Here is a 72089-nt window from a genome sequence, read left to right on the forward strand (position 1 = left end):
TTATAATTAAGATGAAACATTTGAACCATAGTATTGCTAACAATTATTTGATTTATGAACATCATGATTAACGTCCTTTGAACTCCCACAATACTTTTGAACTTCAGAACTAATTTACCTCAAAAATACTTTTATCAGAACTTAACTCTCAAATGTTTTTTCTATTTTTTATTTTAATTTACAAAATGCATACTTCTGTAAATCAATATAAATGTTTGGCATCATTGTTGTACATTGTGTTAGTACTTCATTATATGTCCCTTGCATAAACGACAAATTTGGACCAGATCTTAAAGGAGTTTCCTCAGCACCTTATCCTCGGGTAGGAAATTAAGCCGAGATGCGAATGAAACAACAGTACAGTTTTGATTTCATCAAACAAAACAAAGAACGAAAGAAATAGGTGCAGACGTTAAGGTATCAACCTTTAAAAATAATCAATAAAAAGAAATATAGCAAAATCAAAAATCAAGAAACTGCCGGCATCCAAATTTATGAACTTTCTTGTTTATATGCGGAAAGGATATCTGAAAGAGAGATCAAAGAGAGAGAAGAATTAAACTAACCTGCATGTTATTGTACCTATTAAAGGTTTTACTGCATATGGAGCAAGAAAATTGCATCGGCCCAACAAGGATTTGTGCAGGAGTTGGGATCCAAAACCTATTATCTTTGTTGATAGAACATCCATTAAAGGCGCTTTTCTTGTTGCCTACTACTTCTTCCTTAATGTCTAAACACTTGTTTTCAACATCAGAAATATCTCCGGCGTTCGGTAATCCAATGTGTAAGGCCACTGTAACTTTCTCTATCTTCTCTTCTTTAACACCGAGACTAATCTCCTGCACTCTTGTTGAATCTTCCTCCTCTTTCAATGGTTTTTTCTCCGTAAAACCACTTAGAAGAGGCAGGCATTGAATACTTCCCCCGCTCATGGGATCCGTGAACTGGTACTGCAAATATTGTTGTGTGGTGACAGAAGAAGAAGAGGATGACAGTGAGGAAGGAGGAGAATTAGAAGACGGCTTGAGCCATTCAATGAAAGTAGGCGATTGAAAGCATAAATTGTTGTCTTCTACATGGTAGCTCCTTAACCCCATCTTGGGAGAATTCCAGGAATTCTATCCTCAGATGGTTTATATTCAGACTTATGTGGGAAAGCCTTTGCACTTAAGTTGATTTCTAAAGGTTGTTTGGTTTGTCTTTTAGGATTTTTTTTCCCTCAAAAAAATTTTTTTTTTTCTACTTTGCCTTTGTTTGGTTAGAGAGAGATAGATTGATTAGTGGTGGGGTTAAAGAAAATGACACGCACAAAATCAAATTGATCAGAAAATGAAGAGAATCCCAGAACAGTTTGAAGAATTTGCAATTAATATTTAGACATTATTTAATTTCGGGTCTAGATATATGTAATGGAATTTGACCCGTATTCACATTTCTCTTAAAATATATTGACATTGAGGAGAAGAGGGCAGTCGGTCAATACCTAAAAGAACAGAGAAATGATATATATATATATATTAAAAAAAAAAAAATGAGAGAGAGAGAGAGAGAGAGAGAGAGAGAGAGAATGAAATCAATGTATAAAATATGGGTAATGCAGTGTAACCTCCATTGCGCAATATTTAATGGTGACCTAACTGGGTTAATGATGTCTATAACTTAATTTCAATATAAGCTGCGTAATAGAAGCCCGGCCCATTTCTTTATTTTTAATTAATTAAATCAATATTATTAGTCATAGAGGATGTTTCATTATTTTGACATTCTTTTATAACTGCCATTCTGGGAATTTTCAAACATAGAAAAATATTTAAATGTTGAGAATTTGATCTATTTTTTAATTAGAAATCAAATGTATAAAGTATATGTGGGGTGCATATAATTTACCTCAGACAATGTTAATTTCCCTTTTTTTTTTTTTTTTTTTGTTGACCGAGAGTATTCGAAGCAACTTACATGCATTTCAACTAATTTCTCGAGACCCTAAAGTTTATGATCGGGTAAGTCTTGAGTAACCACCTCTATTAGCAACATTAATTCTTTGTTGTCTAATTTATCAACAACTATAGCAAAAAATCTATTTAAGCCTGAAATTACCGACGCTTTGTGGGAAAACTATTTCATAATTATTATAAGTTAAACCTTTTTTCCTTTTGAATTTAATTTTCTATGTGGTAGGGCCTTTGTGGGAACAACTACAAACTGCCAAATAAAATCAGCTTAGTTAGAAATTAAAAGCAACCTAATTCTCTGCTGTAATTTCAATCATTTGTCCCATCTGTAAAATTTGAGACAGCTCAAATCAGCAAAACTGTATTCTAATTATGTAAAAATTGAAAAAACAGATCATATTTATTTGATTAATTGAACAAAGCTTATAGCACATCTTCAGGTAAAATCCAGCTAAACTTTGCCAACTGATATGGCAGATTGAGAAGAGAAGAAACAATTTATTTATTTTATCAGCTAAAATACAATTCATCCATGTCGGTGAATAATTGCATGGTTAAGTATTTGTGCAGAAAAAAACACGCCAGCACACCTCAGACACCATCACTATCAGTTTGACACAAATGCAAGGACAAAATCTTCTTCTGAAGCCGCGTTAAAAGATAAGTCACCGATGAAATGAAAGATGCAGTGCAGGAAAAAACACAGTTAGCTTACATGTTGTTAAAACAAAACAGTGAACGCCACTATCCCCCCGCGAACCATGCCTATGATCTTTGGACAAACACAAAATCCCCTACCCCACTCTTAACTCTTATCTCTTCATTCTTATTTCAATCAACAAACTAATTTTCCCGACAAATATATTATCACCGGATTTTCAGGACAATCAAAAACATTAAACATACCTCCCTTTTTTAACCTTTCTCTCTACTCTTATCATTCTTTTTCCCTTTCATACTTCAATCCCAAACTCATCTTGTTTCCAAATCAATAGCTGCTAAATACGATAATTTGTACGTCTAATCTCTATTATTTGCATGTGATTTTAGGCCAGTTTATCTTATAGTTTTCTCTTCTTCTTTTATTTTACGTACACCATCGTCTTCTATTATTTATAAATAACGATCTTCAGCTGATTTATTAATGAAGATATAACATTGATCATTAATTTAAAAGTAACTGTTTAATAATCCCGGAACTCCATAGTCTTTCTTTGCCATATAACTTGTGAATTTTGAACTTAAATTTAATTGGTGGAGTTTACTTTTTTTTTTTTTGGTTGATAAACAACTTATATATGCTATGTAAAAACACAGTATATTTGTTTTGAGTTGAGTGGAATTTGATCTTATTTGATTGTGACATTGTATACCTCAAGAATTCTATTATAAGTAATTAATACGTCAACGACTCACTATCCATTACCAAATTATACGAATTTCACTATAATTTGACATGTTCAATCTGAAGACTTGCAACACTAATTATGCTTACGCTTGAATTCTTTAACATGATCTTGATGCATCGGTATAGCTGACTTCTTTCTACACTGAAATTCATCAATTTTGCTTTTGAATTATTAAAGAACGTGTTGACGCAAAAATGGGGCTCAACACTAAATGATGAAGTATTATAGGGTTTTTTCTTTTAATATAATTGGAATTAGCAACTCTGTAACTGCAAGTAAAAAAATCTTTAGAACAAATAAAACAAACAAAAAAAAAAAAAAAAAAAGATCTGAACTGATCTCTATAAAAATCAACAAATTAATTTTTGCATTTAAGAATTATTTTAGTAAGGAGTTATATTTCCATATTCATTTAAATTTTATTAATAAAAGTTCTCAAATGTGGATAGTTGATTTTTTTTTTTTTTTTTTTTCCAGGCGTTATTGGCAAGTCTCAATGGAATAAATTACGGAACATAAAAAATCTCATAAACTCGATCTCTAGTTTTTAGGCAGAGAATTAATATTTCGTCTTTCTATTTTCTTAACAATTTTTTATGTAAAAAGTTACTCATCTGAATTTTAGAAAATGGCTTCGCAAGAGAGGACTTATATGTATATACCTAATTGCAGAAACGCTATCTCATAGTCGACGACCATGCCCTTGATTATGATTTTATTAGATATTAGAGTGTTAATCTTGGTAGCATATCAATTTCATTGCTCTTGTCGTGAAGCTATTGGTAGAATCTATGGAAATATCTTCTCTTCTTCAAGAGAATTTAACTTTAGACAAAAATACAGCGTTTCCGTGACTCTTCTTTTCTTCGCAAAAGAGGGAAGCACACCACTGAACGTAACATTTAAGATTTGTGATATTATTCAATATACGATATTATTCCAGTATGTCTTATAAAAATAGATATTCATTTAAAAAATCACATTACAAGAGAATAGATTGTAAAAATGAATAAACAACTTAACGTTACCATGATAATATAATTCTACAAGAATTAAATGTAAGTGCTCCAATGCAATAGTAAAGGGTGAAAATGTGATAAATATTAAAGTTAAAATTTAATTAAAATTATAAGAGAGAATATTATAAGTCATTGTTTTTAATTCATTAAATTCGTGAATGCTTGGATTAATGAGAAAGACAGCGAGGAAGTCATTTGCAATATTACAGTAAAACTTTTCTATAATGATATTCTATATATTAATAAACTTTACATAGTCATAAAAAATTCAATTCTCAATTTAGGATAGTTATAAATAAGAATAAACTCTACATTGTAATAAGTTATAATTTTTCTAATTTCCGTCTTAAGAAAATTTGTTTTCATATAGTAATAATTATCTATATATTGCAAAAAAAATATATGTTATGTTACATTAAAGGTTTAAGATGAAATAAAATATTTATCTAAAGTTGTTTGATATAATACTACATCTTTTAACTTGCGGGTAGATTACTCGCTAGCATAAACATCTTCTTGTTGAAGCCATATATTTCTAGTTTCTCAAGTATGTTTAGAGCTTCTTAGCACAAACTTTTTATATTTCCGTATTATCACCCTCATGATTATTTCATTTATCTTTTTGTCTAATTATAGTAATTATTTCTTCTTTAGTTAAAATATACATGACTTATTGCTCATTTGGATGATTGTGAAAGACATTAATATCCATTCGATTAGTGTAATGAAGTTGTCGAATCTGATCACTAAATTCTACAATAACTCTTTGATTCTCCTCATCCACTTCAATTGTAACTTGCAATTCATCGACATCGGGGATCTTAATTTGATAATGATTAAAACAATTAGCAATAATATGTGACTTCACATCAATTTACTGCATAATTTTGTAATGATTAAAACAATTGATAATAATATATGGCTTCACATCAATTTGCTGTATAATTTTATAATGTTTAAAACAATTGACAATATTTTGTGGTTTCACATCAATTTGACAATGCAGCAACTGCATTTACAATTCCATCAAGGACACTTATCTTTGCTGGTTTTAAGATACGATCTTCTATCCGTTTCAAAAGTAGGCAATTAAAGCGCTGAATTAAAATCTTAATAGTATTAAAACATCAATTGAAATCATAATACTGTACTACTAAAACATGAATTATAAAGAAATTTTTGTTATCACACCTTTATTAAGTTATAACATCTTCATAGTAATAAATTAATTCATCTCATCGTCATGACTATAGAGAGAGTTTTATTGTCCATTAAAATATTGGTAGTGATGTATATATGACGTTGCAATTGATGGTGCTGGTTTTGTTGAAATTAGGTTTAATCAAGCCGAAATTTTAGAATTTGAAACTCGGCAATTAATTTGTCCATAAAGCTTGACTTAATTATAACAAAGAAATCATTATCAGTACAATTTTGTAGATACGCGTATTAACATCCAATCTCATTCACATAGTATCATATGAGATTGAGAAGCACAACTTAGAATGGAAAAGAAAATGATTCAGGAAACTAAGGCATCAAATAACATTTTACAATTGTTTGAATTCAAAATGTTGTATTGGATTCAAAGGTTTAGACACCTGAGACTTATTCAATTCTGCGCAATTTATTTATTTATTTTTTAGCAATTGAAAAGAATTGAACTTAAGACTTTATAAGTAATACATTCAATTTTATTTTATTTTTTTCCATCATTAACTGCAAATTTAATACTGTAAGGTAAACCAAGATCTTTATGAAATTACAACTTTTAGAAATTATAGTTTAAAAAAAAAAATTAAAATTTTGGTTTTGAAAAAGTGGAAGATAACATAGAAAGGAATAAATAGAAGAGAAAGAGACGAAAGACAAGTGTTACCTGGACCTAAAAGGAGGTCAATACAATACATAGAATGAAATTAAATTAGGTCTTTAATTAACTTCAATCTGTCATCATTCATCATTGCTTTGTTCTAAAAAGTCTTGATTGCTCTGGGAAGTTAATTTATGTCAATGAATCTGCCTGCTACACTTTGTTAACGCCACATATATAATTAACTACCTGACCTTGTCATTGTTATAGTCAAATTTCTAATATAAAATTATTGAATTGAACGTTGAATCTACCCAAGAAAAATTAATCCGCGTAGATGAAGACTACTCTACGTGTGATGTCCACCATACATTTGATTTTAAGGACTTTCAATTCTCTTTTACACCTGAAAAACCAATTTGTATACTTGATTTCTTTTCAATCAAATTTCTAGCTAATATCACCAATACACAATTCGTTAATCATAGTGTAATTCTCATTTGATTTTAAAGTTATCTTAAAACATATTTTTGAATCCTGATCTAACTGTATATTGATTTCATAGGTTAAAGTTTCATACTCCCTTTCAACTGTAGAAATATAAAAACTATAATTGAATAATATTTATAAAAAGTAATTATTTAATATTTCGATCATGTGACAAATGTAAGATACTAATTTCTTTTTATTATAAGAGAAAGACAAAATAAAGATATATTAGTTATTGTACCAAGATTCTGTCTACAGTTAATTTTTCAATATGTATATTCATTATAAAGGTGTAAGTGTTTCATTTCGAAACCTGGGAGTCTTCTTGTTTCGTTCACTAAACCTCTAGGATGTCCATTGAAAACCTCATAGAGACTAAGATATATAACATTTCCAAGGATATTGAGAAAGAAGTTATGGGTGCGTAGTCTTGCTGGTAACTTAGAAGCTATCAACATTAGAAATTTATTGGAAATGTGTCAAAGAAATTAAAACTTTTAAACAGTAGTAATTTAAAAAATTAGCGGATTGGGATATTCGTCACAAACCACTTCTGTCTTTTCAAAACTTAATTCAGTAGAACATACTTGGAGATTACGGTGTTGCAATTTTTCTTTTAATGCTAGACGGTAAATTGACTGTTATATCCTCGGTGGACAATTATTCATTTGCTAAAAGTTAAAAAATATGAATGATAGATTGAAAGAAATAATTTTAATGCATAATATTTATAATATAAACAACATTTAAACATTTATAAAATAACGAAAACATTTTATGTAATAATACTTAAATATTTTACATGCATTTTATTCAATGAAATCATGTTATACAAATATTTTATAATGAATATAAAGAAAGGAAATATTAAAATTTTTAATGTAAACAAACATATGTAAGAATAAATATTTGATTATTTAAGAAAATTAAATAAAATCAAATATAGTTTGTGAAGAATTATTTAAGAGAAATTATAATAAATGACACAATTAGGGGAGGGAGTTGAGAACTAGCATTTTTTTTAAGTTTTGTTTTTTGTTTCAAATCTAAAATTTTGAGTATGTTATATGTCTAAAAAAACATGTTGAGTAAGTTATTTTTGAAATGATTTGTTGTTGTTATAGTTAATTAAACTTATATTTCAATGGATATGTTGAAAATGGGTGGTTTAGGCAAATTTTGGGTCTGGGTTTCAGCCAATTTCAGAGTATTCGAACAGAAAATTAGTTGGAAGTTAAAGACAAGTTTTGACCGAAACCCATGCTAGATTCGGCCAATTCTGCCTTTTGATACTAAGGTGGCCGAAACCATGCCATTCAACCTATTCAATTGTTTGGACAAAACCTGTCTTGGCTTAATCAAGCCAAATCCGGTTGAATCCCAAGTATTTTGCCAAAAATCGATTTCATCTTCTTTAACAAAACTTGTGTTTTTTGGCTGAATCTAGTCAAGACCATTTAATTCGGCCAAAAAAATGTAGATTTCAATCCCCATTTCAATGCCATACAAATTACAACCCAATTATCCGGCCATTTTCACACCCTTCTAAACAACTCAACAATATTTCAACATATCTCCCATTCTTAATCATAAAATCCCACCAAAAACCCTAAATCCAAAAAGTACTTCTCAATTCAAGGCTTCAAACAGTGTCATTTAATAATTTTTCATTTCTTAAACTAAGGAATGATTTTTGATGAATAGTAACACATTGTATTTTGAAATGTCCTTTTTACCCCTTTTTTGTGTGTTAAAAGTGAAAAAGTTGGTTTCAAAAGTAGTTTGTGAACAATTTAAAAAAACTAAAAGATGATTTTATTATGAATAGAAGAAAAAATATGTCACCAACATCTTCTCAATCTACTTACCCTCTCCATTGAAATTTGAATTAGAGAGTGATTAATGAAGATCAAATATCCCTCCACTTAGTGTAGTGGGAAGAGCAAGCACACCTAACTCTATACACAATTAATTTCCTAATAGTTCAACAAACTCTTATTTATCATCTTAATTAAAATGTAATTAATTACTTACACACACCAGACTTGACTATGTCTAACATCACAATCTTTCATAATTCAGAAGGAGTCATTTCTCAGGTTGCTAACATCTCACAAATGTCAATATAATGTGCTTTCAGAAATTAATAACTAAGATTGTTAATTCGGTCAAGTTAGTAGAATTTCAAACAATATGAAATTTGAGCACCATCGTTTACCTTGACCTCAGTCGTCTCTCACTCTTATATTTTATATTTGGTTTTGCAGTTTAATTTGGGTCGTTGTGACTTGAGGTTATTTATTTCTAAATGCCTCAATACCAAACTTTCTGGGACCTCTCTTTATTTCAACCTGGACGTTCGGAAAGTTGAATGGTACCGAGTCGTCATGTCTAACTCATCACTGTTTCTATTTTGAAAATTTGTTTCAAGGTTAATCATTCGAATTTTGATTAATGCCTAGCTACCAAGTTGAAATTTATGTAAACTACCAAGATAAGGAAATATAGCGCGTCATTTATTTGGTAATCGGAGAATTCGGGCTAGCTTACGAACATCAAAGTAATATTACATATATATCGTTAGGGTCTTAACTTTGTAACCCAATCCATGTGGTAATTGAGTTCATAATCATTTATCCTAGATCCTGTAATTAAGGAGACATTGTCAAATCAATTGTCGTTTAGATTGAGATACAAATTTGGGATCATAAATTTACATATATAGCATTATTATTTTGGTTTTAACTTCTTAATAACAAATAAAATAAAATAGATTAGTTTTTTAAAACAATAATAAATGGGTCCCAATCACTGTTTGTACTAATGATTCATTTGTAGATCCCAGCCCAAATAGATTTACTATAATGCCAAATATATTATATTACCCTTTGGGCCAAATTCTAGCCCGCAATAGCCCAGAAAGAATCAGGAGAAGATATCCTTTATTTATAATGTAGAGTAAAAACATGTGCATGTTTAAAGAGTTAATAATGAAAATAATTTGATGATATATATACCAGATGCTAGAGTTAATAATGTAGCCCAGGCCTAAGAGTAGAGTTGAGCATGGGGATCAGTCTAAAGCAAAAGCTGTGGATAATGAAGTGTTCCAACTTGTCATCAAAAAAGGTAAAGGTATTTCACAGAAGGGAGACATTATAGGGACCAGTGCCATTAAAAAGTCACGCGATGAAACTGTTCCCAGTGAGTCTAAATTGACTAAAGAGCCAAAAGGAAAATCAACTGTTAGTGTTAATAATGTTTTTCAATGCCTAGCTACGACATTAGAGGAGAGAAGAAGAGCCCCCCAATCAAAATAAGGATCCAGTGATCTCAACGATCGATTGCTGAGGACAAAGAAATGAATATGTAAAAAGAATCAGAGATGGGAAATTCGGACGTTGATTCTGATAAGTCTTCAATGGTGGAATTTATTAAGGGGTTGTTGACTTAGACCATTCACAGGGTACTGATGCAGGGGCAGACGGGCAACTCCCAAAAATGTTCCTAATTATTATGGTTAATCTTGCTTGTTGGAAAAAAAAAAAAAAAAAAAAAAAAAAGTTCTTGATTGCATGTGAGAATAAACTCATGCATACATTAATAAACTAATTAAGGTCTGCCTTTAAAAATCATCTGATTTTCATGTGATATATGTCAGATGCTGGGGCCATCAAAATCATCTGAGAAGAGATACTAGTTCGTAACTTTTTCAGTTTTGTAAGAGTACCAGAAGGATTATTCCGTTTGGTTTAAATGAAAACACTCTTCGAAATACGCAAAATAATGTCCCAACTGATTTTCATCATTAACCTTTTCTGCAGTCCCAGTTGCAATCGCTAAGGATTCAAAGACCAAAACACATTTAATGAACTGTCAAACTGGAAATAGAACAGATGTGGATACAGCAAGTATTTTGTTATGAGATAACAAAGTGAAAGCTCAATCAAGCTTCTCAATTGTCAATGCGCATGCCAGGTTTTATGGACAAAAATTAAATTAAATCTATTATCTTATGGAATCAATTCACTAACAATGTACCATTCCTCCGCATTAACCATACAGTTCTACAACTACAACTTGATACTCAATATAACCTTTCCATTAAGGCTAAACAATTATATTTAACTGCGTAAAATGTGCTAAGCAAATAACAAAACCTGAGGGTGAAATCTGGAAAAATTGTATGCTGTCAAACTACAAGCTAGCAGATGTTATAAATCAGAAGACCAAAACATCGAACAGCACCCATCAAGATATACTCAAAAAGTAACAAATGATGCATTAAAAAACTTTGATTTAAGTAAATAGTAAGCAAATATAACTCCCAACAAATATCACAACAGAAACAACGAAAGCCATAATGATTAATGGATCCATACATGAAATACGGAAACAAAATCTTAACTGTTTATACTAAGGAAGAAGAGAAGAGATGGAGTAAATCATCGCTTTCCACCACCACCACCAGGCTTGGGGCCCTTTGGTGCAGCGCCTTTAGGCATGCTACTCTTGGTCTTCTGTGTCTTAGCCATCACCTCTGCTTTCTTCGCCTTCTTTTCATCCTTAGTCTTTTTGATCCTCTCCTTAATTTCACTGATAATCATAAAACATAGTCACAGTTAGCAAAGCTAGCAAAACACAGAGTTTATTCTCAAGACCCGTACCGAGTAAACATGAAAAATGGACATTGAGCACAAACCGGAGTGCAGCCTCCCTTGCAGCATCTCGGACTTCTGGCTTCTCAGTCCTCCTCTTCTGTATAACTTCCAAGGTGGCACCAACGATAGACCTTGAATATGGTTTCTTGGTGGATCGGCGCTTCTTCTTTACAGCCTCAGCAGCAATGTCCTATGAATAGCAAATAAAGAATATAAACAGCTGAACTCTAATGTAACTAGTGATAAATTAGGAGATCAAGATTTCACGAGAATTTTATTTTCTTGCACATATGACAATGGCAATTCCACACAAGAAAGTACCTTCTTATGTTGTTTCCTGTACATGGCTGTCCATGTAAGCTTTGACGGCTTCAAACGGTTGTGGAAGTACCTCTTGCATTTTGAATTGGCGAAGAGGAAAACCTACAACAATAACACAGAGGCATCACTTGTCTGAATAGTGTATTTGTGGTGACAAATCCGTCCAACCCTTGAATAAATTTTTCACTATAACAAGGTCTATCCATATAACATAAATCTGACAAAATTTCCAATTAACATAATCTATTAAACAGCCATTTGCACACTTAATCAAATTCCACAACATGATAGAAACGTGCAAAAAGAATCACCAGAGGGATGCCTACAAAAAACTTGCACCAAGATTACTCAACAAATCACGAAAAAATATAACAGCCCGATAGCAAAAATACCTGAGAATCAGAGCGAACAAATCTGATACCCTTACCGGGATATATCTTGGCACCACTGAATCGGCAAAGTTCAGTCCTGATACAGAAAATAAGTAATATTAAATTCTAGAATTTGCAAGATAAGCAACAACCACATAAAATATAGTTAAATTTTATGTTATTATCTCGGCACATTAGTTATATTCACATAGTTAAATAACAGTTTCTTTTTTCCTGAACTAATACTTTGCGGATTTTAACTTAGTATTTTGAGATCCCAGTTCTGTCGTGTTATGGGTTATAACTTGAATCAGAAATTAATCAAATTATATTAAAGTTACAATGGAAAATTGCAGAGAAGCAGAATGAGCACAAGAAATGATAGATGAAAGAAAGAGAGAGACGTACTTGAGAACCATGGTTGCTGATGTTGGTGGCGCGGCTTAACTCCCTTTAAAATCTCAGAAACCCTAGACGCCCAGCGGACAAGCAGCCAATATAACTGTGGTCTTACTGACTTAACGACGTCGTATTCATCTAGATGTGAAAATGGGTTGTTGGGCCCGATATGAAATCTGCATAAGAATGGATCTATTTGGCCCACAATTTATTTAATGATCCCACTTCCTAACAATAGTGAAAACTATTTTTAATCCTTATTTATTTAAACGAGTCCTAACAAAATTCTTTATAAGCCTCATTTAAATTAAATTCATCAAAAAATTTAATTTATAAATATTTCATAATTTATTCCATAACTAACCTTGATCTTCAAATTTTTAAACCTTCAAAATATGGATTAAGCACACAGATGAGATGGCACTATATTTCCATATGGTAAAAGCCCTATGATGTGCACTATGATCTGCCGTTGCAAGTCAATTCAATAATAAAACCTAAATCTTCCCAAGAAATTGAGATATTAGATATGGTTATCCTAAATAGTCAAACAACACTACATCCATCAGTGCACAACCCAATTAACCCATAAAAAAGAGTTATATTAAATAACGAATTTAGAAATGTGTCAAAAAAATTTAATTTTAAACAGCAGTAATTTGAAAAATTAGCATAGTGTTTTCGTAAATTGTAATGCAAATTGGGATATTCGTCATAACTCATACACCACTTCTATGGTTTCAAGACTTGATTCAGTAAACATACTTAGAGTTAAGAGAATACCGTGCTGCAATTTTTCTTATGATGCTTGAGGGTAAATTGACTGTTATATCCTCGGTGGACAATTATTCATTTGCTAAGAAACAAAATTTAATGCATAGTATTTATAATATAAACAACATTTAAACATTATAAAATAACGACAACATTTTATGTAATAATATTTAAATATTTAACATAAATTTTATTCAATATCATATTATACAAATAGTTTATAATAAATATAAAGAAAGGAAATATTAAAATATTTAATATAAACAAACATATGTAAGAATAAGTATTTGATTATTTAAGAAAATTAAATAAAATCAAAGATTGTTTGTGAAGAATTTCTTAAGAGAAATTATATTAAAATGGCACAATTAAGGTGAGGGAGTTGGGACTAGCACTTTTTTGAAACTGTTTCAACTTTAGAGAAACAGCACATTTCCATTTAGTACAAACTTGGTGGACTGAATTGTCCCTAATGACAAATCCCTAAACATTAATTCAAAACCCATGCTTCCATTATAAAATCCTAAGTGAACACTTGAATTTGTGATCTTGAAGAACACTTTTTAATAGATTTCTTGATATATTGTTTTTTAAATTAAAGTTTTGTTATTTAAAGGTTGTTTGAAATCTAAGATTTTGAATATGTTGCATATAATGTCTAGGAAACATACTAAAGAAATTTTTTTTTTTTTAAAAAAAAAAATGATTTGTTGTTGATATAGTTGATTAAACTTATATTTTAGTGGATATGTTGAAAATGAGTGGTTTAGACGAAATATGGGGTGGGTTTCAACCTATTTCGGAGGATTTGGAAAAAAAAATTTGCTGGAGATTGAAGACAAGTTTTGGCCGAAACTCACATGTTGGTCGGATTTAGCTGGAATAGACTAATTCTGCCTTTTGATACTAAGGTGGCATAATGTAGCCGGAACCAAGCCATTCGACCGATTCGGCCATTTGGACAGAACTTGTCTTGGCCAAATCCAACAAAATCCGGCCGAATCCAATTGAATCCCGCTGAATCCAAGGTATTCAAACAAAAATCTATTTCATCTTCTCCAACAAATTTGAGGTTTTTGGCTGAAACCAACCGAAACCCTTTGATTAGACCCAAAAAAAAAAAAAAAAAAAAAAACTATATCAGATTTCCAGCTGATTCTATATTAATGGTAATACTATGATTTATATATATTATTTATTATTATTATTATATTATTTTATTATTTAGGTTTGAACATAATAAAATTTAGTCGATTTAACGAAACATGATAAATTAGAGTTCAGTTAAAATCTAATAGCTCGCTAACGATTCAAAATTAATTTGTCGAATAAGTTAGGCATGTCTGCGTATACTTTCAAAGGACATGATTTGATCATTTTACTAAGATGTTTACATAAATACATTAGGATCCCAATTAAATACTTAGTCATAGATGTCATATGATATGTTATATTGATTAAATAATTTGAATGATGAAATAAGATAATATGATATGGTTAAAATTGATTAGTGCAACATCACTAGTGTTACAAAAGTTCAAGATAGAAAACTAGAGAATTTTGTGTGGACACCCTTGAGGTTAGTAAAATAAAAGGAGACTTACATGTTTCAGAATAGAACAATTATACCATTATAATTGAATAATATTATAAAAAGTAATTATTTAATATTTCGATCATGTGACAAATGAAGATACTAATTTCTTTTATTATAGGAGAAAGACAAAATAAGGATATATTAGTTATTGTATCAGATTCTGTCTATAATTAATTTTTCAATATGTCTATTCATTATAAAAGCATAAGTGTTTCATTTCGAAGCCTGGGAGTCTTCTTGTTTCTTTCACTAAACTCTGGGATGGTCCATTGAAAACCTCATAGAGACTAAGATATATAAAATTTCCAAGGATATGAGAAAGAAGTTAAGGGTGCGTAGTCTTGCTGGTAACTTAGAAGCTATCAACATTAGAAATTTAGAAATGTGTCAAAACTTTTAAATAGTAGTAATTTAAAAAATTAGCGGATTGGGATATTCCTCACAAACCATTTCTGTCTTTTCAAAACTTAATTCAGTAAAAAAATATGGAGATTACGGTGTTGCAATTTTTCTTTAATGCTAGAGGGTAAATTGACTGTTATATCCTCCGTGGACAATATCTTTTTGCTAAAGTTAAAAAATATGAATGATGATTGAAAGAAATAATTTTAATGCATAATATTTATAATATAACAACATTTAAACATTTATAAAATAACGAAAACATTTTATGTAATAATATTTAAATATTTAACATACATTTTATTCAATGAAATCATGTTATACAAATATTTTATAATGATATAAAGAAAGGAAATATTAAAATATTTAATGTAAGCAAACATATGTAAGATAAATATTTGATTATTTAAGAAAATTAAATAAATCAATATAGTTTGTGAGAATTATTTAAGAGAAATTATAATAAATGACACAATTAGGGGAGGGAGTTGAGAACTAGCATTTTTTTTAAGTTTTGTTTTTTGTTTCAAATCTAAAATTTTGAGTATGTTATATGTCTAAAAAACATGTTGAGTAAGTTATTTTTGAAATGATTTGTTTGTTGTATAGTTAATTAAACTTTATTTCAATGGATATGTTGAAAATGGGTGGTTTAGGCAAATTTGGGTCTGGGTTTCAGCCAATTTCAGAGTATTCGACAGAAAATTAGTTGGAAGTTAAAGACAAGTTTTGACCGAAACCCATGCTAGATTCGGCCAATTCTGCCTTTTGATACTAAGGTGGCCGAAACCATGCCATAACCTATTCAATGTTTTGGACAAAACCTGTCTTGGCTTAATCAAGCCAAATCCGGTTGAATCCCAAGTATTTTGCCAAAATCGATTTCATCTTCTTTAACAAAACTTGTGTTTTTGGCTGAATCTAGTCAAGACCATTTAATTCGGCCAAAAAAATGTAGATTTCAATCCCCATTTCAATGCCATACAAATTACAACCCAATTATCCGGCCATTTCACACCTTCTAAACAACTCAACATATTTCAACATATCTCCCATTCTTAATCATAAAATCCCACCAAAAACCCTAAATCCAAAAGTATATTCTCAATTCAAGGCTTCAAACAGTGTCATTTAATAATTTTTCATTTCTTAAACTAAGGAATGATTTTTGATGAATAGTAACACATTGTATTTTGAAATTCCTTTTTACCCCTTTTTGTGTGTTAAAAGTGAAAAAGTTGGTTTCAAAAGTAGTTTGTGAACAATTTAAAAAACTAAAAGATGATTTTATTATGAATAGAAGAAAAAATATGTCACCAACATTCTCAATCTACTTACCCTCTCCATTGAAATTTGAATTAGAGAGTGATAATGAAGATCAAATATCCCTCCACTTAGTGTAGGGGAAGAGCAAGCACACCTAACTCTATCACACAATTAATTCCTAATAGTTCAACAAACTCTTATTTATCATCTTAATTAAAATGTAATTAATTACTTACACACACCAGACTTGACTATGTCTAACATCACAATCTTTATATCAGAAGGAGTCATTTCTCAGGTTGCTAACATCTCACAAATGTCAATAATGTGCTTTCAGAAAAATAACTAAGATTGTTAATTCGGTCAAGTTAGTAGAATTTCAAACAATATGAAATTTGAGCACCATCGTTTACCTTGACCTCAGTCGTCTCTCACTTATATTTATATTTGGTTTGCCAGTTTAATTTGGGTCGTTGTGACTTGAGGTTATTTATTTCTAAATGCCTCAATACCAAACTTTCTGGGACCTCTCTTTATTTCAACTGGACGTTCGGAAAGTTGAATGGTACCGAGGCGTCATGTCTAACTATCACTGTTTCTATTTTGAAATTTGTTTCAAGGTTAATCATTCGAATTTTGATTAATGCCTAGCTACCAAGTTGAAATTTATGTAACTACCAAGTAAGAAAATATACGCGTATTTATTATTTATTTGTAATCGGAGTGTTCAGACTAGTTTACGAACACAAAATAATATTACATATACATAGTTAGGGTTTTCACTTTGTAATCCAATCCATGTGGTAATTGAGTTCACAATCATTATCTAGATCCTGTAATTAAGGAGACATTGTCAAACAATTGTCGTTTAGATTGAGTACAAATTGGGATCATAAATTTACAATATAGCATTATTATTTTGGTTTAACTTCTTAATAACAAATAAAATAAATAGATTAGTTTTTTAAAACAATAATAAATGGGTCCCAATCACTGTTTGTACTAATGATTCATTTGTAGATCCCAGCCCAAATAGATACTATAATGCAAATATATATTACCTTTGGGCCAAATTCTAGCCCGCATAGCCCAGAAAGAATAGGAGAAGATATCCTTTATTATAATGTAGAGTAAAAACATGTGATGTTTAAAGAGTTAATAATGAAAATAATTTGATGATATAATACCAGATGCTAGAGTTAATAATGTAGCCCAGGCCTAGAGTAGAGTTGAGCATGGGGATCAGTCTAAAGCAAAAGCTGGGATAATGAAGTGTTCCAACTTGTCATAAAAAGGTAAAGGTATTTCACAGAAGGGAGACATTATAGGGACCAGTGGCATTAAAAAGTCACGCGATGAAACTGTTCCTAGTAAGTCTAAATTGGCTAAAGAGCCAAAAGGAAAATCAACTGTTAGTGTTAATAATGTTTTTCAATGCCTAGCTACGACATTAGAGGAGAGAAGAAGAGCCCCCCAATCAAAAAGGATCCAGTGATCTCAACGATCGATTGCTGAGGACAAGAAATGAATATGTAAAAAGAATCAGAGATGGGAAATTCGGACGTTGACTGATAAGTCTTCAATGGTGGAATTATTAAGGGGTTGTTGACTTAGACCATTCACAGGGTACTGATGCAGGGGCAGACGGGCAACTCCCAAAATGTTCCTAATTATTATGGTTAATCTTGCTTGTTGGAAAAAAAAAAAAAAAAAAAAAAAAAAAAGTTCTTGATTGCATGTGAGAATAAACTCATGACATTAATAAACTAATTAAGGTCTGCCTTTAAAAATCATCTGATTTTCATGTGATATATGTCAGATGCTGGGGCCATCAAAATCATCTGAGAAGAGATACTAGTTCGTAACTTTTTCAGTTTGTAAGAGTACCAGAAGGATTATTCCGTTTGGTTTAAATGAAAACACTCTTCGAAATACGCAAAATAATGTCCCAACTGATTTTCATCATTAACCATTTCTGCAGTCCCAGTTGCAATCGCTAAGGATTCAAAGATCAAAACACATTTAATGAACTGTCAAACTGGAGATAGAACAGATGTGGATACAGCAAGTATTTTGTTATGAGATAACAAAGTGAAAGCTCGATCAGCTTCTCAATTGTCAATGCGCATGCCAGGTTTTAGGGACAAAAATAAATTAATCTATTATCTTATAGAATCAATTCACTAACAATGTACCATTCCTCCGCATTAACCACACCAGTTCTACAACTACAACTTGATACTCAATATAACCTTTCCATTAAGGCCAAACAATTAAATTTAACCGAGTAAAATGTGCTAAGCAAATAACAAAACCTGAGGGTGAAATCTGGAAAAATTGTATGCTGTCAAACTACAAGCTAGCAGATGTTATAAATCAGAAGACCAAAACATCAAACAGCACCCATCAAGATATACTCAAAAAGTAACAAATGATGCATTAAAAAACTTTGATTTAAGTAAATAGTAAGCAAATATAACTCCCAACAAATATCACAACAGAAACAACGAAAGCCATAATGATTAATGGATCCATACATGAAATACGGAAACAAAATCTTAACTGTTTATACTAAGGAAGAAGAGAAGAGATGGAGTAAATCATCGCTTTCCACCCACCACCAGGCTTGGGCCTTTGGTGCAGCGCCTTTAGCATGCTACTCTTGGTCTTCGTGTCTTAGCCATCACCTCTGCTTTCTTCGCCTTTTTTCATCCTTAGTCTTTTTGATCCTCTCCTTAATTTCACTGATAATCATAAACATAGTCACAGTTAGCAAAGCTAGCAAAACACAGAGTTTATTCTCAAGACCCGTACCGAGTAAACATGAAAAATGGACATTGAGCACAAACCGGAGTGCAGCTCCCTTGCAGCATCTCGGACTTCTGGCTTCTCAGTCCTCCTCTTCTGTTAACTTCCAAGGTGGCACCAAGTAGACCTTGAATATGGTTTCTTGGTGGATCGGCGCTTCTTCTTTACAGCCTCAGCAGCAATGTCCTATGAATAGCAAATAAAGAATATAAACAGCTGAATCTAATGTAACTAGTGATAAATTAGGAGATCAAGATTTCACGAGAATTTTATTTTCTTGCACATATGACAATGGCAATTCCACACAAGAAAGTACCTTCTTATGTTGTTTCCTGTACATGCTGTCCATGTAAGCTTTGACGGCTTCAAACGGTTGGGGAAGTACCTCTGCATTTTGAATTGGCGAAGAGGAAAACCTACAACAATAACACAGAGGCATCACTTGTCTGAATAGTGTATTTGTGGTGACAAATCCGTCCACCCTTGAATAAAAAATCACATTACAAAGAGAATAGATTGTAAAAATGAATAAACAACTTAACGTTACCATGATAATATATGTAAGTGCTCCAATGCAATAGTAAAGGGTGAAAATGTGATAAATATTAAAGTTAAAATTTAATTAAAATTATAAGAGAGAATATTATAAGTCATTGTTTTTAATTCATTAAATTCGTGAATGCTTGGATTAATGAGAAAGACAACGAGGAAGTCATTTGCAATATTACAGTAAAACTTTTTTATAATGATACTTTATATAGAAATAAACTTTACATAGTCATAAAAAATTTAATTCCCAATTTAGGATAGTTATAAATAAGAATAAACTCTACATTGTAATAAGTTATAATTGTTCTAATTTCCGTTTTAAGAAAATTTGCCTTCACATAGTAATAATTATCTGTATATTGCAAAAAAATATATGTTATGTTACATTAAATGTTATTTATCTAAAGTTGTTTGAGATAATTATTTATACTTTAAAGTTGTTACTACATCTTTTAACTTGCGGGTAGATTACTCGCTAGCATGAACATCTTCTTGTTGAAGCCATATATTTCTAATTTCTCAAGTATGTTTAGAGCTTCTCAGCACAAACTTTTGGTATTTCCGTACTATCATCCTCATAATTATTTCCTTTATCTTTTTGTCTAATTGTAATAATGATTTCTTCTTTAGTTAAAACATACATGACTTATTGTTCATTTGGATGATTGAGAAAGACATTAATATCCATTCGATTAGTGTAATGAAGTTGTCGAATCTGATCACTAAATTCTACAATAACTCTTTAATTCTCGCCATCCACTTCAATTGTAACTTGCAATTCATCAACATCGAGGATCTTAATTTAATAATGATTCAAACAATTGGCAATAGTATGTGGTTTCACATCAATTTACTACATAATTTTGTAATGATTAAAACAATTGACAATAATATGTGGCTTCACATCAATTTGCTGTATAATTTTGTAATGTTTAAAACAATTGACAATAGTTTGTGGTTTCACATCAATTTGACAATGCAGCAACTGCATTTACAATTTCATCAAAGACACTTATCTTTGCTGGTTTCAAGACACGATCTTCTATCCGTTTCAAAAGTAGGCAATTGAAGCGCTGAATTGAAATCTTAATAGTTATAAAACATCAATTGAAATCATAATACTGTACTACTAAACAATAAATTATAAAGAAATTTTTGTTATCACACCTCTATTAAGTTAAAACATCCTCATAGTAATAAAATTAATTAATCTCATTGTTATGACTATGGAGAGAGTTTTACTGTCCATTAAAATATTGGTAGTGATGTATACATGACGCTGTAATTGATGGTGCTGGTTTTGTTGAAATTAGGTTTAATCAAGCCGAAATTTTAGAATTTGAAACTCGGCAACTAATTTGTCCATAAAGCTTGACTTAATTATAACAAAGAAATCATTATCAGTACAATTTTGTAGATACGCGTATTAACATCCAATCTCATTCACATAGTATCATATGAGATTGAGAAGCACAACTTAGAATGGAAAAGAAAATGATTCAGGAAACTAAGGCATCAAATAACATTTTACAATTGTTTGAATTCAAAATGTTGTATTGGATTCAAAGGTTTAGACACCTGAGACTTATTCAATTCTGCGCAATTTATTTATTTATTTTTTAGCAATTGAAAAGAATTGAACTTAAGACTTTATAAGTAATACATTCAATTTTATTTTATTTTTTTCCATCATTAACTGCAAATTTAATACTGTAAGGTAAACCAAGATCTTTATGAAATTACAACTTTTAGAAATTATAGTTTAAAAAAAAAAATTAAAATTTTGGTTTTGAAAAAGTGGAAGATAACATAGAAAGGAATAAATAGAAGAGAAAGAGACGAAAGACAAGTGTTACCTGGACCTAAAAGGAGGTCAATACAATACATAGAATGAAATTAAATTAGGTCTTTAATTAACTTCAATCTGTCATCATTCATCATTGCTTTGTTCTAAAAAGTCTTGATTGCTCTGGGAAGTTAATTTATGTCAATGAATCTGCCTGCTACACTTTGTTAACGCCACATATATAATTAACTACCTGACCTTGTCATTGTTATAGTCAAATTTCTAATATAAAATTATTGAATTGAACGTTGAATCTACCCAAGAAAAATTAATCCGCGTAGATGAAGACTACTCTACGTGTGATGTCCACCATACATTTGATTTTAAGGACTTTCAATTCTCTTTTACACCTGAAAAACCAATTTGTATACTTGATTTCTTTTCAATCAAATTTCTAGCTAATATCACCAATACACAATTCGTTAATCATAGTGTAATTCTCATTTGATTTTAAAGTTATCTTAAAACATATTTTTGAATCCTGATCTAACTGTATATTGATTTCATAGGTTAAAGTTTCATACTCCCTTTCAACTGTAGAAATATAAAAACTATANTCAAACAACACTACATCCATCAGTGCACAACCCAATTAACCCATAAAAAAAGAGTTATATTAAATAACGAATTTAGAAATGTGTCAACAAAAATTTAATTTTAAACAACAGTAATTTAAAAAAACCATATTTAATTTAATTTAATACTAAAGATTTTTTTTTTTTTTTTTTTTAAAATGATTTGTTGTTGTTATAGTTGATTAAACTTATATTTCAGTGGATATGTTGAAAATGGGTGGTTTAGACGAAATCTGGGGTGGGTTTCGACCTATTTCGGAGGATTTGGACAAAAAATTAGCTAGAGATTGAAAACAAGTTTTGGCCGAAACTCACATGTTGGTCGGATTTAGCTAGAATAGACCAATTCTACCTTTTGATACTAAGGTGGCCGAATATAGCCGAAACCAAGCCATTTGACCGATTCGGTCATTTGGATAGAACTTGTCTTGGCCGAATCCAACCAAATACGACCGCATCCAAATGAATCCCGCTGAATCCAAGGTATTCAGACAAAAATCGATTTCATCTTCTCCAACAAATATGAGGTTTTTGGCTGAATCCAACCGAAACCCTTTGAATAGACCAAAAAAAAAAAAAAAAGGCAAATTTCAATCACTATCTCACCCAATTATCCGACCATTTTCACATCTTTCTTGACAACTCAACAACACTTCAACATATCTCCCAATCTTCACCCTAAAACCCCACCAAAAATTAGAGTTTCCACTCAAATTCCAATCAATTTTGGCACAAATAGGAGGTGGATATAGGTTTAGGGTTGAACGTTTGAATATTGGCAATGGAGGGAGGGATAGGTTAGGGTTGGGGAAGATGGGTGAATAGTGTAAGTTTTATTTAAATATGGGGGCAATTGCATTCAAAAAAATATTGTGTGAATTAGGGTTGTGCTATTTCTTGTGTCACTTAATATAATTTCTCATTTCTTAAATTAAGAAATGATTTTTGATGAATACAAACAAATTGTATTTTGAAATGCCCTTTTTGGTATGTTAAAAGTGAAAAAGTTAGTTTCAAAAGTAGTTTGTGAACAATTTTTGAAAATTAAAAGATGATTTGATTATGAATGGAAGAAAAAATATGTCACCAACATCTTCTCAATCTACTTACCCTCTCCATTGAATTAGAGAGTAATTAATGAAGTGGTACGAAGATCAAATATCCCTCCACCTAGTGGAAAGTTGAAAGGTATAAGTCTTCATGTCTAACTCATCACTGTTTCTATTATGAAATTTTGTTTCAAGGTTAATCATTCCCATTTTGAAATTTATATAAACTACCAAGATAAAGAAATATATTGGGTCATTTACTTGTCTTAACTACCACTTTTTGTTAACATTTAGAAAAATGAAAATGAAAAATTCATGTTTGCAATTTTATACTCTATAAAAGTTTCATTTGTTCTCTAAATCTTTTTNTATTTAAGAGAAATTATAATAAATGACACAATTAGGGGAGGGAGTTGAGAACTAGCATTTTTTTTAAGTTTTGTTTTTTGTTTCAAATCTAAAATTTTGAGTATGTTATATGTCTAAAAAAACATGTTGAGTAAGTTATTTTTGAAATGATTTGTTGTTGTTATAGTTAATTAAACTTATATTTCAATAATTATTTTGAAAATGGGTCATTTAGGCAAATTTTGGGTATGAGTTTCAGCCAATCTCTTAATATTCAGATAGAAAATTAGTTGGAAGTTAAAGATGAGTTTTGACCGAAACCCATGCTAGATTTAGCCAATTCTACCTTTTCATACTAAGGTGGCCGAATATGGCCGAAACCATGCCATTCAACCTATTCAATTGTTTGGACAGAACTTGTCTTGGCTGAATCAAGCCAAATCCGGTTGAATCCCAAGTATTTTGCCAAAAATCGATTTCATCTTCTTTAACAAAACTTGTGTTTTTTGGCTGAATCCAGTCGAGACCATTTGATTCGGCCAAAAAAATGCAGATTTCAATCCCCATTTCAATGCCATACAAATTACAACCCAATTATCCAGCCATTTTCGCACCCTTCTAAACAACTCAACAATATTTCAACATATCTCCCATTCTTAATCATAAAATCCCACTAAAAACCCTAAATCCAAATTCAGAACTTCTCTCAAACTCCACTCATTTTTGGCACAAATAGGAGGTGGGTATCAATTTAGAGTTGAAAGTTTGAATTTTGGCAATTGAGGGAGGAATAGGATGGGTCAATAATGTAAGTTTTATTGATATATGGGGGCAATTTCGTTAGAAAATGTTGTGTGAATTAGGATCATTCTATTTCTTGAGACACTTTTCAAAAAGTACTTCTCAATTCAAGGCTTCAAATAGTGTCATTTAATAATTTTTCATTTCTTAAACTAAGGAATGATTTTTGATGAATACTAACACATTGTATTTTGAAATGTCCTTTTTACCCCTTTTTTTGTGTGTTAAATGTGAAAAAGTTGGTTTCAAAAGTAGTTTGTAAACAATTTTAAAAAACTAAAAGATGATTTTATTATGAATAGAAGAAAAAATANGGCTGGGGCCATCAAAATCATCTGAAAAGAGATACTAATTAACGTCTGCGTTTAAATATCATCTGATTTCCATGTGATATATATCAGATGCTGGGGCCATCAAAATCATCTGAAAAGAGATACTAGTTCATAACTTTTTCAGTTTTGTAAGAGTACTAAATGAAAACACTCTTCGAAAGATGCAAAATAATGTCCCAACTGATTTTCATCATTAACCTTTTCTGCAGTCCCAGTTGCAATCGCTAAGGATTCTAAAAACAAAGCACATTTGATGAACTTTCAAACTAGAAAAAGAACAGATGTGGATACAACAAGTATTTTGTTATTAGGTACCAAAGTGAATAGAAATATTTTCTTTGATATCTTCAAACTTTTTAACACTTCAAGATATGTGGGTTTAATTATACAGAAGGATCGCTGGTATTCCTTGCTTGTGCTAAGAAAATTTTGTGCATGAAGCTAAGTTATATATCGGGTATGGACTGTATAACAATAACATGATGCGAGCTGGCTGTGTCGTTAGATGCATGCGTCTGCGAATGTTGAAGCTTTTGCATTCAGTCATGAGAAATTGATCAAAAAAAATAAAAAAAAAGAAATGATAAATTCTTGTAGTACAATTGCTAGCCTCTATCAATATTCTGCGTGAGAAAGGGAACAAAAAACTTTTGCTCCCAAATCTAATATTATATTTACGTTGAAACCAACTGTTTGGCCTTAGAATAATGGATGGATATCACCAAGTATAATTATATTAGTGGAATATTAACCCATACATTTTATATAATTATGTCATACATCACTTTTTATTTATTCCATTTGCTGCGAAATCAACGGGAATTCATGGTAGTCCACATCATCTCGGCATATATAATCTATATCTCTTTGAATATTATATCCGTTTAAATTAGTATATATGTTTTAAGAAATGATGAGGAATCTCAGCAGGATAGTTAGATGAATTAATGATCAGAAAAAGCCTATATATAATCATCTATTTAGTGTTATGGATAAAACCCATAACAAGGTTGTCATCCACCTTTTTTTTTTTTTTTTTTAATGTTTCTTAACAGTGCAAATTATGCATTTTGTAATAATGAATGAAGTTTAATATTTTATTTATTTTGTCATATATATTAAGAACAGGAATCGATAGAGACACTATATATCACTTTGTGCAGTACTTGAATATATATTTACTGGACCCGCATATCCGTTAATTTCAAGATCTATTGGTGGTACTGGTAATCAAACTTTTTCAGCTTTACAGTACAAAGATCGATATTAGGTACAAAGTAACGACTTACACGTATCTAAAGTTTGTTGTATAGATAAAATGGTATTCAAAAGGTTTAGAAATGACAAACATTCATTTTCCATCATGTTCTATTAGGAATTTTCATCTGCTAAAAGACAAAAATTGTGAAAAGACTGAAATACCCATCAATCTCCATTCCCAATACGCGCTAGCAAGGGCCGATGCCATTGTTTATCACCGAACTTTGCAGAAAAATGCTAAATCAGGTCAAAAAATCGATCGATGATGCAAGAGGTCTGTGCAAACGGGCTTGGGGTGAGAATGGATATAGAGAAAAAGATTTAAAATTTAAAAATTTTGTGATTGTAGATGAAATTACTATACTGTCTTTTAGCAGACAGAAATCCCTAACAAAATATGACAGAAAGTATTTGTTTGTGATTTCCAAATATTTTGGATATCAATCTGTCTTTATGCCAAACTTTGGGTTGGTGGAAGTCGTTCGGCCTTAGGTTTAAATCAAAACAAAGAGATAGTACCCCTCATATAAAAATGCAAAAGAAACCTTACACAAAGATGTAAAAAATCTCTCTCAAACCTGCACTCTTTTTTCCTCCGGTCCTTTCCTAAGATTTCATTGGATTACAAAACAATATATAAGTTTGCGTCTTGTCTTGATATTTTAAAGCTTGAACCGAATAATATATAGTATAGGCCAGAACTTATCATTTGTCAATTAATTTGATGTTTGTTTATAAGTGGGGTGAGCGATTTCAGGTACCCGCTAGAATTGCTAGGAATCGGAATTGGAATCAGCCGGTTCCTAGCAAAAGGAACCAAAATCGGAACCTACTGGTTTTGATTCTTTGATTGCTGGAACCGGAACTTGAAATCCAGGTTCCAATTCCTTTCTTGGGCGCCTTGTAAAATTTAATTACCCCCTATTAATTTAAAAAATGACAAATACACTCTAAAAATGACAAGTACACCCCTGACATTTCACAAAATTTACACATTCACCTTGGGTTCCTAAATTGGTTCCTAGCAGGGTACCCAAATATAGGTTCCGGTTCCTTGATCTTGCATTACAAAAACTAGAACCAAAACCAAAACCAGAAATTCTCGGTTCCAAATTTCCAAAACCAAAACCTAGCTTATGAGGGTCGGTTTCGGTTACTTCTCAGAACTGACAGTTCGGGTACCCGTCGGTTTCGGGTTTACCCTTTACCCATGCTCATCCCGATTTATAACAAAAGAGTATTAACATATGTGCTATATAGGTATGTTTGGTTGGGTGTATTGTACTACTCTATTCCTCGGGAGAGTATTATTTTTCAAATACCCTAGGATGGGATAGTTTTCGGATGGGTGAGATTGTATCAAAACATTAAATATTAGGGCATTATTTCTTAAATTTAATCACTTTATTATAGTTATATTAATTTTTTTTATTAGATACACAATCAAATTTTAAAAAATTTTATATTAGAAACTCGATAAAAAAATTTCTTTTAGTTTCCTATCTATCAATTTTTTTAAAGATCTTTGGGTTTTATAGCCATTAAATCGTTTGATTTATTGTTTGATTGCTCAAAAGAGTTTTGTTCAACTTTTTCATATTAGTTTTGATTTTCATTAGTAATTTCAATACTAATTTTTTCTTAATGAATGATCTCATCCTTATTAATCCAAGAACTTGAGGTTGACATTGATTTGAGAAATGTTTCCATTATTTTTAACGTTTTGTTTTAATATGCCTACAATAGGTGTAAAGAGTAAGGCATGGGTTTACAAACACCTAAGACTAGCAACCTACTGTTAACAGTCTAGGGATGGGCGTTTGGCCCGCCCTGCCCCTGCCCGAACGGGGCAGGGATTCCCTGAAACAATCAGGGGTTGGGTCAGGCCCGAGCCCAATGAAATTCTCCGACCTTGGGGATGGAGGTGGGCATGGCCCTATCTCGGCCTGCATATATATATCTATAATATTATATTATATATTTATTATATATATATATATATATATATATATTATATATATAATATATATAATATATAATATATATATATATATATTTGTGGATGATTATGAATATTGATAAGATTTCATACAAAGATCTTATATTTAATTTTTTTAATGAGATGATATTATGTTATTTTGATGCAATTATATGGTCTCATTTTAATTGATGCCATAATAAAATTATAATTAAATAGGCTTAATATAATAGCCCTACTTAAAAATTTTAGTCAGGTTTAACAGCTTAAATCTTGTTATCTTATATTGAATAAGTGAAAATCAATTAATGAAGCAAAATAAACAAATTAATTAGAAGAAGGAAGAGAACCTTATAAAAGAACAAATTAATGACTTAAATCGACATTTAAAATCGTTGTAAATTAAATTGACCAATTAATTAGAGGAAGGGAGATGAACTTTAGTGATATTCAAAGATTCATACATTGTATTATAAAGATGGAGAGATACAATAAATTATATCACTAACAAGATACAATTAATAATTTAATATGTTAAAAAAAAACACAATTGTCAAGAAATACCACTTTAATAATTATTTTTTCACATTATTAATTGATCAAATGTGATTATAATTATGGGAACATTGAGTGAAACCATATACAAGTGGGTATAATAGAAATAATGTCTAAATTATATAAAAACTAAATATGCATATATAAATTACTTGATATATATGTAATTTTAATATAATGTATATCATTGATAGATAATAACATATTTTTATTCAAATAACTTGTAAATGTTAACAACATTTTTTTTACATAAAAGAGTGGAATAATTAGTCTATATTAGATTAATGTACTTTTTAGTGAGTTATAAGTTTAACACATATTAATGGGGCTTAAATAACACTATTCCAAAAAAAACCTGCTTTTTAAAGGTTGGAGATAAATAAGGGTCAGTTCTAAAAGAGTTAAATGGGCTAAATGACAAAAAATTGGGCTTGAGGTAATATGTGTTGAGATTGTGAAGCCGAAATTTAATCCAAATTTGTATCGGACTTGGACATGAGTTTTCCTAATATGTTTTTATGTAGAATTGTGTTTCTTTTAGGAATAAGAATATAATTATATTAGGAATTAAAATAAAATTCTTATTAGGATATGAGATTTGAGTCATATTAGGAAAAATATCATATGTATTACCTATAAAAATGAGTTAAGTCCTAAAGTTAGAGATCACAAAAGAATAGCAAGCAAAGCCACAATTAGAGAGTGAGAGCCATCAAAGAAGGTTTAGTGAGTAAGCTAATTTGTGAGAGATTCTTGTAATTTTTCTTCTTCTTCATAGTGAAATTCCGCAGCGACAAAGTGGATGTAGCTTTCATACGGAGAGTGAATCATTATAAATCTTGTGTTTGTGTGTGTGATTATTTGTTTGTCTTTTGTTCACATTATTTCCCTTTCATAGGGATTTAGGATTTGCTAGCATCTAATTAAATCCCCCACAACAATTTGCACTTGAGATTCTTATCAAATGGGTAATGAGTTGCAGTCTATGGGCTACTAACATGTTATGCCAGTTCGGGACAGGCCGGGATGGGGATGAGAGTCACCACATCTCCATGGGTTGGGGATTCCTTGACATCCTCGTCCCAATGACGGGCCGGGCTCAAGGGAATCCCCTTGAGGGTTGGGGCTGGGCCTAAAGACAGAGGTCCCTAGCCTAGTCCAGCCCTGCCCCGACCCTAGTTAACAGACCCTAAAGTGACTCGCATTTCATAAAAAAGTCAATTATCATAAAAACATAAACTCATTTCACTACCTCCCCCATGGCTCTATACTAGAATAGGGACAAGATTATTGCATACAAAGAAACTATAATATTAAAATCATGCAATGAAAACAATTAAAATATGGAAAATTTAACATTCATACCCAAATAAATTTGAGTAGTTACAACTTGATGATCCAAAATCATGCAATCAACACAACTTTTTTTTGGATTGTCTTTTTATTGTTTGATGATTAATGATTGTTTTTGGTTGGTTGGGTTAAGAATAATTAGGGTTTGGCTTGTGTTTTTGGGCAAATAAACTCACAATTTTACCGATGATTTGGGGTTTTCCTCCTCTGATCTAGGTCATGGGTGAGCCACTAAACCAAGGTGGTGAATGGGTTTTAATCCCACGACATTGTCGTGGCCTCAACTCACGTACCGACGATGATGGCCTGGCTGAGCGCAATCCATTGGATCTAACCTAGCCTGGTAGCTTTAGCCTAGAGATGGCAATGGGCCAGGCTGAGACTAGGTATCCCTTGGCCTAGGCCCAAGCTCGACCCCATGACAAAGGCCCAGTCTCGGCCCGACCCCATCACGGGGATGACTGGTAAAGCCCAAGCTCGGCCCGACGGGCCTTTGATAATCTCAATCTCGGCCCAAGCCCGCCCATTTTTATAATGTGAATTTTTAAATATTAATAAATTTCAATTTTTTTTATATTTTTAATTCTAGAAACAATTTTTAAATATTAATTTATTTTTGAATACTCACCAAATATTAATAAATTTCAATTTTTTTTTTTTTTTTTATATATATACATAGGATAATTATGTAATTAGATATATAGTATGAATATAATTTAGTTAAATTAATAGTAAAATTGTTGGGTCGAGCCGAGACGGAAGACATACCCATGCTCGGCCCATACCCAAGGGCAGGCCTTAAAATTAGTCCCAGGCCCAAGCCCAAGGCCATTAACATCGAGTAAAGCCTGGCCTTTTCGGGATGGGCCGGGCTGGGGAACTGAAAACACCAGGCCCATTGCATCTCTACTTTAGCCAGTTTGCCGCAACCATTTTCGACAGGGATCTGTCATAGATCGAGCATGGCTACCATGCCCTAGGTGTAATCTAGGTTAGATCGCCGGCGAATATGGGTGCCAACAATGAATTTTTAGATTTTTTAAAAATTTGACTGTGGCCTTAATTTTATAATTTTCTTATAATTAGTTTATTTTTTTAGTTATTGATTTTTTTAATAAAATATTGGGATATTCTTTTTAGTGTTTCAGATTTGCTTTTTTGTTTCCATATTTTTAGCTTCTTTTTTAATTTTTTAAATATTTCAGATTTTCATTTTTTTGGGATTTTCTTTTAATTTCCAGAATATGTATCTTTTAATTTTTTTTTAAAAATTTAGCCTCTATTATAAATTTTTAAAGTCAAAGGATAAATATGGTACATCCTATTTGTAAGAGGATATTACTATCTTTTCTGAAACTATTAAGAACCTATAAGGATATCTAAGTATCTTCTCCTCACCAAGTTAATTTTTAGGTCATTAATAGTCCTCTCATTGTTAGAAAAAAAGTTGTCCTTTATTGTTGAGTTTTTTTTTTTTTTTTTTTTTTTTTAATATAAATGTCTATAGTAATAACCCAATTTAATTTTACAAGGTTATGGCTTATCTATAGCTTTTTGTTTGCTAGAAATATAGCCTACAAAAGAGTAGACACTTTTTCCCACCCAAAGTTTGGACGAATGACACTTTCTCACCCAAAAAGATTTAAAATATAATTTTATTACCCAAAAGTTATATTACGTTAATAATTTCCGTGAAATACAATGACATTCATTGTGAAGACGAAGATACCCCATGTTATCAGATTTCTACACTCTCAAGCTAGGCAGGGATAGGGGCCGTGCGTGATACCATCGTGCGATTGTGAGTTGCACCCGGCGGTCAAGATGCTCTTTCACACTAGTTGTCGCCACCATTTGCTAGCTTCACCATCTTCTACCTTTAACGGCTGCCCTCAGCCCTCCCCTACACCTTAACACTTCCACTGATAGATGCCTTCCTGCTCACCAATTGAAGTTAAGTTTGTTTGGAGTTGTGTTTTGAATATGGGTTTGCTTGGAGATTGTAGTTTGGTGAATTTGGTGACTGTTTTGGAAATTTTTTTTTTTTTTTTTGTGGATTGGATTTTTGTGTGTGTGTGTGTTTCCAGCCACCCACATCTTTGCCACCAACTGCTCAACGAAAGGCCTCAAACAACAGCACCTAGACTTTGACACAAAGATCGGGCCTCTTTGGTAGTAACCAAATACAAGTTTGATGACAAGATCAATTAATCAATCACCTTCAAACTAAAAATATTCAAGATTGTTCCTTTCTTTAATTTCTCAGTAACCACACAAATGCATAATGAAACCGTAAAAAGAGAGGAAAAAAAAAGGAGAAAGAGAATGAGAAAAAAGCAGCCCGCGTCTTTTTATCTTCTTCTATTGACTATGAACTTTGTATGATTGAAACAAAACAAAAACAAAGCGGATTTTTAAGCGTTTGGTAGCAAAGAGTTTTGGGTGCGGAAGATTTGGCCGTAGGAAATTTTATCACCAGAAGTTTAGAGCTCTGGTGAGAGAGTGAGTTGTGTTTATGAGTGTGTCACTATGCACTGTGGGGTTGTTGACAAGAGTATTTTTGTCGAGGTCTTGATTTTTGATGCAAAATTTTAATTGACTATTCTACCCTTATTTATAAAGGACTTTTGACCATCCTATCTTTTTTCATGCTGCGGTTAATAATTAATAAAGTTGTATTTTAAAACTTTTTTTGTCTTTAGGCCAAACCTTGGGCGGGAAAAAATCGTTTACTCCCTTCGAAATACCCTAACATGAGTTGGCACTATCAACATCCTTGCTTTTCTATGTAGAAACTGCAAAAAAACCTTTTTATTTGTTGTTTAACACTAAATTTGGAAATGTTACGACAATGCACATAGCAAAACCGAAAAACTTTTAATAGTTCCAGTTAACAGGTAGCAAATTTGAATGGAAAAAAATAGGCCGAGCTATAGCAAAACCAAAAAGTTAAGACTGATTGGAAAAAATCATGATAGCAGCGATTTGAATGGATATTTAATCCAATGGAAGTATGATAGATTAACTATTGGTATCAAATTTGTGAAATTGAGTAGCATGCCCCTTAATATAATTTTCTCCATTGCATAAACAATTGTTGGATATAAACAAATCATTTAAATCTAATTCTTCGTATGAACAACAAAAGTAAAAGATAAAAAAAAAGATCTTAATTTTTTCTTATCTTTGAAAGAAGAAAAACTTAAAGTTGTTTCTTCCATTGTAAGAGATATTCAACCGTATTCATTCAATTGCTTCAATACTTGTAGTTTTTGGCAATACATGGCATCTATAGTTATCAAAAGAGATTGAATAATTACTTTGTTTTATTTGACCCACAATTAAGAAGTTTAAGTCAGATTAGCGACATATAAAACATTACTAGTAAGTTTTTTGTTCCCTCTTTTTTGTAGATTGCAATTGTGCCTTTTCCTTCAACAGTTGTTTCAGAAACTTTGATAATGCTGACAAAAAGGTGCTATATGTGTTGAGTTTGAAGCTTTGCTTAATAAATCCTAGTCCTTGGTCCCTCATACACTTGATATGTGTCTTGTTGGGAATAAATGGTTGTTTAAAACCAAGTTAAATGCTAATGGTATTTTGAAGAAATACAAAGCTAGGTTGGTTGCTAAAAAATTTAAGCAAACACCTAGGTTAGACTACTGTGACATTTCTTCTCATGTGATCAAAGCTTCTACTGTTCAAATTGTGCTCTCTTTGACAATGTTTCATGATTGGCAGATTCAACAAATAGATATTAATAATGCCTTTTTTAATAGGAATCTTAGTGAGACTGTCTTCATGTATCGGTTTAAAGGGTTTGAGGATTTTTTTTTCCTTTCATATTTTTAGGTTGTATAAGGAATTGCATAGACTTAAGTAGACTCCCAAATCTTGGTTCGAGGAGCTTAAGGGTGCTCTACTTAACTGGGAGATTAGGAATTTGCATGAGATATTAGTTTGTTCTTTTACAAGAAAGGTGCTGATGTTCTATAGGTTCTTGTGTATGTTGATGACATATTGGTGATAGACAATGATGTTTCTCTTATAGCTAAATTTGTTAGTGATTTGAATATGTAGTTTGCTCTTAAGTATTTGGGAGAGTTATACTATTTCTGAGTGTTTGAGGCAACAAGAGATAGTAATGGGTTATTATTGACAAAAAGCAAATATGCACAGGAACTATTAGCTAGAACTAAGATGGGAGATTGTAATCCATGTCTAACTCCTATTACTTTGGGGCTTAAACTTGATGTAGAAGATAGTGAGTTGTTTGATCAACCATCATTGTATAGAAGTACTATTGGGGCATTTCAATATCTAACCATGACAAGTTTGGATTTATCATATGTAATAAATAAATTGAGTCAATTTGTACAAGCTTTAACAATCAACCATTGGCAAGCTTCCAAGCACATGTCAAAGCTATTGTGAGTTTTGGATTATATTTTAAAGCATGAGGTAGATTTATAATTGAAGGTTATTTAGATTCATATTGGACTAGTAATCTCATAGAGAAAAAATCTACTAGTGGGTTGTGGATTTTCTTGAGAATACTCTAATTCAATGGAGCCCTAGGAAACAAAAAGTTGTAGCTTTATCATCTTCTGAAGCTGAATATACAACACTTTTTGTTACTGCTACTGAAATAGCATGGATCCAAAATTTGTTCAAAAAATAGGAGATTGAAGTATACAATAAACAAATTCTGTGGTGCGATAGTGTGAGTGTAGACGCTCTTGCCTCTAATCCTATATTTCATGCAAGAACAAGGCATATCAAAATCGATGTGCACTTTGCAAGAGAGATTGTCACAACAAAGAAGCTTTCAGTTCAGTATGTTTCATCAAAGTTTCAATTTGCCAATATATTAGCAAAACCTTTTGACAAGTTGCAGGTTTCAAATGCTTAGAGATCATCTGAATGATATGTCATCTGCGGTTGGCTTGAGGTGAACTGTTGAACATAAAGTTATTGAAGTTCAAGCCAAGTAATTTATTCATGCTTGTTAATTTTAAGTTAATTGAAATCAATGTGAATTTGTTTCTAAGTAGAGAAGCGTGACAAGGAATGAGAAGTGAGTCGAGCAGTTTGTGAGCTACTCGAGCTCAGCTCGTGAAAAGTGCAAACTCGATTCGAAGTCAACGAGTTGAGCTTGAGCTCGAGTGGGCTCGTTTAAGGGGTCGAGCTGAGTTCAATCCGGGCGAAGCTCTGCTCGATAGGCTCACGAGCCTCATTGCGCCTGGAGGGCCAAATTGCAAGTTTAGTAACTTTTTTATTTTCAAGTTTTTAAAATAACAAACAATCCCCTTCTCACAATAAACTTGAAGCTCAAGCTCGAGTACCCACCCATACTCACGAGCTCGAGGCCAAGTATTCAAGCTCGAACGAACTCTAACTCGAACTCGAACTCGAACTCGAACTCAACACCATTCATCACGAATCGAGCTTGCGTGTCCAGATACCCTAGTTAGTAAATACAGGTACGGTAAAAAAAGGGTACGGGAATTTTATGGGTATAATACGGCAAACGGTGAAAAATACATTTATAAAAATTCGGCCATAAAATTCAGATACGAGAAAAATACGATACGGGTATATACGGGTTTAATACAGTGCATTGTCAATAATACGTTTTGAAAAATACGGCAATATCAATCTTAGTTTTAACACTTTTATGGACTACCTGGTTAAAATCAATATAGCATTTCAAATGCAAAGTATTCAATTAACCAATAACACAAATACTCAATATATAACTGATATTCAAATTATAGTCTTCAGACTCAAACACAATATTTAGTTAAAATTCAACTATAGTGTCAAACCAAACACATAAGTCATAACAAAACCAAAATTCGTTGAGATATGCAGTTTGGAGTCCAAACTAGTTTACGCGTATCTCAAAGAATTTTTCGAGACCATGAAGTTAACGGTTAGATAAATCTTCAGTGATTATCCTTTATTAGTAGTCGTAGGGATTCTTACTCAGGACTCTTAAGTAATATACTCAAATTCTATTTTATATTATTAAGAACAATAACCCAGGATTTTAATTTTAAAAAATGTATATTAAAAAATATTTTGTTAATAAATAAATATTGTTAATTGACATCAGTCAATAATATTGAAAATGGTAATTTTTATTTTTAAATGAAACAGTGAAGTCAATGCGGACATGCGGTAATAGACTAATAGTTTTATACTTTTATTTTTAAGTAGAACAGTACAAAGTGAAAGAGAATCAACAGCAATCTAGATTTGTTTTTATAGTCTTTCTTCTTCTAAATTCTAAACGACACCAAACGACACTGTTTCTCTGAAAAAGACTCAGTTTCTTGAATCTTCCGCGGCTTTATATTCTCATTTCTCAGATCACCAACGCGTTATCATCATTTCTTTATTTTAATCTCTCCAATTCCAACCCATCCATCCTCCACCTTCTTTCTTCCTTCTCCCATCCATCCATTCGCTCTTTTCTTTTTTCTTTGTTGCGTTTTTTTATATCTCCCTTGTGACTCAAACGCTCGTGGGTTGGTTTTGTTTTTTTTTGTCTTTCTCAGTAAAGAGAGTTTCTTTTTTTCTTTTTTTTTTTTTTTACTGGTTTGGATCTGTTACTGAATGTGGGGGTCTGTGTTTTGACACGGGAAGTTTGATTTGGGTCATTGATTTGTGTTTTAACAGTCATAGATCTGTTACTGGTTTGGATCAGGTTTTTTTTTTTTTTTTGACAATAATTCGCAAATAATACGTGAATAATCCACGAATTATTCGGGAATTATATGGATATTCCAATAATTCGCGAATAATTTGGCAGCCATTATCAAAATACGTAAATACGCGTATAAAACGCGTATTTACTAACTAGGCCAGATACTTGACTCGGCTCAGCTCGTATACACCTATAGAGTGACTTGTCCATGTCAACTATTTGTTAGTGATATTTTTTTTTTTTGGTAGAGCCATTTACTTGTGTAAAAGGAAAGTCTCGATTACTTTCTAACTAATGAAGCTCGAAAACTTCAAATAACAACTTCTCTCATTTTTTTCTCTCCTAGATTGATTACTAATGCTTTCATACTATGTCAATGTATCATTGTGGTAACATAAATTTTTTCATGAATGATGCTATGTATACAAAGTCTTATATATGAAATGATATAAAATTACTTTTTTAGAGTGTGTTTGGTTCAGGGAATGTTTTATTGCTTAAAAGGTAGGATTACCACTAAGATAGATTACCCCATATATTTGAGAATTTAGCTAAAATACCCCAAAAACAAAGTTTAAATTTTTACAAAATACCCCTAACCACCCAAGACCACCGCCGTCCATCGGCATCAGTCACCAAAACAGTGCACGATTGGTGAGATCAGGCTGGTTGTGCACCGTTTTGGCTGTTTTGGCCAGATCAAAGGCTGAAAACAACTAGATCACTGTGGATATGGTGAGTCTCGTTGTTTTCGGCCAGATCACCATGGATCTTGTCAGAAACGGCCATAAACAACCAAATCTATTCTAGTCATTTTTGGCTAGATCTACCATGATCTGGCAATTTTTGGCCTTCAATCTAATCAGAAACAGCCAGATCGACGCACGATTGGCTAGTTCGCATCAATCGTGCGTCAATCTGGTGACTATTGCCGATGGCCGGTGGTGGTCTTTGGTAGCTGGGGGTATTTTGTTAACTTTTAAATTTTTTGTGGCTGGGGTGTTTTAGCTAAATTTTCAAATGTAAAGGGTCTACGTGATTGTTATTTGGTAGATATTTGAGGACAATTGTGTTCGAAATAATATTTAATTAAGAGCAAAATGGGTATAAAATTAAGATTACTCCGACAATCTTTAAATACCACCCCCTAAGGTGGTAATCTAATTACCCCCTATTTAACCAACATTAATCACTATTGGTATTGAAAAATTACCGAAATCTTTTATTACTTAACAACCAAACAAGGGAATATCCAAAATTAAAGATATATTGCCGGAGTTATCTTTCTAGAGCCCTAACCAAACACACCCTAGTGTCATATTAATTAACTTTATTTTATGCATTTAATAAGTTGGCTTTTACATGAAGGTTATTTATAGTAAATCTTAGTGTGTTTGAATTTTTTGTAGTGAGCACCGCCAGTTTCAAAACTAGAACCCTAACCCCAATTTTTGATGAATCTGTTAATATATATTTGTTAAATACGAAAATGACATTTATACCATTTAATTATAAGTTAATCATCACCCTACACTCGATAATTTCACAACCACCAATCAATTCACAAAAGCTTTTATCTATCCAACGAACTTTAAAAGCATTCTTGTTCACCCCTAATAAAATTTCATCTAACTTTTCTCATTTAAAAAAACAAACCTCATCAACAAACAACACATTCTCCATCATCAAAGACAAAGTTTCATCATCTATATATCGATATCAAATTCTTCCCAACCCAAACTTCATCAATAGTCCAAATCAAATTCTTCAACCAAATGCTAAAGATGCATGTCATTGCTTAGCCCCACGTTGACCAATATTTTGCCACTGTGTGAGGGCCTTGCAACTACTAGATCTAGCCATCACTCGATCCCGTGGTTGGCCAAATGTGGCCTCTGCGTGAGGGCCTTGATGTGGTCAAATCAAGCCAGCTTGGGGGACTCATGCGGTGGCCAAAACCAACCAACGTTAACTCTGATGCTAGTGAGGACTAACATAAGCCATGGTGGTAATAATAATAATAATAATAAAAAGAGATGGAAAAGTAGAAGAGAGAAAGGAGGGAGAGAAGAAGAAAGAAAAAGGGAGGAAAAAAATCAAGTCGGCATGGAGGCCTCACGCGGCAGCTAAAATCAGCCGCCATGAATGCTGACATCGATGAGAATTTGATGATAGCGCCATTGTGAGAAGAAGAAAGAAAGGTGGGAGAGAAGAAGAAAGAAGAGAGGAGGAGAGAGAAATAAAAGAAATGATTGGGAGAGGAAAAAAAAAAAAACAAAGATGGAAAAATTAGGGTTTCTATTAATAGTTTAAAGGCCGAACGCATCCTCCCACCCAAATTTGTCCTAACGACAATTTACTACCCAAAAAGTTTGAAAATGACAATTACCCACTTTATATCAGAATTTGTTAGTAAAATCCATTAATTAACATGACATTATTGATATTCTTTCATCTTTAAAGGGTAATTTTAACTTTTCATGTTTTATAAAATCCCTAATTTTTTTCTCATATTTCTTTATTATCTTTTATTTCATTTTCTCTTTCTTTTTGTTTAAAAGTGAAGCTAGAAACGGTGCCATGTGAGTTATTTATGCACTATCGTTTGATTGGTTCATCACTTGGTTAATCTTGATCGTTGCTTCTTGATTGGATCCAATGGCTTTCATGAAGCCATTTTCCAAGTGATATAAAAGCACACCAAACTTCTGTTTTTACTAAAATCGCAAAAAGAGGAAAGCTTTCTCATTCTCATCTGCTTTGCTAGGGTTGGGGTTTTCACTTTCTTGTTCAATCTTTGTGATTTCTTGGGTGATTGTCTTGATCATTCTTTGAGGGTTGAGTTTTCTCTCAAAGTTAGAGATTCCAGGTTGAGTTTCTGTTGGGTAGAAATTAGTTGATATGAAGTGATTCAATGAGTGTTTAAGTGTGAGAAGAAAGAGAGTTTTATATGCTTTGTGTCATATGCAATGCTTTGGCAAATTAGTGGAGAGAGTCCTTCAATTGTGAAGCTCAACGTGGATGTAGTCTATCCTTTCTTGGATTGGTGAACCACGGTAAAAATCGTTGTGTTGTTCTGTTACTGTTAGATTGCTTTTGTGTGTGTGTGTTCTTGGTTGGTTTAATTGTTAGAATTAGTTTGGCAATAGGTTGTAGATCATAACAATGGTATCAGAGCTTGAGTTGTCGTGTCAATTGTATTCAAGTTCTAGGGTTTCTTGATTTGTCAGTTCTTGAATCTAGGGTTTGTTAAATCCTTGAGTCATATTATCAATCTCTTGAAAATTATAAGCCAGTCTTCGATTTATTGGGTTATTCAAGGTATTCTTACTAAAAACAAACAATGAGTACTACACGCATGGAGATTTACCAATATGATGGGAAAATCGATTTCAATAGTTGGAAGAAGAAGATGAAAGCATTGCTTTCACACAACAAAGTTGCTATTGCTCTGGAAAAGGATGCTACGAAGTGGCTAGAAGAGAAGTTGAAGAAGAAGTCAAAAGTTGATGAGAAGGCGTACAATCTTATCATAATGAACCTATCTGACAATGAACTGAGGAAAGTGGAGGGCCTGAAAACACTGATTGTACTGCGGGGTAAACTCGAAACACTCTATGCTTTACAATCTGCTCCTAATCTTGCTTTCTTGAAAGGTGCTTTATTTTCATATAAAATGGATACTTCTAAGTCTATAGAGGGTAATCTTGATGAATTCCTAAAACTGGCTTTAATATTGAAAGGCACATATCAAGAATTAGGTGATAATAGTTTAGCTATGATATTGCTTAATTCATTGACTGAGGAATATTAGGTTGTTAAAAATGTCTTACAATATAGTGGTATTGTTCCTAGTGTTGATTTAATCTTTGCTGGATTAACAGCTAGGGAGTTAGAACTAAAAGTCCAAAAAAGAAATGAGAATAATCTGTTTGTACAAGATAGAGTTGATTTTGGTCAATCAGGGAAAGGTGCTTAGTATAATTTTGTTTTTAAGAATAAAAAGAAGGGAAAGGGAAACAATAATTCCAAAGGGGAAACAAAAAAATGTTTTCATTGTAATAAAACTGGACAACTTAAGAAGAACTGTTATGAATAGATCAAAAAACAGAAATAAGCAAATACCAAAAGTAATTTAGCATATTTACCAGTGATAGCATTGAGTTTTTTGAAGCTCTTACTGTGTCTAAGTCTGCTTGTGCTAAAGAATGGGTATTAGATTCAGGGTGTTCCTTTCATATGAGTCCAAATAAAGGCTAGTTTCAAGACTTTAAAAAGGATGAGCATGAAACTGTGTTTATGGGAAATAATAATTCTTGTAAGGTTTAGGGAATTGGTAATATAACCTTAAAATTGATGATGGCAAGAAAATCATGTTAACTAAGGTTGGGTATATACCTGAACTGAAAAGAAATTTAATCTCCTTAGGAACTCTTGATTATAAAGCTTGGAATGGATGCATTATAGTGTACAAAAATAGCAATATATTGCTTAAAGGAATAGAAAGAAATGGACTGTATATACTATGTTGTTATTACTATCTTGGTATCTTGAATTCTGCACTTGTTTCTACTAACATTATTGTGACAAAGAAGTGGCATCTTAGAATGGGCCGCATGAGCTAAAATGGAAAGAATATTCTCAGTCAACAGGGTTTATTGGGTAATGATTCTATTTATGCTCTTGAATTTTGTGAGACTTGTATTATGGGTAAGCAACACATATTGAGTTTCACAAAAACAAATCATCTTGCTACTAACTATCTTGAATATCTACATACAGATTTGTGGGGACCTAGAAAGGTTAGGTCACATGGGGGGAATAGTTATTTTTTTTCCGTTGTAGATGACTTAAGTAGGAAGGTTTGGGTTTATCTTTTTAAGTCTAAGGATGAGGCCTTAACAAAGTTTAAAAATTGGAAGCTTTTGGTGGAAAACCAAATTGATAAGAGGGTTAAGGCTTTCAAAATAATAATGGCCTAGAGTTTTGCAACTTTGAATTTGACAAATACTGTAATGACCAAGGAATTCTAAGGCACAGAACTATTAGAAAAACCCCTTAGCAAAATGGTGTGGCTAAAAGGATGAATAGAATTTTACTAGAAAAAAATAGATGCCTTTTGTTCACTTTAGGATTACCAAAAACTTTTTGGGGAGAAGCTTTGAATACTACAACCTATTTAGTAAATAGGAGTCCCTCTAGTGCCATAGATTTTAAGTGTCCATAGGGAAAATGGTCAAATAGGAAGCCTAATTTGAGCCATCTAAGGGTGTTTGACTGTTTGGGTGTAATGCCTATGCGCATACAAATGAAGGAAAATTAGAGCCCAGGTCTATTAGGTGTGTATTCTTGGGGTATCAAGAAGGAACCAAGGGTTACAAGCTTTGGGAAAAAGATGCACAAGGGGTGAGAATTATAGTTAGTAGGGATGTTGTTTTTAATGAAAATCAATTCCCATGTAAATCTACTAACAGTAATGCAGACACTTCCAGTAGTGATCTTTTAGACTATAATCAGATTGACACCACTCAAATTGAGGTGGATCCAATAAGACACCAAACTGAGCTGGTTAATCTCAATGAAGAAACTGAACTAGCAGATGAACCAATGATAACTAATAATGACGAGGGTGCTGAGGTTGAAATAGTAAAAAATGTTGACAGGTCTCAACATGACGAACTTTCACAGTATTAGTTGACAAGAGACAGAGCTAGGAGGAAAATTAGGGCTCTTACCAGATATTATTATGCAGATTTGATTTACATTTCTTTTATTGCTAGGGTTGAGGTTTAGAGATCTGAACTTGATACTTTTGAAGAAGCCACAGAGTTTAAAAGTATCAAATTGCTATTATGAAAAAATAAATATATCAATAATACCTTACAATCTGATAAGGTTAATAGAAAAGAGTAATGGGATTAGAGTCTCATTTCTAAAACCAACGGATACTCGTTACAAAAAGGTCAAATACACAAGCGTTTACTATACAAATCCTTTTATATGATTTTATTCATTAATCTTTTATTATTTGATACGCAATATTTTTATATATAAACTGTGTAGTATTAATTAGAAATGTGTTAAGAAAAAACTTAATATTAAATTAACTCATAGATTGATTTGTAAATAAACCGAAACAAACTTCTTATATTAAGATTGATTTGTGATGATTTGACATATGACAGAAATATAGATTAGGCAGCAGATATTGTATGGGCAAAGTGGTTTAATTTCAAAAGAATGAAATTGATGATTTTGTTTTTTTCTAAATGGAAAGAATCAAATAAAGAATCTTTCCTAGATATTTATCTTCCTAGATAATTCACCGCCAACTTATTTGTAATGCCATATCTACTCAAGTTAAAGATTGTTTTGTAAAAGAACAGAGACAAATTACAGAAGCAATTCAACCATTTATCTTTCGGTTATAAATGAACTGAAACTAAAACCTGTAACTGCTTGTTCGTAAATTTTTTATCCATATACTAGGTCACATAAACATCTAATATGTTATTGATGTTTAATTTTGACATCAATAACTTCGTACGTATAAAGATTATACGTAAGATGATTATGAGAGTTGATTATGGTGCAATGATATATATGTTTGAAGAAAAATAAATAAAGGATTGGCAAAAAAGATTTTTATAGTGGTTCGGATGCAATGAGTAAATCCTTTATCTACTATTATTTTATTATTCTCCGACTATTTTTCTAATATCGTTTGTAAGATGTACAAAGATGGAGTATGTTTTGTTTACAGAGAAAAATAATGGTTGAAGCTGGAATGTATGTCCAACCCTCTCTTCCATGAAGAGAGTTGCTCATTTATATATTTAAGCTCAATGTAATGAGTGTTTTTGCAAGTTGTCTTGACACGTGGGAACCCCTCTTTAATCCTGATCTTAAAATGAGATATGATTGATATAAATGCTCTTAATAACAGCTTAGGTTAGTTTGATTTTGACAACTAATGTTATTTTGTGTTTAAGTACTTGCTTAACCCTAATTAGTGGTATTTACATCAATGTATTTTTGGCATAACATATATAATTCTTGATTATATCCAAATGCCGTGTCAAATATAGATGTAAATCTTGAAAGATGCATACTATGAAGTTTCTTTTCATGCATGGAATTATAATTGATAAAAATGGAGTTGGCATTTGGGAAAAAAAATGGACGATAGCTAGTTAGTTTTACTTCTTTGCGTTGATCATTTTCATTTATTTGCTTTATTTGGTGGTGTGATGCTTTTAGAAACTTGGCCTATCCACACTTTTTGAAGTTACCGTGGGGGCCTGTAAGGTTCTTTTGGCACTAGTCCAATATAGACCAGGTGATGTTTTCATTCTGATCTCAAGGTACTAAATCATTACCTTCTGCAGAAAATTGAAACTCTTTTTTTTGGTCCGGAAAATAATGATTTAAAAAAAGAAGCATTCTCTTAACATACATTTACTGACAAAGTCTAGAGATCAAAGATGAAAATGGAAAACGGTAGGTCACACTTGGTAGGCGGAAGCAGCTGATTTGGAAAACCTACGCGTTTGTAGTCTCGGTTGTCAAATCATCAAAGAAAATACCAAAAGTAACAAAAGCTAAACCACAAAACTCCGTCAATAAACACGCAAAGAAAGTGCAAAACAATGAATTAAAATGATAAATAAGAGAAGCCACATTATATGCTTAAATACATGCAAATAAGAATGAAATTGAGATAGAGAGAGCGAAAGGGGATTCAATTACAGGAAATCCATTAACTAAAACCCCAGCTTCTTTTTCTCCATTTTATTTCTAGAAAACCAAACTACAAAGTAACACACTGAAACCATAAAATGATCATATAGAATTACAAAGTAGGAGATAATTGATAACTTCAAAACCTGGTATTTGGGATAGGTTACATATGTATCCACTCAGAGATGTGGCATGCATAGTAATTTACCCAGGCTTTTATTCTTGATGACCCATTAAACACTAAATATATATCTTAATACACGACTGCCTTCTCACTTTCACTGGTATAATGTTTTTTCTTCTGGAGTAGTTACTTAATTTTTTTTTGGTTTCATTTCATTATTCATCAGCGTCTTTTGCAGCTGTTTCCCTTTGTGCATTGAAGAAACACAGCTGAAACCGGCAGACCAAGGTCATTGTCTTCTGCAAACTTCTTGTGTTAAAGCCATCCTTGACGATGGTACGTTATCACTGTTTGCCTGCGTTCTGCTTGAAGAGAAGGAAAAAAAACCTGTGAATCCAATGTTTGGCCTCGGCATTCATAGTTCACCAACCTTCTGTGATGTAAAACAACACACACACCACACGTGTTATATATATATATATATATTAACCTTGCTATATCAATAATTATTACTCCTTTAAATATCTCTTGGGATTATAAACTACTTACCAAACGTGGCATCGGTTGTGCCAGGAATGTCTGTCACCACCCTGTAAGAATAATCATTAAAGTTGAGAGATTTTACATTGCTCAATCATTTGTATTATGTACAACTTTTCTTCCCAATTTGCAGAAAATACGCTTCACAAAAGAATCCGTCTTGAATAAATTATACGGACGATGCATACTCAGCTATTACTCTTGAAGCATTTCCAAAATTAGGTCATGATTGGTTGACTAATTTAAGCAAAGTTTTATATGCATGCGTCATGAATAGTTGAGTCGTTTTCCGGGAAATAGGGGCACATTGAAAAAAATTCATTCTTATAATTAATTCCTGTTATTAGTTAGTAGTATTTTTTTTGGGTGGGGTTGGAGGGTAGAGAATACCAGTGTAAATGCTCCCTAAGTATGGGTCACTTGGACCAGGAACATCAGGGTCTGTCATGATATTATAGCAAAAAGAAGAAGAGTCTCTTCAATTTCATGAGTAGATGATATAAATAAAGAAGAGAAAAAGAGAATAAGTAAAGTTTACCAATGGGAAGAAAGATCTCATGTCACCCATGAACCTCAAACCTTAGGTTTCAGAGTTACTGAAGATGGAAACAGCTCATGGCCATTGTATACCTGCTTGGAAGAGTTGTAGGTAACTGCAATTTTAACAGTTTGATTAAAGCAATACACAACATCTCCAATCATCTGCCAACTACAAGAGGATCTGATGACATTTTGCTATAGAGAGAGATGATATAGTGATGTATTTTTTTTTTACTTATCTGACATAGAAGTTGAAGCTCCATTTTATAGTGTTGAGAAGCTTCTAGATCCATAGAACCGCAAGGCAAAATGCTTGGTGTGGATTACCAAAATGTCAAATTAACGAGGAATAGTAAGAAAATTAGATGGTGTCATCGTTTTAAAAGATAATTAAGGGCATATATAGCTAGCCTGTGAGAAATCATAGGGTTAAGAATTAGATTCTTATCTTCCTACTACCCTCACGTACTTAATCTAATAATGCATTACCTTAATTAATTTTAAAACTCCCAAATTGCGACATAGATTTGTATTTACAATTAGTTCAAACAAAACCCACAATGTTCAAAGTTCAAGCCAATGGAATTCATCATCTTAAGCCACACTATACAAACAAAGTCATACCAAAAGTCAGATCAAATTAACAGTTAGATATTTATTTATTTGATTCTTGACACAAAAAGTTGTTGATTTCAACCTTATATAAGTTACAAACATATTATATCAATGACTCAATAATAATTGAATGGGGTAACATTCATCCGCCTGATTAAGATGATATATTAAAGAAGTGACCGAAGTTATTGGACCGAGTTATTGTGGGTCCTATATCTCTGTAATTAAATTATGAAATTTAGATTTAAAATGGAAGGGAATTGACAATTTTGATGAAAGTGACAGCTGAAAACATAAATTTTGGAGTAATTATTTTGGGTTTTAGTTGAAAGTCGATGAAATTCAATAACAATATGCCATTTGCGTAGGAAATAAGGAGTATAACATGGAATTTATGTATGATAGATGAGCCTATTTAAGCATAATGATTTCCTTTATTCTTACATTACATAAAAAAAGAATTGAGTGGACAGAAATAGATTAAAAAACAAAAAAAAAAAGGTTTTATAAAGCTTTGTAAAATGCCATAAAGAAAAATTTTAATGAGACGTAATAGCTATTCTCCATAGTCTCTTATGGATCGGTGAGTTTTTCTTCTCTCTTTATGCTAATATAGTTATCCCTTTAGATGTTTCAAGTATAAGCTATTTCAGTTTCTTTCATTTGATCAATCTGAGTGTTTTACTATTTGAAGAAACGATCTTTTCATTAATTGATATGTCTATTTGAAGTAGTTATCCTCCAGAAGTTTCAAAAAGAGATTTTGAAACTTTATAATATAATTAAAATCAAAGGTTGAGTCTTTTAATTTATTTATTTGATGTTAGTTTGCTCATCATTTGTGTGCCTTTTCCTCCCAGATTAGTTTTGTACTTTTCCCTGAGGCTGAGCTTGAAAAGAACGAACCAGAACGGAGATGTCCATTAAAGTACTATTCATTTTTCTGCTCCTCAACAAAAGAAGGAAAGAATTTCAGCTGATCCTGTGAAGACAACTCAAGCTGGGAAAGACTCGAGGCCTTTTATTAAGGTAAAAAAAGAAGAAATCCCATGTTGGGTGTTCTTAGAACCTTCCAATTTAAAGATTAATTTAAAAATATTTCTTTCCAAGAATTTAAGGCTAAAAGAGCCCTCCACCAAAATGTGGCACAGGTAAAGATAGTGGTTAAGCGCATTTCCAGTAAAGGATTCAGTTTGTGTCACTCTTTAGTTGAATTAGTAATAATAGAAGTGGGTTCCATATTTAGGCGTCCAAGGACTTTTAATTTTTTCTTCTTATTTTATGGAATCATATTTGATAATGTAAACTAAAGACTTAACTCATTCAATTCCTTTTTCTTAGCTAGCTAGCATCTTTTCCTTCTCTTGCTATTCCTTATTCCAGTTCAATTTCTACAATGAGGTTTCACATTGTTCTAAAGCCAATGCACATATATATACAAGATTTTGCAGTCAACAGGTGGACGTTAAATGAACCTATGGGGAAAATTTAGAAATGTACTTGTCACTGTTGAAAACTTGTATTTGTTCAAGCTTTCTCATGCAAACTTCTATATGTATGATTTTCAAAGGGAATTGACACTAAGCTTGCATAAGAAAGTAGGTATTATGACTATTTAGATTATAGTAAACTAATTTACTAAACATTTTTATCAAACTGAGCTAGTATGTACCATATAAATCATTTTGGTGATGTTATAGTTGGATGCAATAATTCATAGGAGAGAGAGCTGGAGGATGGTATTGCCGTTTCTTTAATACTAGTGTAGTCACACTATCGACATTATTGTTTAATATTTCACAATTCATATCCACTGTAAAGTTGATGAAACTAGTTAGATAAATTTTAAAAGTAAAGATTCTGTCGGTGAAATAAACTGTATGTGTATGTGGTTCTTGATTGACAGAAAGAGGAAAATTGAAATAATTGCTAGTAGTACTAGTGCCTGCAAACTGTGATGGACTCTGGATAGAATAATATCTCGTGCAGCCCATTTATAGCCAAAATTAAAATTTATTTGCCAAACATAGATGCATGTATAGGACCAAAATTTTTGCTTCTTTTTTATACAGTTGGTACTTTGCAGCCACTAGTAAGGTGAGCTGGGGTCCCTCTCTCGCCCGAGAACAATATATAGAACCGTTTGAGGGTTTTGACACGTGGTCAAAATTGAAGACACCAACCAAGTGTTGCGGGCTGCCAAAAATGCCAAAATATTAGATGGAGGAATTCCCCTCTCATAAACTCAAGGCCCTTCTTATTTCTCTTTCCATGTGGGATTCATGATATTCTCTCCCACCGGATCCTATGACACCCCTATCACAAGTGAGGCCTCCTTGCCTACTCGTTTACCTTGCCTTCGAGTGAACCCACAATCACACGTGGATACTCTTTTGCATGGACGCTTGATGGGACACTGAAAGACAGGATTGAGGTTAGCTCTAATACCAGTTGTCATGAGCTGGAAGCTTCATGACCATAATTTGACCTAAAAACTTAAATTAATAAGCAAATAATTCATACATTTGTAATTACTCTTGTTCATTCAATTAATTAAGAGTATCAAAAATCGAAGTGACCATATAAACTTGAAGACATATTTGAGAAAGTTATTAGCTAGGTTCAGTCTTTTTATGTATTAGTTTTATACTATCGTCAAACCCAATTGAATTATAACGTGATGAGAAAGGATGTAAATGTACAATGAAAATGGCAACAGTCGTTATTGATGCATGCACATAAACTACATTCATTTTTGTATTAAAATATTATGGCAAATCTTGTTATAAATTATGCAGTTAATTGTGGGTAGCAACAGTCTGAATTGAGGATATTCTGATGATGGTCACTTGATCATATATATAAAAAATTATAACTAGGAAAAGTAGCTAATTTTCTTTCCATGATTCTCTCCTATGGCTTATTCATTTGTATTGTGGGTATTAGCTACGGTGTAACCTTTGTGGGGCTACTTACGAATTGAAGTTTATTTTATATTAAGGGATGATATATATGATTGACACAAAGCAAGAGATTTGAAATGATAATGCTAACAAAAAGATACGCATGTATAAACAGATAGTGCTAGCTTTTATTATATGGTTATATTTTAATTAATACTTCAATTACAAAATTATTAAACTAAAGAAGGTTTTACAATGATTGAAACGAAATGGTATCCATTGATAACATAAGATATGCGATAAAGCTGCAACACTTTGGGCCATCAATGATTAAAGGTCCTGGGATTTAGACTTTAGAGGTTACAAAAGAGTTAAATAAACTAACCTACGTAAACCTAATTATACGAAAGTATATATATAATGTGAATCGGTCTCTTCAAATGAATCAAATGTGCTTAAATTTTAGATGCAAAGATTAATTGTTTGTTTTTTTGAGAAAAAACTAAGATTTTTGCTCTTACATATAGAAACTCAATTTTGATAACTCTCAGTTGATTTGAATTTTTTTTTTTTTTTAATGAAATGTCTTAATATTAAGAAATAGTAAAATATATACACTTGATAACCATTTTATTTATATATAAATCCATGATATAATAAAGTATGTTACCATATTAATTTGTTGAATTGTATATGATCACAATTTGTTTGCATTTTACATTGTACCACATCTTGAATTAGTCTTTCATCAGATCATCATTTTATATAAATGAGTTTGTTAAGCTATGTTTCTAAAACATATTATCTTTATATTATCATATTGTCACATTTTACGTAAGCCATTCGATTTTGTTTCATATACAATATGCTTACTTTGAAACTTTTATAATGAGCCTTTTATCACTTTGTTTGAAGAATGATTATTAATGTTATGCTTATTAGGGTTGGGAAAAAAAAACTCAAAAACCGAATCGAAAAACTAAACCCAAACTGAAAACGAAAAAACGGTTTTTTTTTTTTTAAATCGGTTCAGGAAAATATGTGAATCGATTTTTGGTTCTCTTACCGGTTTCACCCCTCAAAAAAATCGGTTAACCAAAATCGGTTTTTTTAACTGATTTATAACAAAAGACCTAAAATAGTAAAATCCCTATAAAAAGTAAACCCCTTGGTCTCTAACATTCAACCAAGGGTGTGTGTTTGTGTGCCGCCTTCAACTTTGAGTGAGAGACTAAGAGTGTTAGAGTGCTTACACTGAGAGTCACCGACTATCACTGATTGCCAAACAGCAGTTGCCAATTCACCGACAAGTCGATAACACTGCCAGCGGCTCCTTGATTGATCACAGATTCCTTGATTTTTGATTTCAACCTCCGTTATCTTCGTGTCTTGCTAACATTTTGGTAACAATTCATCATATTTTCGATTTTTGATTCTTCACCTGCTGGTTGCTGCTAGAGTAGGTGCCCTAGAACCAATCAATTATTGTAGAATTGACTCTTTGTTATAATGTTTATTAATCAATAAAAGGTATTTTATTCTATATCGTGTAAATCATAATTGTGTGTATTGATATATGTCCTTAGGACGGTAGAATCGTGATGAGGGTATCAAATGTTTCAAATCTTGATAGTAAGAACCCTATGATCACTTATGGTTGTCATTCTAGAAATGTCTGCAGCCCCAGTATTATTTTGACCAAGGACATAGATAATACAGTAAAGTTATCATAGTGTTGAACAACCCTGTTGAAAGGTAGTGACTGGTCTCACTTGTCAATGTTGTTTGCTGACAACCTGGTGCAACACATGGGTGCTTGTTGTAGGCAAGTTCACTAGACAGACCCTCCAGAGGATTCCAAATGGATGGTAACCTCAGTATCTATCGAATAAATCCTCTAACGAATGATGGTACATGTGATCCTTAGACTTAAGATCATTAGAGTGTCTTGTGCACCGATTAGTGTAGTTTGAAACTAGCCCAATATAGTTCTATTCAGAGCTATCAATATGATAGTGATTGGCCACATCAAAGAGTGTATCAAGACTATGGTGGATCGACAAAAGATTCATCACTCCCAGGTATGGGAGAAGTTAACTCACGGTGCAATTCAGTGAATGACAATGACACTAAAGCTATGACCACAGTGGGATTGAGTTGTTGCCTAATCCAATTTATTATTCCAATCATTGGTCTACTAACTGTATACAAACATATCAAGGATATCTAAGGTTGACACTATTTATGTACCTCATCCTTGATGAGATAATATATGATGAAAGGATTTGATTGCACGGTAACCATATCGTTGATAGTTAACTATTTTGCTGAATCCGTATCTATCGGGTGGCCATGATGCCTTGCTAGGGGCCAATCTTGTTCTGTGTGTAGTGAGACGATTGATTGGTGTCAATTGCAATATTACTCACTATCGATATGATAAGGAGCCTACGAGTCACACACTTAGAAGACAATTTAAGGATGGTGAATTTTTAGAAGGGTATATTTGTCTTTTAGATGAATGGGCATATTGATAATTTCGCTGTGTAATTAAATTTATTAAGGTTGTAGCCTATGTCCAATTTTATTATTGGAGTAATTTAGCAAAATTATAATTTAATTATTAGAGTTAATATTAATATTTAAACTAAATAATTAAGTTTGGTTAATATGCATTTCTACCTAAGCTTGGGTTGTTGCTAAACTTGAGGGGTGAAAGAGATATCTGCCTCATTATATAAATGAAGCAAAATTAGGTTTATTCAACCTAATTTTATTCTTGGCTGTGGAGAGTATTTAAGAGAATTTGTTTTTTTCTCTTCTTTCTCTCTACACTCAATCTTCCAAAGTTTAGATTCCTTAAAGCCAAGAATTAATTATAGCAAAATTAATTCTTGGTCATTGGCATACTGTTGTTGTGTGGACGACGTGAGTTCAATTCCATTCTCTAATCAGTAGCGAATCACATTCAGAGACATTGATAGAGCCTCCAATCGCAGGTATAATTGAGTCCTTGTATGAATTTTCATTATTTCTATTTAAGCATGTAAAATATATACACACCAGACCCTGATCTTGGCAAAATCAGAGTAATCGATGAGTGAATTTTTTTTTTTTTTTCCACTGCCATCGTTCGTTGATTACTAACAGTGGTATTAGAGCCTAGGATTTTGATTGTATATATTTTAATTATATTTTTTATTGACTGCCTAAATTGATTGTTAGAAAATTCATGTTTAGGTTTTTCAATCTATTAAAATTGCTTAAATTGATTAATAATAATATATAAACTAGGTTTGTTGACGAATTCACATTGGATCGATTTTCTATTACTTGCACATGAACAGTATTCTGGAATTGTGATTTGCGCTGCAACACAGTTCTGCTGCACCGTGGCGTCGAGCTTCGTAAGCCTAGAAGACATAAACAAGCCACGGCGAAATAAAACTTTGCCACGACGTGATCGCGAGATATGTTGAGTGACTGGAACATGCAAATAGGCCGTGATGAAATAAAACTTCGTTGTGGCATGATTACATTACATGATTGTGAAATTGCGCGATTTGAGCCGCGATGAAATAAAACTTCACCACAGTGTGAAAGTGTTGTAAAATCGCACAACGCGCGATTTGGGTCGCGGCATAATAAAACTACGTCGTGGCGTGAAAACGACGAAATAGCGCATCAAATCGTAAAATTGCATGATCTCGCCACAATGTAATAAAACTACGCCACGACGTGAATGAGTCGTCAGAGCGCGAGTTGCTGGGTTTGCTCCTTGGCGAAATAGAACTTCGTCATGGCGCTTATTTATGCCTGCGTTGCGCAGCGCCGTGGCATAATAAAACTATGTCGTGGCTTGAATACTGCAGTAGCATTTTTATAATGCTAGACCAATATGTAATTCTGCAAATTCAAGAGGGTAATTTTATAAATCAACGCACCCAATTCAAAATTGATTGTTCTGAATGTATGTAATAATTCTTGTTTGAAAAATTGCATGGTGCCTGGTACATGAGCCTTAGACCTATGGTGAATGTTTTAAAATATATTTTAGGCTATGTATGATTGTAAATATTTTAAATGGGGCTTGCATGCCCTGTCTTTCTCCTCCCTTCTCAATGTACATTCTCTTCTCATCTTATTTCCCTCGAACATAACTCGAGGTTTCTAAATTTATTGATGTAAAATTAGTATAGAATTAATTTCACTGTAAATTTAGTATGATGTAATTTGTGATGTACTTGAAGATGGAGCAAGGACGAAGCAATCATACTTAAAGACTCAAGATATTTATTACAGGATCCTTAGGTGACCCACCGATTTCTCTAGGCTTGAGGAAATAGGTTTTAGTTGGGCCATTTACTGGCACGTTTCCTTAAATGCTTAGAATGCATGCTAAGGGTGTATGTTATTACTCTAACATGCTAATAAAGATAAAAATGGTGCGACATAAAATAAAACCCTTAAATAAAGTATATTAAGTCATACGTACACCTTCCATCACCATGTGTTTAATCAAACCATTGTTTGTCGAAACCTTGTTCGCTAAAGCGAAGATTACACTTCTAACAGTAGGAGGTTAAATTTCATTGGAGTTTTCCTTAATGGTGATGGGTCAACTTAAATGATATGTTTTGCTTGTTTGCCAAAGTGAAGGTTGATAAGCATATCATAGGCATAGTAGAGAAGTACACTTGTTGTGTGTGCGTGATGACATGTAGTGTCCACTCTACTGATACTGAGAATCACACTTGAGGACAATGGCTTCGGCCATTGAATTGTGTGATTGGTTTGTTCGCTTGTTTCACATTTGAGGTTGGTAGTGGGAGCTATTAATTGGTGTGGATTAAGTTTGTTGGCTTGTTCACCAAAGCGAAGGTTTGAATTAGGCTAGATCGGATCTCAGTCCATTGGGAAAGCCAACGGGCTTTTCTGAAAAATAGTGAGGGCTATTGGCTTGAGAAAAATAGTTGGAGCATTTTTAATAAAATACCTTATTAAATAATAATGAACATTATAATGACTTTTACTTTTCTACATTTGTAGATTCACCAAAATGAGCAATACCAACCTACGATCGATAATTGGGAAAGAAAACAAGCTGGATGGGTCTAATTTCTTGAACTGGTATCAAAATCTTCGGATTGTACTAAAGTCCAAAGAGAAATTTTATATCCTTGACAAGCCTTATATGGCTAAGCCTGATGTTGATGCCACTCAAGAAGTAAATGACACATATCAAACGTTCCTTGATGATGCTGATAATGTTTAATGCATTATACTAGCATCGATGACACCTAAGCTGCAAAAGCAGCATGAGAATATGGATGCTGCTGCCATGATTTTGCACCTGAAGGAGCTTTTCAAAGGAAATGCTCGACATATGAGGTATAAGGTGTCGAGTGCATTGTTTAGTAGTCATATGACTGAGAGAGCCCAATTTGGTCCTCATGTGCTTAAGATGATTGGGTACATAGGGAGGCTTGAGACTTTGGGGTGTGGTGTGGATGCAGACTTACAAGTGGATTTAATTCTGCAGTCACTATCTAATTTATTTTCACTGTTCATAATGAACTTCACTATGAACATGATGGTGAAATCCTTGTCAAAGCTTCTGAACATGTTGAGGACTGTGGAGTAGGACATGAAAAAGTCCAAGCCTATTTTACTATAAAGGAAAGGGTTAGGGTAAGGGCAAGGCCAATCCCAAGCCCAAAGGACAGATTGCTCTCAAGCCTAAGGGTGTCATTGGGAAAGATGGGAAGATAGTCTATTTCTATTGTGGCAAGTCTGGCCACTAGAGGAAGCACTGCAAGGCTTTCCTCGCTAACAAGAAAAGGTTAAACGCTTTGACTTTAGCTATGTACATGATTGAGAATAACTTCTCTCCTTCAACATCTTAGGTCATTAACACAGGATGTGGTGTTAAAGTAGGTGCCCTAGATCCAATCAATTATTGTAGAATTTACTCTTTATAATAATGTTCATTGATCAATAAAGACAATTTATCCTATATCGTGTAAATCATACCTATATGTATTGATATATGCCCTTAGAATGGTAGAACCGTGATGAGGGTATCAAGTGTTTCAAATCTTGATAGTGAGAACCATATGAGCACATATGGTAGCCATTCTAGAAATGGCTATAGCCCTAGTATTATTCTGACCAAGGACACAGATAATACGGTAGGACTATCATAGTATTGAACGATCCTGTTGAAAGGCAGTGACTGATCTCACTTGTCAAGGTTGCTTGCCGACAACCTGGTGCAACACATGTGTGCTTGCTATAGGCAAGTTCATTGGACTAACCCACCAGAGGATTCCATATAGATGGTAACCCTAGTGTCTATGGAACAAATCTTCTAACGAATGGTGGTGCATGTGATCCTTCGACTTGAAATCACCAAAGCGTCTTGTGCACCGATTGGTATAGTTTGACACTAGCCCAATGTAGTTCTATTCAGAGCAATCAATACAGTAGTGATTGGCTGCATCAAGGAGTGTATCAAGACGACAGAGGATTCATCACTCTCGAGTACTGGAGAAGTTATCTCATGGCGCAATTTAGTACATGGCAATGCACTAAAGTTGTGGCCATAGTGGGATTGGGTTATCGCCCAATCCAATTTATTATTCTAGTCATTGGTCCAATAACTGAATATAGATATATTGAGAGTAACTGAGGTTGACACTATTTCTGTACCTCGGTCTCGATGAGACAATAGATGATGAAAGAATTTGATTGCATGGTAATCATAGTGTTGACAGGCAGCTATTTCGTTGAATCTGAATGTATCGGGTGGCTATGATGCCTTGCCAGAGGCCAATCTTGGTCTATGTGTAGTGAGACAATTGATTGGTGTCAATTGCGATACTACTCACTACTGATATGACGAGGAGCCTACGGGTCACACATATAAGGAGACAGTTTAAGGATGGTTAACTATGGAAAGGTATTTTCATCTTTTGGACGAAAGGGCATATTGGTAATTTTGCTGTGTAATTAAATTTACTGAGGTTGTAGCCTGTGTCCAATTTTATTGGAATAATTTAGCAAAATTACGAATTTAATTATTGAAGTTAATATTAACATTCATGTTAATATTTAACTAAATAATTAGATTGGGACCTATGTGCAATTCCACCTAAGTTTGGGTTGTTGTTAAACGTTGGGGTGGAATTGATATTTGCCTTTTCCATATAAAGAAAAGGTTGAATAGGTTTTTACAGAATTATTCATTCTTCAGTCGTGTGAGTGAATTTGAGAGAGAGGGAATTCATTCTTTGCTTCAACCGTGAGTGAGTAAAATTAGAGAGATTTTTTTCTCTCTTTTTCTCTTCATCTCTTCTCACTCTTTACCCTTCCAAATCCTCGGATCCCTAAAGCCATAGATTGGTTCCAGCAAAACCAATCTATGTTCTTTGTTGTACTGTCTTCGTGTGGACGACGTGAGTTCGATCCTACACTTGGATCGGTAGCGAGATCGCATTTAGAGGTTTTTGATGGAGCCTCCAAACACCGGTATGATCCGATCCTTGCTTGATCTTGTGTTGTTTCAATTTGTGCATGTAAAATATATACATATCAGACCCTGATCTTGGGTTATTCAAAGTAATCGATGTGAAAAATTTTGTTTTTCCGTTGCATTTACCCCGTCAATTTACTAACATGTGGTACTCACATTTGTACTGATGTGTACATACTAAGACAGAGAGTAGATTGCTCACCAAGAGGGAAGTGGACCTAAGAGTTGGAAATGGAGCACATGTGGTTGCATTACCTGTAGGGACCTATTGTTTATCTTTGCCTACAGGCTTGTTATTGGAACTTCATGATTGTTATTTCGTACCTTTGATTTCTAGAAATATTATTTCAGTATCTGTTTTGGATAATATAGGATATCATTTTGAGATTTGTAATGGATTGTTGTCCTTTAGTTTGAATGGTATCCTATTTGGAATTGCAAGGTTACATAACAAATTATATGTTCTTGATTTAAACAATAAAGATATTCTCAATGTTGAAACTAAGAAACCTAAACATAGCGATTAAAACCAAACATACCTCTAGCATTGTAGATTGGATCATGTTAATCAAACTCGCATTGCAAAACTTCAAAGGGATGGAGTTTTGGACCTTTTTCACTTCCAGTCATTTGAGGTATGCGAGTCATGCCTTTTAGGCAAGATGACCAAGTCGCATTTCACAGGACAAAGTGAAAGGCTACTAAACTATTAGACATCATCCATAGTGATGTATGCGGTCCACTAATAGTTGAAGCCAGAGGTGGATATTCATACTTTATCACATTTACTAATTATTTCAGTAGATATGGTTATGTCTACCTTATGAGACATAAATCTGAAGCCTTTGATAAATTCAAAGAATTCAGGAATGAAGTATAGAATATGTTGGAAAAAAGTGTTAAAGCTCTTCGGTCGGATCAAGGAGGTGAATACTTGAGCTCAAAGTTCTCTGAATACCTGAAGGAATGTGGGATAGTATCACAACTCACCCCTTCGTACACACCCAATACAATTGAGTGTTTGAGAGGAGGAATATGACATTACTTGACATGGTTAGGTCTATGATAAGTTTTAGTGATCTACCTATATCATTTTGGGGTTATGGCCTAGAGGTTGTGACTCACGTAATGAACTATGTGTCATCAAACTCTATAGATAAGATTCCATATGAACTATGGAGTGGGCAAAAGCCCAACTTGCCTTATCTAAGGATTTGGGGTTGTGAAGCTTATGTCAAGAAATTGACTTCAAACACGTTGGACCCGAAATCGTACAAATGCTTATTTGTGAGGTATCCTAAGGAGATTAAAGGATACTATTTCTACCATCCAAAAGAGGGCAAAATTTTTCTTGCTTGTACTGGTGTCTTTTTAGAAAAGGATTTTTTTTTTTCTAAAAAGTACAGTGGGAGAAAAGTAGAACTCGATGAAGTTTTAGAACCACAAGATACATTAGATAAAGGACGAGAAGATGTGCCACAAGAAGTGGTTGAATATCGTGAGGAGGTTACTCCACAATTCGTGGGTCAAAGTGAACCACCTCAAGTAGCATAGGAGGTACGTAGGTCTGGAAGAGTATGCCATGAGCCCAAGAGATATAGTTTTCTCATGACTCAACATGGTGATGTATTAGTCTACCACGACAATGAACCCAAAACCTACGAAGACGCTATATCGGATCCAGATTCCATTAAATGGCTTGACACCATGAAATCTGAGATGGACTCCATGTATAAGAACCAAGTATGGTCTCTGGTGGATCCACCTGAAGGGGTAAAACCCATAGGGTGTAAATAGGTCTTCAAGAAGAAGACTGAGATGGATGGTAAGGTGCGTACGTATAAGGCATGATTGGTTGCCAAAGGTTTCAAACAAATTCATTGCATTGAATATAAAGAAATCGTTTTTCTGGTTGCCATGATTAAATCCATCCGGATTATGCTTGCGATTGCTGCATATCATGACTATGAGAATTGGCAAAAGGATGTCAAAACAACTTTCTTGAACGGAAACCTTGAAGAGGATGTTTATGTGACACAACCCAATGGTTTCATTCTTGATGGACAAGCTAATATGATATGCAAGTTGCAGAGGTCTATTTATGAACTCAAGCAAGCTTCAAGGAGCTGGAACATTTGTTTTGATGAAGCCGTAAAAGAATTTGATTTTATCAAAAATGAAGGTGAGCCTGTGTTTACAAGAAAGTAAGTAGGAGTGCAGTGGCATTCTTGGTGTTGTATGTCAACGACATACTTCTGATCGGGAATGATATACTGAACTTGTAGTTGGTAAAGACTTGGTTATCCAAGTGCTTCTTCGTGAAGGACATAGGAGAAGTAGCCTACATCCTCGGAATGAAGATATACCGAGATAGATCTCGTAGGTTGCTTGGCTTAAGTTAGAGTATATATATAGACAAAGTATTGAAGAGATCCAGTATGGAAGAATCCAAAAAAGGATTTCTTCCGATGTCACATGGTGTCTATCTCTCTAAGGATAGTGCCCTAAACATAAGTTGAAAGAGATATAATTAAGAGGATCCCATATGCATCAACAATTGGATCCATCATGTATGCCATGTTGTGTACTTAGATTGATGTCTCATATGCATTAAGTACTTATAGTAAATATCAATCGGATCTAGATGAGTGTCACTGAATAGATGTCAAGAACATCCTTAAGTACTTGAAAAGGACTAAAGATATGTTTTTGGTTTATGAAGGGGAAGATGAGCTCATTGTGAGAGGATACAGTGATGCTAGTTTCCAAATGGATAAAGATGATCATTGCTCGCGATCTGGGTTTGTATTTTGTCTCAATGGGGGTGCGGTGAGCTAGAAGAGCTCCAAGTAAAGCACTATAGCGGACTTTATAATAGAGGTTGAGTATATTGCATTATTCAATGCGGCCAAGGAGGCAGTTTGGATTAAGAAGTTCATCACCGAATTTGGTGTGGTCTCCATGATTGTTGACCCAATAAATGTCTATTGCAACAACAATGGAGCAATAGCTCAAGCAAAGGAGCCGCGGTCTCACCAGTAGTCCAGACACATACTCAGAAGATTCATCTCATTAGAGAAATAGTTGAGAGGAAAGATGTGCAAATCAGTAAAGTGCATATTGATGACAATCTCCCCAATCCACTAACGAAGCCCCTATCGCAGCAGATGCATGAAAAGCACTTAAGGTCATTCGGTATTAAATACATGAATGATTGGCTATAATGCAAGTGGGAGATTGTAAGAGTAGGTGCCCTATAGCCGATCAATTATTATATAATTGACTTTTTATAATAATGTTTATTAATCAATAAAAGATATTTTATTCTATATCGTGTAAATCATAATAGTGTGTATTAATATATGTCCTTAGGATGGTAGAACCATGACAAGGGTATCAAGTGTCTCAAATCTTGATAGTAAGAACCCTATGATCACATATGGTGGCCATTTTAGAAATGTTCGTAGCCGCATTATTATTCTGACAATAATACGATAAGGCTATCATAGTGTTGAACGACCCTCTCGAAAGGCAGTGATTGATCTAACTTGTTAAGGTTGTCTGTCAACAACTTGGTGTAACACATGGGTGCTTGTTATAGGCAAGTTCACTAGACAGACCCACTAGAGGATTCCAAATGGATGGTAACCCCAATGTCTATGGAATAAATCCTCTAACGAATGGTGGTGCATGTGATCCTTAGACTTAAGATAACCAGAATGCCTTGTGCACCGATGGTGTAGTTTGACACTAGCCTAACGTAGTTCTATTCAGAGCTATCAATACAATAGTGATTGGCTACATCGAGGAGTGTATCAAGATTATAGTGGATCGACAAAGGATTCATCACTCCCAGGTATGAGAGAAGTTATCTCACGATGCAATTCAATGAATGGCAATGACACTAAAGCTATGGCTACAATGGGATTGAGTTGTTGCTCAATCCAATTTATTATTCCAATCATTGGTCCAGTAACTGAATACAAGGATATATGCGGTTGACACTATTTCTGTACCTCAGCCTTGATGAGATAATATATGATGAAATGATTTGATTGCATGATAACCATATTATTGATGGGTAGCTATTTTGCTGAATCCGAATCTATCGGGTGGCCATGATGTCTTGCTAAGGGTCAATCTTGGTTTGTGTGCAGTGAGAAGATTGATTGGTGTCAATTGCGATACTACTCACTATCGATATGATAAGGAGCCTACGAGTCACACACTTAGAAGACAATTTAAGGATGGTGAATTTTTAGAAGGGTATATTTGTCTTTTAGATGAATGGGCATATTGATAATTTCGCTGTGTAATTAAATTTATTAAGGTTGTAGCCTATGTCCAATTTTATTATTGGAGTAATTTAGCAAAATTATAATTTAATTATTAGAGTTAATATTAATATTTAAACTAAATAATTAAGTTGGGTTAATATTCATTTCTACCTAAGCTTGGGTTGTTGCTAAACTTGAGGGGTGAAAGAGATATTTGCCTCATTATATAAATGAAGCAAAATTAGGTTCATTCAACCTAATTTCATTCTTGGCCGTGGAGAGTTTTTAAGAGAATTTTTTTTCTCTTCTTTCTCTCTACATTCAATCTTCCAAAGTTTAGATTCCTTAAAGCCAAGAATTAATTATAGCAAAATTAATTCTTGGTCAATGGCGTACTGTCTTCATGTGGACGACGTGAGTTCGATTCCATTCTCGAATCGATAGCGAATCACATTTAGAGACATTGACAGAGCCTTCAATCATAGGTATAATTGAGTTCTTGTATGGATTTTCATTATTTCTATTTAAGGATGTAAAATATATACACATTAGACCTTGATCTTGGAAAAATCAAAGTAATCGATGAGCGAAATTTTCTTTTGTTTTTCCGTTGCCATTGTTCGTCGATTACTAATAATAGCCACCACCTCTGTCGACTGAGCAATGTAAGTTGAAAGTTTTAATAAATAAAGGATTCATGAAGCAATTGTGAATCTTGATTGTGTTTGTTGGGAAAGAATTATAAATTGTTTGTGAGTTGGTCGTTTGCTTCGACCTTTGAATTCAAACTCAAATGCTTTGTTGATTATATTTATTTGTTTATGAAATTACAAGGTTACTGCTTGGAGTTGGAGGCCTCTTTTTGACCGGTTCTTGTTCTTAGTTTGCTTGTTCTCGATTACAAGGTTGTTGCTTAGTTGGAGGTCCTTTTAGAAATTACGGGGTTACTTGTTCTTCTTACGATATAAAAGGAAAAAGGATTAGTTTGTCATCTATTAAACTAACGAGGGTCTGTTGTAAATGTATTCAACAATGTCGTTTTGACTTAACCGTTTTGTTCAGTTGTAGTTAGCCCATCTTCTACACTTTACTACTTTACTCTTTTACACCTGACTCATATAATAAGGTGAATTGTAATCTTCTTTAGTTAGTAATCACAAGTTCATCACTATTTTAATTCTTTTGTTTTTGTGTTTTTGAAATTCCCTCGATCAATACTGATTTCCTACTTGGTATCAAAGCCATGACTAACGTCAAATGGCTAAAACACTTGTTTCCTATTCTTCTCCTGTACCTAATAGCATTAAGGAAATGCTAAGAGAAACATTGAATCATTCTACCTCTACAATTGCTTCAAGTCTTCAAGTGATCAACCCTAAGCTTACTCACGACAATTATAGATTTTGGAGCTCATAGGTTTCATTCACAATTGACTTGCATGAGCTTGAAGATCACTTGCTAGGTAAAATTGCTTGTCCTCTTCCTCTAGTTATGTGATAATCCGAGGATTATGCTAGTTTATTTAAGCTTTTAGGCCGGATTTTAGATACTTCTTAGTCTATTTTTTCCTGAATTGCTACTTAATTCCTTAAATTTCGTATTTCAGGTTAAAATGGAAATTTTGAGCAAATAAAGGCAGATTTGGAGTTTTTGGACTTAGAAGCAAGCGGAGGGCAATTCTAGAATTTTAGAATTCTTCAGCAAGCTTCGCCACGGTGAAATGGGCCAGTGACACACTAGATTCAGCTCCTTTGTCGCCGCGGCGAAGTCTGCGTACTCCACTTTTTGTAAAATGCACAGTTTCGTTTTTAGGCTAAGTTGTAAGATTTTGGGTGAGGTATAAAAGAAATACTTTGTCTTTTTAGGGCGTTCGTGGAGAGATAGAGAGCAGTTTTACATTTTCTTAGATTCATTCTTGAATGATTTTGGATTAAACAAAGTGGAGGATTCGAGGTGAAACCAGTTGATTCATCAATTGGGGAGATTCTTTTCCTTTTCTCTTGTTTCCATGATGTTGAACTTGGAGTTTTTCATTTCTTTTAATTGTTTTATTGATTTAGCCATGAACTAACCTATTTTTGGGTTAGCGTTTTGATGTAGTTTGGATTCTAATGGGTTAGAGAGTTGATGATTATTAATTTCATATGATTTTGCTTTGATTGTGTGATTATTCTGTATTTATTGGTTGTATGTGATGAACATAATGAGATTGAGAGATAATTCATGTTAAGCTTCTTGGGTAATCAACATTGTATTATTGGATGCTAGAGATAGATTCAAGAACCAATGAAATCAATCTAAGATTCTTGCGCTTAAAGAGCTTAGATTTATTAACTTTCAATTTGTTGGGTGCGGAAGGTTAATAAGGAAGAGTAAGAAAACATAGCCTGAGAAGGTATGTTGGACACCTTAGAGACTTTGATTTACAGTCAATGCATGTGACTATGATTTTAGTTTAATTCTTTAGGTTTAATCCATAGAGTCCGAATGAAGTCAAAACCTTACCCCTTTTTTTAATTGATTTTATCCCGTTTTAAATCTTGCTTTCATAGTTTAATTTTATTTTAGTAAAATTTTGTTTTAGTTATAGTTTAAATTGCTCCCTTAAATCCAAAAGAATTCGATTGCTTCAACTTGAAAACGGTAGAAAACTTAGTGCTTAGCAACAATCCTCGTGGGAATGATACTCACTTATCACTCTATTACTTGTACGACTAGTATACTTGCTACATATTGCATGTTGTAGGAAACACGTACCATTATGTCAGATTTAAATATTAATGATGAGCTTAGCTAGTTAGGTGAAGGAATTAATGCTAAAAATGAGTCTGTAAAAGACAAAATCAATCCAAATTATGTCATGCGGAAAAGGATAGATAAATTATTTGTTAGTTGGCTATTAGCTTCTATATTAGAAAGCATGTTTAGTACTGTGTCCAAATGTAGGTATTTGATTGAGATCTGGAGTGTGTTAGAGAATGAGTTTGTCAGCTAGTGGTTTGATAGTTTCTGACAAAGACTTACTACAATTTATAATAAATGGATTAGGTCTTGAATATGTTCCAGTTGTTGTGACTCTTACATCTAGGATAGAATCAAAGATTGATTTAGTTACACTCCAAGAGGCTTGATTTTTTCCCAGAAATATGAGATTAGGCTGGATAAATTCAACTCAATTGATCTATATAACAGCTTTGCTAATATAGCCACCACTAATAATGCAAAAAATATTGGAGATTCAATTGATCGCAGCTCACACAAAAGTTAGAATGTTGACAAATTATATACATTACCATCTGCCAATAACAATATTGTTCCGTCTCTAAACTCCTTAGGGAATCCTCATCCCCAACAATCGTACACTTTGCTATCCAGTACCTACTCAACTAGTTTAAACCCTCATCCCTTTACTCACAACAGTGACCAACTGTTCAATGCTAGACCTATTGGATTTATACCATATGGCAAAGGTAGAGGTCAAGGTAGTAACAAAAAGAGACTGATTTGTCAAGTCTGTAATAAAGTTGGTCATTCAGCTATTCAATGCTATCATATATTCAATTGTGCATATAATGGTACTCAACAGTTTCCTAGACCTTCACAAATTTCGCAATTCTCTGTCTCCTATCCTCAACAGTTTCACAACTCAAACACTATACAGTACCCTCTGGTTCTGGTCCTAAGTAGTCATATCAGATTGGTCAACATCAGTTAGGTCCTTACTATGGAAGCTCTGGTTTTGCCGATTCTACTCAAGAATCAAGTAATGTACCCCATAATGTGTCTGCTCTAGTCCCTGCCTTTGGCCTACCCAGTCAACAATCTGTTGGTCCTAATTAAACATTTCTAGCAGCCATAAATTCTAGAGTATGTGCCAATCAGTTTACTCCTACATATCCTATATGGTACATGGACTCTGGAGCCACAGATCATGTAGCCTCAGACTTAAGCCATTTGCAAGTTAGCAAGGGCTAGCTTACATCTTAGACGTAAAGGGGACTTCAGGCACCTTCTTTCCTGGTTAGTCCTTTCAGCTAAAGGATTTTCTATGGCTGAACGGAATAACCATGTGTTTCGTTAGCACTGTAGCTCTCGCAGAGATACGGTTCTAGCTATTTGTGATTTAGTCCAAGCCAAGATATTGGGTTTAGCACCCAAGTATGAGATCTCGGCCCAACTCCGTGCGATTTGGCATCTTGATTAGCTTTGGAGGAGCTGCGTGCTCTTTATGCCGGTTTGTGGCTTTGTGGTTTATTTTGTGGGGAGCCTGTGTGCTCTTTTATGCAATTTGTGGCTTTGTGGTTTTCTTCCATGTGTTTTTCTGACTGAGTTTTATCAGTCTTTCTCTTAGGGTATGCCCTCGTTTTTGTACATTTTCTGTCTCTTTTATAAAATTCTTACCCATTCCCAAAAAAAAAAAAAAAAAAAAAAAAAAAAGGACTATAGTGGTGGAAATCAGCTTCAAGTGGGAAATGGTGAGTATCTTAACATATCTCACATAAGTCACACATTCTTACCTAGTAATTTTCACTCTAAATGTCTGCATCTTAAAAATATTTTTTGTGTGCCTGACATTACCAAAAACCTACTCAGCATTTCTAAGTTTACTAAGGATAATAATATAATTGTTGAATTTAATGTTGATTGTTATGTTGTTAAGGACTAACTAACCAGAGCAATGTTACTGCAAGGGGATCTTAAAGGTGGCATGTATCAATTGAAAATTCCCCATCCAGTATACCAGACCAACCATGTTTGTTCCACATCATCTGTTATTCAAAATTTCTACTTAAATAACTATAGTGTCATGTAATAATACATTGAGTAATACCCTAAAGTCACATTGTCATCCATATTTCAGTAGTCCAAAAGTTGTTGAATCTCACTATAATTCAAGTTTAAGTGTAGCCACTATCCATTGTAATTCAAGTCTAGATTTTGTAGGTTCTGTTTCTTTGGAGTCTAATAATGAGTTACATTCTATTCCATGTACTGATCCTACTCCTGGATCGGTAGCGAAACCCATTCAGAGACAAGTTGAAGGAGTCTCCAAACATGCATATGAATTCTTAACTCTAATCTGATTTTTTTGCAGATTTTGATTTAATGTATAAACTGAAAATTTGTGCCCTGATCTTGGTTCTAAGGGAACGATCTACTATTATATATTTTTTGTTTTTCGCTGCCATGACTTGATCGTTTCCTAACACCCTTTTTGGATATCTCATACCAATTTTTTTTTTTTATATTTGGAGTTTAAGAATTGCCTTTATGTTTTTATGGTTGATTGATTTCTTTTTATTTGGGACTAACATGGATTTGGAGTTTAATAATTTCACCAGTTCTGTTGAATAAGTTTTTAAACTTTAAAGTGTCGTGTTTCCAGATTTCTTCTTCTATGTTACTTTGATTTGTAATTTTAATAGTTTATTTACATGAAGGATTGTCATTTGTCACCGCGGAAATGCTTTAAATTGTAATTATAATGTTACTTTGATTTGTAATTGAAAAGTTAATCTGATTTTTGTGACTGCATAAAACTGGATTTATGTTGCAAAATTATTGTTTCATAAAACGTAAAGGAATTTCATTTGTTTAGCTACAGGTCTTCTTCCCAACCTCAAGGTAAGTCTTTGGAGGACTTGGTAAACTCAATAGCAATTAGCTCTCTTCAATTTCAGCAAGAGAATCTCAAGTTCCAACAAGAAACAAAAATGTCAATCAAGAATTTGGAAAGCCAAGTTAGTCAATTGGCTACTATTCTTGGAAGATTAGAGGTGCATGGGTCTGGAAAGCTTCATTCCCAACATTTGGTTAACCCTAGGGAGAATGTTAGTGCTATAATAGTGAAAAGTGGGAAGCAACTTGAAGAAGCTCATATGAAACCAATCAACACTGACGAAACTAAAGATGATTGATTCAAGATGGATTGAAAAAGCCCAATAATGAGGGAGATGAGGCGATTGACTCCAAAGAAGCTAAACAATCACTTAAGCAAATGTTCGAGCTCAAGAGTGAAGATCCATTGGATGTTGCAATATGGGATGGTTGGGTGGCCAAGGAACCTAGAAAGTCTAAAGAAGACATTGACATAGGAAAGAAAATAGAAGCGATTGTTGCATTGGTTAATTTTCTTCCAAAGAAAAATCCAAGGTATGCTCTTTCTTATATTTCTCTTCCCTTATCTAATGAGAAGCTTCTACCTTTCATTATGCAGGAACCTACTTTGGAGCTTAGACCTCCTCCAGAACACTTTAAATATAGGGGAGAATATGGTTGAGAAAGTGATGACGTCGGGCTAAGGACGTTAAACCAAGCGTTATATGGGACAACCCATTGATTTTTCATTTTTTTTCCCTTTTAATTTTTTTTTTTTTAAGATGTCGTTTAGTTTGTGTTTTGTTACTCTAATTCCTATATTTGACTAGTGATGTGTGTGGCCAATGATGTACACCATGAGTTTCTTTGTTTTGATAGAATTTGATACAGTTGATGGAATGAAACAAGAGTGGTGATCATACTTTCACGCGTCTTCACACTTCAATATTAAAAAGGGGGGTAACTTTTCTTTTCCTTCTCTTTTTCCTTTTGCTACATTGGGGACAATGTAGATATTAGGTTGGGGGTGAGGGAAGGTTCCTATTTATTTTTGTTAAATTTACAAATTTAGGTGATTTTTTTTTAGTTTTTGCATGATTTTAGGATTAAATTGTTTTGTTTAGTTTTTCAGATTAATTTGTAAGTCAATGATATGATTATAATTGTGATAACATGTGATGTTAAGAAGATGTTAAATGTTGCTTAAGTTTAAGGGTAATTCTGAATAATTAGTTTCATCTAGTTTGAGACTCTCATGCTATGTGGTATGATTTGGTTGGTTAGTCTTAAGCCTTAGTGATGTTTGTTATGTATGAATTTTCATAGACATTTTTGCGATCTCAACAAATTCTAGAACTCACTTAATAACTACTTGAGGCGAAATCCTAGAATGCACATTACTTAGGATATGATTTAGGCTATCTTTGGATCATTTGAGCCTTTCAAGCCAACCCTTTATTTAAATTATTGCTAATTACCCCTTTGAGCCATTATTAAACACATTTAGCCTTGATTTTCTTTCATGTAACCTACATTAACCCACCATTATTTTGAGCCAAAAACACATTCCTACCCTTTAATTTTTAACAGACTTAATCTAAGTACAAGATTGGTGAGAGCAATTAAAGAAGTGAGGGTGAAGGTTTGTAAAAATTGTCAATTTATTCCAAATGTGCTCAAAAGAATAGGTTGGGGGTTGTGGAGTGCTTTTTAATCAATAGTTGGGGTAGCATTTTTAGATTTCTTTTTTTTCTTCCGAATGAAAAAAAAAATTGATAAAAAAGAAAAAGAAAAAGGAAAGAAAAATAGAGAAGAAAGAAAAAAGGAAATTTATTGAGAAACACTGCAAAGTACAAATGATGCAATGAAATTATCTTTGATGAAGGGTGGAAAAAGTTGGGTGTAAAGAAGAATGGTGGTGCTTGAATGAAAGTGTTTGAAAGAAATTGGATTGAATCTCTTATTTTTGCTTATCTTTTCCATTCTTTCATAACCTCATAACGTAGCCTAACATTACAAGCTTAATAAAGACCTATTGATCCGAGGTAGTATGATCATTCTACATTAGTGGACAGTAGTTTGAAAAGTGAGCCTATGAAATTTGATTCTATACATTATATTATATTTTTAAATTTTTGAGATCAATTCTTTGTTTGTGAAGTTTGTGCATGTGATCATCTGGGTTTTGAGATTAACGGGTTTGTGGAATGATTGATGTGTGAGAGTTGATAATGAAAATGAAATTGATTTTTGAGTTACCTTTGGGCTTCGGTGATGTTTAACTATTCTTTATGGTATGTGTTATATGCAATTTTTGAGACGAATGTATATCTGGAGACTAATGTTTTGTTTGTTTGTTTTTAATTTTCAAGTCTAGGTTAGGTTTAGTATGGATGTTTGTGGGTATCATTGCTGGAAACCCTCACGAGACTACAACTCGTCCAACTAGGGCCACCTAGGGGTTTAAAGGCTTGTTGCATACGCTAAATGCAACCGTGACAATCTACGGAAGTGATTTGGGGTAGATTAGATTTATGTTTATTTTATTTTAATTTTAAAGCTAGAAGACATATTTTTATCGTTTAGCTTGCTAGGGACTAGCAAGAAGCTGGTTGGGGGTTGTGATAAGTGCTTGAAAATACACTTATACTTAGTGGTTTATAGGTATCATTTGTGGGAAATTAGGATTAATTCGCATGAATTAACTTAATTGTTTCATAAACACACTTTTCGGGATCACGGGTATTTTTGTTGTGTTTCCAGGGAATAAGGCTCAAAACTAATATTCGGATGAGAGATGATGTTGGCGAGAGAATTTGTGACGACTGGAAACAAACGGATCGAGAATTGGAGTTGAATTGAAGAAGTTATGGAAGTTGAAGTAAAGAGAAGATTCTAGATTACGTTCCAGCTTGAGCATGCCTTGGTATTTTGAGAATATCTTGATCTGTAGAACTTGAATTAAGACGATTCTTGACTGTTGGAAAGCTGATTCAAAGGGCTACATTTCATATGTTTACCACTTTTCCAAATTCCATCGTTATCAAATTCAAAAATCACTATCTTTGAAGAACAGGGGAATGATGCGGGAAGAAGACCTGTAGCTACTGTGCCGCGGCACACTTTTTCTAGTAGCTACTTTGCTGCAGTACAGTGCTGCGGCACAGTCACGACAGTTGGGACCTTTTCTTCCATTTTTTACTAAGAAAATAGGGTTTTAAGAGTCCTAAACTAACTAGAATTAAGGAAAACAAAATCCTAACCCTTGTGGGATATAAATAGAAATCTTTTAGCATTATTTTGGGGGAATTATTTTAGAGATAAAAAAGAGAGAACAAAGATTATTCAAGAACTGAAGAAAAAGGGAGATTAAAGAAGGCTTGGAGAAGAAGAATTGGAGGAGATCATCATCAACTTCATTAATCCAACCAAGTTTCACTAAGTGTTTCTTCTTCTTTTTTATTATTATTTGTTATGAATAATACAATGATGTTCTCATATTTATTCATGAAGAACTAATTCTTTTGTGATTGAGGGTGATTTCAAAGCCGTCTTGTGGTTAATAAAATCTGCATCTATTTATCTTTTGATCCCTCTTGGTTATGCGATTATTTCTCTATGAATAGGGTTTAGATAGATTGTCTTAATTGTTTAAGTGCACAATTAAATAGTTAAGATTAATTTATTAATGCCAATTTAGGTTGTTTAGTACGGAATCGCTTTATTAACCTAAATAACTAGTAGTAAAGTGTATGCCTGCATACATGGGGGGTAAGGACTCAAGATAACTAAAACGACCATATGAGTTTAGCCTTGATTCAGTAGGTCTCTCGCAAATTAGTGCTTTTATTACTTGAATTAGAGATCGTATCCTAGGTTATCTAATAAATAGGGAATTGGGTTATGCGTGTCTAATCCAACGACTCAATAAGGAGAGATAGAACTTACCAACGTTTGGTATTTTCTGAACTGATGTGATAAGAGGGTAGAAAGTTAAAGAGTGCTTTATTATGTAATTCATGTCTAGTGGTGGCGAAAAAAACTTCAATCTAGTTTCTCTTATTTATCTCTTTCGTGATTGTTTCATTGTTTTACTGTTAATTTTAGCTTGATATTTGTTTGAGTTTTTATAATTCGTGACAAACCCCGTTTGAAGTAGATAATTAATTGAGTTCACAAATCCTCTGCGGGAAAGACCTTTACTTGCTTTTTGTACTACATGAATTTGCATTAGATTTAGTGAGGTAGAATTAGTGTGTTGTTTGCATGCATCGCCTTCCTATCAATTGTCATTTGGTGTGACAATTGAGTGCAGTAGCCCTAGCAGCCAATCCAGTATTCTATGCCAAGACTAAAAACATTGAAATCGATGCTCATTATAATAGAGAGCAAGTGTTAGCTAAAAATTACTCATCTAGTATGTACCCTTCAAACTTCAAATTGCGGATGTGTTGACTAAAGCTTTGCAGTAGCCCAATTCACGAGTTAAGAAGCAAATTAGTAGTTGTTAGCAAAGAGGCAATGAGCAACTTGTCAGTTGAGTAATCAGATCGGTTTCAATAGTCAAAGTTTCGCTTAGTCACAGTTTGAAGTTGTGGTGCTTGATTAGTGCTAGCAGCATTCTGATTATGTTAGAGAGTGTACCTGAGAAGAAGTTGAAATTGTACGTAATAAAGAGTTGAGTCGGTGAAGATTTGAAGCACTGTTGTTAGGCAAATATGAAGTGCACATTTGAAGTACTGATGATAAGGCAAATCGAGTGCATTCTGTTTAGCTTGGTAATTTTTTGCCGGTGAAAATTTGTGTTGAAAATATGTCTGTTTGATGGATATGATTGGTGAAGTTACTATATTTAATATTTGATGTTTGCTAAACGAAGTGTTGAGTTGCTAAAGTCTTATGCTAAAGTGAAGTGGAGGCTTATGTGGTATTGAAGTGTTAGATTATTGGCATTGCATGCTGAAGTGTTGAGTTCTTGAAGCTGTAGTTGATATAAATTGTTGAACTATTGAAGTGTATACTAAAGTATTGTTGGGTTCCTAAGTTGTATACTGAAGTTGATATTGAAGTGTCGAAATACTGAAGTTGTACTGACGTGTTGGGTTCCTGAAGTTGTAATTTTCATGCTGCACTGGAGTGTAAGTTACTAATGCTGCACTGAAGTGTTGAGGTGTTGAGTTTGCTAATTTTGAGCAGAAATTGAAGTATTGAATTAATGAAACGAAATTGTTGATGTAGAAATGTGCAAAGTATTGTAGAAGAGTATTGCAGAAGTTTGAATGATAAGCTACTATTTATATGAACTACTATTTGAGTGTCGATTATTTCAGGAAATAACTATGCTGATTTAAGAAATGTTGCAGACTATAGCAGAAGTTGCTATTGCAGCTGTGACAAATAAACAGTACAATGAGTTGTTTGATTTGCTTGAAAATTGAATATCAAACTAAACTGAAGATAGTTGCTGGTGTTTTAAAGCTAGTTTAAAAGTGTCTCTGAAGGCGCTTAACAACATTGGTGAAAACTTGTTAGTCTAAAAAGCCTGGTCCAGTTTAAAAGGGAATATTAGGATGTAA

The 72089-nt window shown here is 33.0% G+C and overlaps 2 protein-coding genes and 2 pseudogenes across 2 annotated transcripts in view; all 4 read right to left on the reverse strand.

Moving 5' to 3' along the window:
- Positions 1-1218, reverse strand: part of LOC116122752 (zinc finger protein WIP3-like) — a 3288-nt gene extending 2070 nt beyond the window's left edge. The window contains exon 1 of the mRNA XM_031408568.1: positions 567-1218. Within this exon, the coding sequence (XP_031264428.1) occupies positions 567-1100 (534 nt within the window). The 5' untranslated portion in view covers positions 1101-1218. The remainder of the gene's footprint in view (positions 1-566) is intronic.
- Positions 1219-10942: 9724 nt separating this feature from the next.
- On the reverse strand, positions 10943-12541 carry LOC116122751 (60S ribosomal protein L24-like). Its single transcript, XM_031408567.1, has 5 exons — positions 12447-12541; positions 12060-12135; positions 11668-11769; positions 11388-11536; positions 10943-11281 (listed from the first exon to the last, which is right to left on the reverse strand). The coding sequence occupies exons 1-5, from the start codon at positions 12455-12457 to the stop codon at positions 11131-11133; spliced, it is 489 nt and encodes a 162-aa protein (XP_031264427.1). The 5' UTR covers positions 12458-12541; the 3' UTR covers positions 10943-11130.
- Positions 12542-19124: 6583 nt separating this feature from the next.
- On the reverse strand, positions 19125-30829 carry LOC116122744 (annotated as a pseudogene).
- A 13892-nt stretch (positions 30830-44721) lies between these two features.
- Positions 44722-45849, reverse strand: LOC116122745 (annotated as a pseudogene).
- Between the last annotated feature and the right edge of the window lie 26240 nt (positions 45850-72089).

Source organism: Pistacia vera, unplaced genomic scaffold (assembly GCF_008641045.1).
Source record: "Pistacia vera cultivar Batoury unplaced genomic scaffold, PisVer_v2 Contig137, whole genome shotgun sequence".
Taxonomy (NCBI): domain Eukaryota; kingdom Viridiplantae; phylum Streptophyta; class Magnoliopsida; order Sapindales; family Anacardiaceae; genus Pistacia; species Pistacia vera.

Bases quoted from the DNA above. Each gene is read 5' to 3' on its own strand.
- LOC116122751 (XM_031408567.1), bottom strand. The intron at 11,537-11,667 runs GTACTTTCTTGT...TGCTATTCATAG, and splicing joins ACAGGAAACAACATAAGAAG to GACATTGCTGCTGAGGCTGT. The intron at 11,282-11,387 runs GTTTGTGCTCAA...TATGATTATCAG, and splicing joins GCAAGGGAGGCTGCACTCCG to TGAAATTAAGGAGAGGATCA.